At 48.0% G+C, this 71389-nt stretch overlaps 1 protein-coding gene across 4 annotated transcripts; it reads left to right on the top strand.

Annotated features, from left to right (window-relative positions):
* Positions 1–800: 800 nt before the first annotated feature.
* Positions 801–30041, top strand: CXCL12 (C-X-C motif chemokine ligand 12). 4 transcript variants are annotated; one of them, XM_019953846.2, is made up of 4 exons: positions 801–965; positions 4947–5064; positions 7440–7526; positions 29716–30041. In XM_019953846.2, exons 1-4 carry the CDS (start codon positions 905–907, stop codon positions 29801–29803), a joined length of 354 nt encoding a protein of 117 aa, XP_019809405.1. In that variant the 5' UTR covers positions 801–904; the 3' UTR covers positions 29804–30041. The 4 variants fall into 4 exon arrangements, with proteins under 4 accessions (XP_019809405.1, XP_019809407.1, XP_019809404.2 ...); XM_019953848.2 differs by lacking the exon at positions 29716–30041 and adding an exon at positions 12930–16135; XM_019953845.2 differs by lacking the exon at positions 29716–30041 and adding an exon at positions 10115–12923.
* Positions 30042–71389: the final 41348 nt, after the last annotated feature.

Below are 71389 nucleotides of genomic sequence, written 5' to 3' on the forward strand. Positions count from 1 at the left end.
TAACTTCCATTTCTTGAGTACTGACTATGTGTCAGACTGAGTGTTGAACACTTCGCGGTGGTCTCAAGTCAATTCCCATAGTTCCCCTTCGCAGGGTGGGAACTAACCCATTTCTCAGTTGAAGAGCAGGTGCAAAGGGCTGAATAAATGCATGGTTACTAAAAGCCTCCGGGGCGAACTGGCATTATTTCCTTTTGACGGCACATTATTCTATTTTAAAGCTTCAACTTCATACTTGAGTAAACTGAGACTCGGTTGATACATAAGTGATAGCTTTGGCTTGGAATAAGAGAAGCTCTGATGCAAAGACCAGTTTGGTTCCCTTGGTTCCAGTTTAGCCGGCCGCAGTGCAGCAAGCCGAGGCCCGTGGTCACTTCCAGGTCCTACACTCCCCAAATAGGACGCTATTAGCCTACTCAGTACGCCACTGGCCTAGCTGGCCCTTACCTCTAGGACCGACCTGTTTGTTTTCCCTTGGTTCTCATTCAGTTCTAGCCTCTGGGACTCAGTCTCTCCGTCTGCATAATGGGAACAGTTACCAGCCCTGTCTCCAACCCTCCCTGGGCACTGGCTTCCGACCTGCTGCAGGTCGGATTTCCAAAGCAGGACCCAGTGCAACTGAGAGGTCAAAAACTGGAGCGCATCGCAGCCCCGGGAGCATCCAGCGCTGGGGCAGGGGTGGGAAGGGAGGGGACAGGGGGAGCGGCCGGCTGGGAGGGACTCCGGTCCAAGCCCCCGGCCACAGCCCGGATTCAGCTCCAGGCCCGCCCCTCGCCGCGCGCCCGCCCCGCCCCGCTCTCGCCTCTAAAGTGCCGGGCGCGCGCCTCCTGCCGCCGCACTTTCACTCTCCGCCGCCGCATCCCCTCCGCGCCCGGCCTCGGTCTGCCCGCCGCCGGCTAGTGCCATGGATGCCAAGGTCTTCGTCGTGCTGGCCCTCGTGCTGACTGCGCTGTGCCTCAGCGACGGTGAGTGCGCCCAGCGACCGGGGCGTGGGCAGGCGCCGGGCGCCGGGCTCGGCGAGGGCCCCGGCTCCTCTGCCCCTGCCCGAGCTGTCCCGAGCGAGCGCAGCCCGCGCCGCTCCGCACCCCGGAGGTTGAGGCAGCCCGCTTCGCGGGGCGCACTCCCTCGGCGTACGGTGTTCGAAGTCCCCCGCCCCCCAGGGACCCCGCTCCGAGGCTTCGCACTCCGCGACAGGGCTTGGGTTCCGGGACGCGGGAGCAGCCGCCGACCTCGGGCGGGCTGCAGAGCTTGGTCGCGCAGGATAGTTGGGTGCGAGCGCGCCCCGGGCGCTTTCGGAGTCGGCTAGCGAGGGCGCCGAGGTGTGGAGCTGAGCCGGGAGCCGCGGGTCCCCGGCCCTTGACCACCCAGCTCCCAGATTAGTGCCTTCCGAGCGCAGCTAAGTTTCCAGAGGCGAGTGGGCTCCGGGGCCCCGCAGCGCAGCGCACCGGACATGCGATCTGCGGTTCGTGTTGGAGAGAGCGCTTTGCAAAGCCTGTCTGGCACCGCGACTTGTTTGTCGTGGCGATGCGATCCTGTCAGCCGCGAGGCGTCCCATTTACGCGAGGCCTACCCTCTTTCTGCACCCACCTAAGTGGGGCTCCGCGGGCGTCTCGTTCCGAGCAGCTGTCGGGTTTGAGCCAAACGCCTGGCTGCGCTTCCGTACCCGTGGTGCGGTCTGCAGCCACGCGGCGAAGCGGGACGCGCACCCAGCCAGTGCCTTCCCTGCCTCTTCCTGGGGTCACCCAAGAGAGACCCAGGCGCCATCCGGGTCATGCATGCTCCTACCCAGTCCCCCAAGCACACCTGCAGACAGGCGCCTTTGTCACCAGCCGACTGAGCTCTCCACCTCGAAGCGAGCTGAGCGCTGCTGCAAAATTCAATCGCCAACGCCTTAGGCCACGGGGAAAGGTGGTGTCCCGTTTCACTGTGAGAGGGAGAGAGCGTTTTTTCCTTTTGAGGCTTAAGAGAAAACTCACTGTCCTGTTACAGGACACCGCTGCTGCAAAGCAAAATAAACCATTGCCTCTGAACACACAAAACAAAACCAAGTCAGCCTGGTCAGGCCCTGCTGAGAGTTCTTGGCTGCGAAGTTTCTAACCAGTCCTGCAGAGAGGGTTGAAGAACACTGAGATCTCCCTGCAGCTGAGGTCAGTTTGGGGGCTCAGACCCTGGAGAAGTCAGCTGGGTTTGCACAGAAGACCGCAGGCTGCATTCTCCATTGCTGGTGACTGACCACCTGGGAAGGGTTCCCTACAAGTGTAGCAAGTTGCTGGTCAAAGCTACAGTGGTACTGCCCCCAAAGGAAATTTAGATTGTTGTTGTTTTTCTGTAAGGTGAAAAAGTAACCTAGCCTTTTCTTTACACAGTCCTGGCCCCAGGTCATGGGGAACGCTCTGGTTTGAGGCTGTTAACAATTGAGTGGTTTGGCTAAAGTGGAGGTGTTACCATCCAGCTGTTGGAGGAGGAAATGGTGCTTCCTCTGGCTGCCACCTCCCCTGGGGAACTGCAGAAATGACTGGAATGCAGGGACCCAGGTCTTGGAGTCCTGGGCTCAGCTGACCCTGGGGAACGCAGAAGGAGTGGGGGCCTCGTTCACAGGCTCCTCCTAGCTCTGAGAAGTGCTGGTTGCTTGCCCATCTGAGTTGCCTCTTGGCAGTTGAGTGGCCAGGTCAGGATGGTCATGCTCTCCTTGCATGCGTAGGTCAGGAGGCACTTTGTGACCACCGAGAGAGGGTGCTCACGCTGAGTCCCCATGTTCAGGCTCTGGCTCTGGCTTCTACCCTCCTTCCGTTGCTTGACCTCAACCACAAAGCTGGGTCCCTGGATGCTCTGGGCTTCTGGGTCCCTGGATGCCCTGGGTCCTATTCCCAGGCTTGGTTGGAGGGGCTGACTCAGGAGCTCCTGTCTCTGCATTAGTGTGAAAGGACTGCTGTGGAGCAGAGCCCAGTTCACCAGATGCCAACTTCACCAGAAGCCAAGTTCACCCCACTCCTGGGTAACATCTGGGGCAGTCAGGCCTCTTGCCTGTACATATGCAAAACAGTTGGCAAAGTTAGTAATATTGGTGAAAAGCTGGCAGGACGGTCAGTAACCAGGTGGACACAGCACCCAGCTCTCTTGGTAAGAACACTTGGGGCTCTGTCACTTTAAAAAACCTGTTGAAAGTCTCCACTTGATAGGCAGGCAACTGGGTCCTGGGAGCAAGAATGAAAAATTGCCTTTGAAGGAAATGGATAATCCCAGGGGGGTGGAGAGGGGAGAGGAGAAAAAGAGAAAGCTTGTGTTTTGAGCTCAGAATGGGCTCTGATTTCTGGCCTGATCTCACTGCTTGGTTAATGGAGTCCAAGCCGCGTCTGGGGGACGGGGGCAAGGAGCAGCCCCCACCACCCACAGCATCGCCCCAGCAGCTGTCACGCTGTGCACCTTCCAGCTTGATGCTCTGGGATTGGGACCAACGCTGCCTCACCCCTGGGACCCACAGTCTGGTTCTGCTCAGCTGGGACCTGGTCCCAGGACACTGACTAGGGGGACTTTGACTCTTCCTTTACTGAGGCAGCCCAGCCCCCAGATCTAGGCCACTTTCCCAGGTGCTCTGGTTACAGAGCCCTGCAGACTTCTGCAGGGACCTGGTGCAGTTGCTAAAAGCCTGGCCCAGCAGTGCCTTTCTGGAGTCAGCCCAGGCGTAAACCTGACGGCTGCTCCGGGCTCCCTAGCGCCACAGTCACTGAGCACCTGGAAACCAGGCTTCTTCTTCCTGGTTTTCAGGGAGTCGAGTTTGATCTTGGGAGGGGCCAGGTGGTCCGCTTACCCCTTGACTCGGTGGCCATGGCCTCTCAACTAAATTCAGCCTTTAGAAGAAAAAAAAAGTCCCTTGCTCATAAGCTTCCCCAGCTCTCTTGCCCCAAAGCATGGAAATTCAGAACCACCAAGAGGCTTCTGGGAGCTCTGTAAACAGGCAAACTTAAAAAAAAAAAATCTCTGGACTAAATATTCTCAGACATACATTTAATCCCTGATGAAAGGATCCACAAATTCAAATAATTTGGGGTATTAAGTAGGGCTTGGATAAAATCTGCAGAAAATGCGCACACAGACACACACACACAAATCCTAGGATCCACTCCCCCCAACCCTACCCGCACCCACTCCACCCCCCACCCCTGCCCCTGGGCTGGCAATTCTAGACTTACAGGGTGAGCCGTGGGTTCTGCAGGAGCCTTTTGCTAATTTACACTAATGAGTGTCAATTATGGCATTTTGCAAATTAGTGGATTGGCAAACAAAGATGGAATACAACCCAGGAGGCTGGAGCATCCTTGTGCTGCAGCCCTGCAAGTGCAGGGAGAAGGTGGGCCCTCGCCTGCCCTCTGGGGATTCCGAGGGAGGAAGCCAGTTGGGAATTCTTTTGTGGTTTGCCTGAGCTTAAGGTAAATGTGAGGGGGGAGAAGACTGCAGGTGGGGGAGGGCAGCATTCCCAGGGAAGCTGCAGTGGCTTCTCTGGGGGAGGAGGAGGAGGGAGCAAGCCTGGAGCCTCCTTCTTCCTTCTTGCTTTTCCCTGAATGGGGAAGTCTTACTCAGTAGGCCCTGGAAGAGTTGATTTTGCAAAGAATAACTGGGAACCTCAGTGCCTTGGGCTGAAACAGTCCTCTCCTGTAATTCATGCCCTTTATTTTGAGACACAGGAGCAGGAGGCTTCTTATGTTAGCTTCCCTACCCTCATAGGGTCTAGCCTCCTCAGGTCCTTCTGGCTTCTTGCCTTGTCGAAGCTGAGCCCAAGCCCACTCAGAGCTCCCTGTGTGGCCCAAGGTGAAGGTCTCTGCCACGGGGCACCCGTGACTCCCTAGCAAACCACCACCTGATCCCTCGGCTGCAGACTCAGTCACCCTTGTATCCCCAAGGCCCAGCAGGAAAATAACAAGCTGCCTTGTTCTCATTTCCCTTTCCAGCGAAACCGGTCAGCCTGAGCTACAGATGCCCTTGCCGATTCTTTGAGAGCCATGTCGCCAAAGCCAACGTCAAGCACCTCAAAATCCTCAACACTCCAAACTGCTCCCTTCAGATCGTGTAAGTCTCAACATCGTCCTCCAGAAACGGGCATAGTGACATCATCCTCCAGAAACGGGCATAGTGACGCCTAACCTGCAGACGCGTTAAAGCTAGAGAAGTGACACGTGCCGAGTGTCCAGCCTCGAACCCGGCCTGATTAGCGGCAGCTGATATTACCACCAGGAAGGAGTTTCAAAAGCTGCTCTTAGCCCTGGTGCCCTAAGCCTGGGTGCTGTGCTCCCACAGGTCCTTGCCTCCTCTTTCCATGCTTCCTCCCTTTAGTTTAAGAGATGGGAGCACATTCAGATGCGCCCCTTAGACTGGAGGAACATGAACTTCACCAAAGTTTCTTCTGCTGAAGTACAGTAAATTAACCAGCCCCTTGCTAGTAATAGTTCTACCAGTTTCAGGGTTTTGGTGCCCTCATTTAATGCTTTATCACAGCACAAAATCACAAGACCCAAATGCAGCTGAAGCCATCATTCAACTGTTTGGTGAAACTCAAAATCACCAGCTCACTTAACTGCATTTTCTGAAACCCAACACACAAGGTTTTGTTTTGCTGCTGTTGATGGCAGCTGCTAACATTTGATTTCATTCATGTGGGGAACGAGACGCACCAAAATCACATATGCAGAAGACAAAGATCTCTCCTGGAGTGCGGGAGGCTGGGCCGGGTGCAGAAGGAAAGCCACACGTGGGTGTCCATCGCCCAGACCTCCAGTGCCCCCATGTCCGTGTGCTCACTTGCCCTGAGCTTGGCGGGGGATGCAACAGGTGGAAGAAAAGCTACCTGACGATGTTCCACCCAACAGCAACTGGTTTTAGGTTTGATTCTTCTTTGTCTTTTTTTCCTAGCCTTTCTGCCTTGAATGTGTTTGTCATTTACACTATGTTTTAGGGCACTAGGAGATGAATTTTTTTCTTTGCTTGTAATACAATACTCTGTCATTTGAGAAGTATTTAATCAGATATTAACTTCAGTGAGGATGGGCCACTCTGCAGTGGAGACTCTGCAGGTTTTCCTGCCTGGGACTGCATCTCGAGCTGGAAGAAGCCAGAGTCCTCAGGTCTGTGTGCACAAGCACAACATTAAAAACCAGCAGACCCCAGAACTGGACCTCAGTCCCCCTTGCTCTGAGACAGGCTTCTGCTCAGCTCGTTGGCTCAACAGGCAGGCTGTGTGAAGACTCCTGTGAGTGTTGGCGAGCCACTGTGCTGGCCCCAGGCGTCCTCACGGATGCTGAGTGGCTGGGGTGTGGTAGTGTCCTCAGGCTGCTTGACATTACCTGGTACCAGGGTTTTATGGAGATCCAGAGAGAAGTCCAGGCTCTCCTCCAGGAGTCTTTAGGGAGGGAGGCTATGAATGGAGGTGACAGGGTGCACACCAAACTTTCAGAGAACAAATGAGACCATGAACACTCAGTGAACTTGTAAAATCTCTCTGGAAACCATTTTCTGGCAAACTGCCGACACTTCCTCTCCCTCACCCCCTTCCCCATCCTCACCCCCTTCCCCATCCGTCACCCCCTTCCCCATCCGTCACCCCCTTCCCCATCCCTCACCCCCTTCCCCATCCTCACCCCCTTCCCCATCCCTCACCCCCTTCCCCATCCTCACCCCCTTCCCCATCCTCACCCCCTTCCCCATCCCTCACCCCCTTCCCCATCCTCACCCCCTTCCCCATCCTCACCCCCTTCCACATCCTCACCCCCTTCCCCATCCCTCACCCCCTTCCCCATCCCTCACCCCCTTGCCCATCCCTCCCACCCTGCACCTGTCGCTCCCCCTACTGCACTCTCACCTCTCCCATCCCCCAGACTATTGCTCATACTTCTCTGTAGGGCTCCAGGCCCCAGGCTTACTCCTAAGTCTGTCTTCCATGTACTGTCAAGATGATCCATCAAAATACAAATCTGCTTCTGCCACCCTCCGGTTCAAAGTCCCCACGAGTTCCCATCACAAACAAAATTGCAGATAAAGCCCCTCTTCTTTGCTCCTTACACCTGGCCGCAGGCTTCTTCAGGGTCCCGTCTCTCCAACCCCTCCACATTCTCTCTGCACTGTCACCCCCCTGGAGTATTTGCGCTTACTTTTCTCTCCCCCTTTACTTGCCCACTCCTACTTATCCTTCAAAAGCCAGCTCAAGTGTTCCATGTGTGAGTTCTCTCTGGACTCCTTAAAGACCTTCCTTCTCTTCCCAGTGTCTCTGGGGTGAAACCTGCAGCGTGGCTAGCATTGTCTCCCTGGCACATCATGAGTTCCTTCTGTGCCTGAGCTGGCTGGGAGGCTCCAGTGGGGTCCACACCTGGGTATCAGGTGAGCAGTGGCCCGGGTCACAGCCGTGCCCCCGTCTGCTCAGCTGCATACTGTCGCCTCTTCTGTTTTGACAGGGCAAGGCTGAAGAACAACAATAGGCAAGTGTGCATTGACCCGAAATTGAAGTGGATTCAGGAATACCTGGACAAAGCTTTAAACAAGTAAGCACAACAACCAAAACGGACTTTCCACTAGACCCACCCGAGGAAAGCTAAACCTGAATGAGATAAAAGGGCAAAGGTGCGGGGGAGGAAGGGTATGCCTGGGGCAGGGCATTGGCCTGGGGATGGGCGTGAGCTTCGCCCGGTACGCAGACAGCTGCATTTACAGCACATGGCACAGTGCTGCAGCGTGTACTCCTCCACACTCTTCACGTTGGCTGTTGTATAACTGGGGTTTTTCTAAGAAATTATATCACCCATCAGCACTTCCCAGCAGCCTGTTACCTCGTGATCATTGTAGTCATCATCACTCATTACCCTTTTTTCAATTGATAATTACTTCAAGCTCTGTATTTGGTTTGTTTTGGAGATTCTCCTTTTCTCCCCTGGGGAGTCTGAGCACAGTCAGGTGATGGCCAAGCAGGGAGCTGAGAAAAGCATTCTTCCTCCAGACGCTGAGGCTGGGAGGAAGGCTGTGGGCAGCTCCGGCAGGGGAAGCACTACTAGAATGACAACCCAGATGCTGGCCGGTGCTCGGCAGTGGCCGCTGCCTTACACCTCCTCGTTCAAGCTCAGTGATTAGAGGAGAGCTCCACGTAGAACTGCCATCACTGGGGACTGTGCTCAGAGACCCTCTCTGGATCATTCCCAGCCTCTCCCTGCTTCCCAGAGCATGCTTTCATCTTGCTTCTGCTTCTCATTTCTGTACGCTCCCAGCTGGAGGAGGGTGACCGCACGGGCTCCAGCTCTGTGGCCCCCCTCCTCCCTTTGCCCACCCCTCGTCCGCAGGCCCTCTGTGAGATCCTTCTCTGGCCTTCTCCAGAATGGGGCTGGCCCTCTGCTGGGGGTATGAGATCATGTCTCCGCCTTCCCATGAAAGACAGTCTTTGCAGAATCAAATGCAATTTTCAATCTGAGGGTTTCCTTTGAGGAATTTGGTTTCTGTGATTGCCTCTGAAGCCTATTTAGGCCATGGAGGCTCTACAAATTCTGAGGTTTCTGAAATCAGAAGTGAAAAAATAGATGAATAAACGAGACTCTGACCACTAACCCCTCCTCCTGAAGCCACAGCACAGTTTCAGGTTCCAATCAGAAATGTTGGCAAGATGAAATTCCCATGCATAAATGGGATCCACAGATGGGCCTGGTGGTATTTGTAACTTTTTGCAAGGCATATATATATATTTTCGTGCACAATTTTTTTAAACGTTCCTTTAGTAGACAAATGTATTTCAAAATATATTTATAGTCAAACAGTTCCTATATTTGAAGTGGAGCCATATGAATGTCAGTAGGTTACATTTCTCTATTATCGTAAACTACTGGCCATTTGTAAAGAAGTATATATGACATATAAGTGTGATTGCAGCTTTTTAATGTTACCCACAGTGTATTTTTTCACTTGTACTAAAATTGTATCAAATGTGACATTATATGTACTAGCAATAAAATGCTCGTTGTTTGATGGTATAAACCTCCTACTGTATGTGGGAATTTATTTACCTGAGCTAAAATCCACTGACTGTCAGACACGGGGCTCACACACGTTTCTGGTAATTTATAAACATAAGCTGGCCTGCCGGTCAGGTGCCTTGCATCCCTTCTGCTGAGTTCACATGGCCAGTGACAGTACAGGGGCCTTGCTCAGGAGCAGGTCAGGTCTGCAGCTCACGCTTTCGTGTTGTTGTTTAAACAGTGGAATCAGTGGCGCTAGTTTTCTGAAGAATAATATTTGACTCACTAATTCCTCTTCCCCTTCCTCCTCCAACCTGGTTCTCCTAACATCCCCATGTAATCTCCAGAGACGCAACCCTCATAATACCCAGCTTTCACATTTTCCCATGTAAAAATCCCATAATTCCAGCCCATGGTTAATATCAAGCTTTCTCAGGATCAGGTGGCCTTACCCCATAAATCATTAAATACCATTCAGCTTGAATCATGTTAATGTGACAGTCAAGAGCCAATTGCTCTAATAAAGTTGCTCTAATAAAATCCTGCTAACCAGCTCTCTCCCTTGCTCTCCAGAACAATCCCAGTCATTACCAGGGGTGTCCACGGGCATCCAGAAAGAAGGTGGGATCGGGCTGCCTTCTTTTTTCTCCTGGATGGTCATTGAAACCTTGGTCCTCCAGCCTCCTTTATTTGATTTGAAATGCAGAGATGTTTAAGATAAAGCAGGGAGTTCAGCTCTGCATTGAGATGTGAAGAAGCCCTAGGAGAGCAGGCTGGGGTGACACAGTCTGGCCCTGGGCCTGCCTTCCCACCCTTACAGATATCAAGCCCTGGTCCCTGTTAGAAGCCTCAGGCAATAGCGGGAACCAGGGTCAAGCCGGGCAATGGGCCATGGCTATAACCAGTTCACAAATATCGGTGCTCTGGAAGCTCGTGTAATGTTTTTTTTGGAATTGGGGAAAATATCTGACTTATTTTAATGAAATACTGACAGACAGTACTTTGCCCAGGGGCCTCCAGGCCTGAGAGTAAAGACAGGGTTAAATACACGGGCCAGTTGTAAATATTGCACAGACTGACATGTACTCTTGTTTATTTCAACATTATTAATGGTTCTACTAATTTTATCTAAGGGGGAGCAGAGAAGAAAAAGTGGGGAAAAAAGAAAAGATAGGAAAAAAGAAGCGACAGAAGAAGAGAAAGGCTGCTCAGAAAAGGAAAAACTAGTTATCTGCCACTTCGAGATGGACCGCAGTGCACTCTGCTCCCGGCGCTTTGTAAATTTGCTCTCAGCCTCCTCCAGGGCAGACCCCCCTGCCTCCCGGGGCAGGCTTTCAGACTTCCATGGGGGAGCAGTGCTTTGCCGCCTCTGTGGCCACACTGGCTCCTGTATTTGTGTGCTTTTCAGGGCCCTTCCTGGTCTGCTAAGTTAAGAAGAAAGTAGTTGTGCAGAGATGGGGGTTGGGGTCTGTGATGCAGAGCCTGTGTGCTCAGGACTCTATCTAGAACAGCCTGGACTCTAGAATGGCTCAGGGCTCCATCTAGAGTGACCCGGCTTCTCTCTCCAGCATCACCCTGGGCTGATGAGCCTCCCACCTAGCCCTCCACTCCCTCTCTTGGAAGGCCCATGGTCAGGATCGCTCAGAGCTGACACAGCTCCACACTCTTACAATCTGCATTCCTGTCTGAGGGCAGCATGTGGCCACCTGAACTCTGCACAGAGCAGTCTGCTAGCCCAGCAGGGGCATCTGAAGACAGCCAGCGAGAGGCAAGTGCCTTATGCCTTCTTGTTTGGCCCCTGCCTGGGGCGACCCTGCCTTTGTGGAGGAGAGAGCTGGCTGCGGTCATGACATTTGCAGGTGATAACTGAAACCTTGCCCCGAGTGCCTTGCCTGGTCCTCCACCACTCTGCCATGTGAGGCAGGACTTTTCTCCTGGGCCTGGGATTGTGTGAGTGGCTTTACCTTCAAGCTCAGGTGGGTTTCCTCCGACTATGTGGGGAAAATGGCTGGCAGCTCTGAATTTCCAGAGAGCAGCTGTGGAAATGCTTCTCAGGGAGCCTCTTTGCAGGGCAGTTAATTCGTTTTGTAGATTTTTCTTGCAATGGTCCCGAGTCCCTGAGGCAGAGGAGTTGTGTGAAGGGCCTGTAGCTCTGGGACTCCTAGTGCGTCCCCTCCCCCGCTTCTGCCTGACCTTGAGCGATTAGGTTCCGGGACACAGCTGTCTCAGTCCTCATTCACCAGCCCCCAATCCAACACATATACACACACAGATTTATAGCTGAGATTTCTTCCCAAGTCTCTAATTTGCACTGGGAGGAGGAGGGATCCCAGATGAGAGAAAGACTGATTTCAGTGATGCTTTGGAAAGGGAACCCTTGAATACATACACTATTTTCCCCACCCCCCGTCACACATGGACACACACGCACCCTGCATCCCAGACCCCTGATCATGATTTCAGCACACAGAACCAGAAAGATGATATGGGTGACGGATGGAGCACATGGATTTCAAGCGAAGAAGCTCAGGGTCCCTGCCTGTCCCTGGGCCACGGAGCATTGTGAGCTCCTCTTGTTTTATGGCATAAGAATTAGTCGTGGCTCAGACGGTAAAGCATCTGCCTACAATGCAGGAGACCTGGGTTCGATCCTTGGGTCGGGAAGATCCTCTGGAGAAGGAAATGGCAACCCACTCCAGTACTCTTGCCTGGAAAATCCCATGGACAGAGGAGCCTGGTAGGCTACAGTCTATGGGGTCACGAGGAGTCCGACACAACTGAGCGACTTCACTTTCACTTTCACTTTCCCCACTGGAGGATTGTACCTCTTAGGGCGCTGTGGCCAAGGACTTTTTACCTCCCACTGCATCCCTTGTATCTGGCGAATCTCCCCGGCCTGTACCCCTCTTGCAGGGGGCGGGGGAATTGGCAGGCCTGCTTCCGGGTGTGTGGGTTGCCCATCTACCTCGTCCTGCCCTCGGTGCCGCTGAAGGCCTCTGGACTGCCTAGGGTTGCGGCCCTTTCTGTGGAAACCAGCAGCAGTGGTTTGCGAGACCTCGGCCAGGGTAGCACCACTGTTACTAAAGTGTCTGAAAAAGTGGGCCAGACACGTGTCTCCGTGCTCCCTTCTTCACACCTCAGGAACAGGTATCTTTGTGCCAAAGAGGGTGACAGGTCTGTTCTGGGAGAGCTGTTTGTCCTGTAGCAACTGTGGGTCAAGCTGTTGCTTCCCTGAGGTGGCAGACTGCTTTCTGCAGTGCTCGGGAAGACAGCACCTGCCACCCATCCCGGGGGCAGCCCAAGCTGAGAGAGTTGCCCCCTGCCCCATTAAGAAACATAGGCAAGCCTCCATCTGCCCTTAGATTACCCCACTGGCCCTGGGGCCACACTGTATCTGACCAGCGGGCACAGCCCCAGCCCCACTGAAGACAGGGTCGCCGTGGAAGAGCTGAAGAGCCGGACCTCCATTCCATTGTGGGTTGAACCGTAACTAGACGGTGCTCAGGCCTCTGCAACCAGGTGCGCATGCGCAGTCCCAGCGCGGCCCGGCTGCAGGGGCTCCGAGCTCCAGGACGAACGCGCCGCGCGCGCCCAGAGGTCCTGGGGCTGGGCGCTGTGCGACCCGGGCTGATGCCTGTGCTGGGTTAAGGCAGCGCGCCTCGTCCTGTCGTGTGACCGCTGTGCCATGCCCTCGTTCGTCCTTTCGCCCTGTGCTTGCTGTGCCCACCTGCCCTCTCCTCTTCCCGCCTTCCATCCATCCCTCGCCTCTGCCATCTGTCCCTCTCACTTCAGTCTCCTCGCTCAGGGTCTCGGAAGGGAGAAGTACCGCAGCGATTTGGAAATCAACAGGGGGGTCCTCGGCTGGAGCCGGTCTCGGCGTCTCAAGTGTGCTGCCCCGCCACTGCGGGAACCCGCCTTAATGGTGTCTCCCTCTGTTCTTGTCAACAGGAGGTTCAAGATGTGAAAGGCGCAGGTTGGGTCAGACGCCTGAGGAAGCCTTACAGTAGGAGCCCAGGTCTGAAACCAGTGTTAGGAAGGGCTTGTAGCCACCCCCTGCACCCAGGCAGGGCTGAGTGCATTTCCAAGGGCCTTGTCTCGCACAGTTTGCCTTTACTTCACCATTTGATTATGTAGCAGAATATATGGTGTTTATTTCTCATTTAGTTTGATTATCCAATGTCACTGGTAACAGATAGGAACTTAGATTAAGACCATTCTATTACCTGCTTTGTTGTGTCTTTCCCACGGAACCCCTTATCTGGCCAGAGGTTCCTGAGCCGTGCAGGCTGGAACCCCAGAACCCCAGAGGGAGGGAGACTTGCCCACATCACCATGTCCAGGGTGGAGAGCCACCAGGAGGGGTTCGCACCAACCAGCCTGGGCAGATTCTAGTGAAGGCTGCCCTGTGTGAGTGGTGGAGGAGATAGGTTCTAGGGGGCCAGGCAGGAGGCTCATGCTTCTCTGGGGCAAGAGCAGGGGTGGGCCTTTTTGGTGAGCACCGCAGGGCTTCCCTGAGCTGAGCAGGCAGGAGTGTGAGGCCAGGGCAGGGTGAGATGCACCCTTCATCCCGCGCTCTCCTCTGCATCCCATCACGTCCTTCTCATCATTCTCTCTCTCATCCATCATCATGTGTATCCAAGACTGTCTCCGTGACCCCGGAAAAGGACTCTCTCAAGACAAAAGCTTTACTTTAAACTGGGCACCAAGAAGCAACCCAAAAATGTCTCGTGTTACCTGGTCCTGAAATCACTGTGCACATCTGTGTCTTGTTTGGAATACTGTCCAGCGTCCAATCCTGTGTTTTTGTTCAAAGCCCATGTCCTTGGTGCATGCGCTGTCAGTTCCTCGAATGCAAAGGCTGCGAGAGGAGGTGCCCCTTGGGGCCTTTGACCAGGTTCCTGATTAGGGCTGTGATCCATTTGGACCTTGATTTCCCCATAATCACAAACCCCTGGTTGTATCAACAGAGCCCAAGGGAACTCAGTTTGCAGCAGTATGGACCTCCAAGGATGCAGACCCTCAAGGCTTCTATAATTGTTGATATCTCAGAACTACAGAGGATTTTCTCACTGTGGTGTCAGCATTGTCTGGGGAATAACAAAAAACTTTTTTCAACTTTTTTTGGTTTTGAAAGCCTGACCCATAAAATAATCAAAGCTGAACATGAGGATTCCTTCCCAATTAAAATCTAACCTCAGCTTTTCCCCCATTTGGTGACTCCATCATCGGTTACCTTGCACAGTGGCCCCTGGACCTTCTCTGCTGCCACTGTCTTTTTGCGCTTACAGGATGTCCAGCAGGGCATTCCTCTGCTGGTTAGGAAAGTAGCTCACAAATCCTGACATTTAGCATGTTTCCCTTTGCTGAGAGCAGTTTGTAGGGTTGCATTAAACAGTTAAAACTTTCACTTTCTGGAAAGGTAGGCACTTGAACGGTTTTTGCTGGTTTTGCTTTTCATTTGTCTCACTAATACTTTTCCTCTCTGGTTAAAGTTCCCAGTAAGGTTTTTTAAGTTAAGAAAGTAGAAAAAAAAGAAGGGCAAAACCAGGAAATGTATCAATTCACAGGAACTGTAAATAACATGCAGAAAGTATATAGCTGTAAAATAATCTTGAATTGTAGGTGTTCTCAGATTTAATAATCTTTGAGTTATCAGTAACATGTGTTAGGCATTTCCATAAGTATTCCTTTAAATTAGATCTTCACGGTATATGGCAAATCCATCAACCAAACAAAAATTCACATTGTCAAACCAGCTTTGTTATACTGATTAAATAGAATATGGAGGAGCCTTTAATAGTTACAAGGGATACAGAACCGGTTTCAAAACCCCCTTCTGAAATTAACCTGTCACTACAGGGCTCCTGAATTATACATGAAATGACCGAATTATCAGTGGGAGAGTCATTTTCTAAGTAATTCAAGATATTTTAAAATCTCATGGAAAATTTAGAAGCATCTTCCCCTGGAACCCATGAACCAGAACCATTAAGTCTCTTTCTCTCAGAAAATTAACATGGCCCTAAATAAATCTTGACTGCAGTTAAATAAAGAATAATTTTTGTTTCTCCCCTATTGGGGGGGGAATAGATAAGAGGAGAAACTGCCTGGAAAATTATTTGTGTGACAATTCCTCTCCTTGCAGTTGCTCCTAAGTGGAGACTGCCCAGCTAAAGCAAATATGCATTTAAATAGTCCATTTGCACAGGAAAAGGCTCTCTTGATCCCCTTTTGCTTTCAAAACACAAATCCTGTGCATCACTTTGATTAGGGAGTACCCAGCTGTCCCTCCTGATCCAGTGCTGCCCCTCCCTGACCTTCCCTTGTGCTCTGCGCAGCCTCCAGGGTGGTCCTCCACCACCAGCCTTTGCATCAGGACCCAGGCAGGGAAGACGGGGGCGGCTGAGCTCGCAGATGTGCTGCGTGTTGGAATCTGAATCTGTGCCTTGTGTTGTTTGCGCTGTTTTGCCCCACTCCGGCCAGGTGCTAAGACCCCAGCGAGGCTCAGGAGGGGCCCTCTGCTTATCTGCCAGTCCTCCAGAAATAGGAGGGCCAGCTTTGAGGAGAGGGCCTGAGTGACAGAAGGTTGTAGCTGCCCGTGTGAAGTCCAGAGAGCGTAAGCCCTGTCACTGGACCCAGTCTGACCTCCTTTTCTGACGGCTGCCTGGTGTAATCACTAGGAGATCTCTCACTGGGAGTTACCACCTTCCCCCGGTGGTACCCCCTTTTGTAGCTGGATGAGAACTGTGGGGTCCTGATCCCTCTGCATCTTCGCTGGGAAATTTCCCATCCCTTGGAAATATCCCTTAGAAAAACCTTCATGTCCCCTAAGGAGACCACTGACATTGCCAAGTTGAAAAATCCCATAGATTGTAATCCTGCAACCTCGCTGGACTCTCAGCCTCTGAGCAGTGATGGGTTCAGTGTTAAATGTGATAAATACTGTATTTTGTATTGTTTAAATGGCATCTCCCACAAAATGTGAAAATGGTCCCGGAGAAGGCAGCTTCCTGTATGCAGTGTGCTTTTTAAAAAAAAAACAAAAAAACAAGTAACAACTCCTTTTGAGAAACAATTTCTACTTTGAAATCATATCAATGAAAAGATGTATATGCACTTATAATTTTCCTAATAAAGACATGTACTCAAATGTAGCAGCCAACGGTTTGAAATTAGTGTTACCATGTGGAACTCTCCAGACTTGGTTTTTCTTCTTCAAACCCAACACATGGAGGGGTTATATAATCCTTGCTGCAACAGTTGGTGGAAAACAAGCCATAGTAATAACACTCATAGTAGGCAAGAATTGGGGGGCAGACTTTCATCCTTTAGTCTGCATCCTTAGCAGGGGGGAAGGCACTCCCTCTTCCCTGAATGCACTTGGTTTTGCTAGAAGCCCTTCTTTAAGGCCAGTCAGCCCTCTACTCTCAAAGGATAGTTTTGTGTAAGGGCTTGAGTGTTTGCGTATCAGGGAGGGAAACCTCCACTCTGTGTATCTCAGGCTGAGTAGAAGGCAGCAGAGCCTCTGTCCCAGATGGCAGGGCCAAACATCCAGCACTTTCTTACTTTCTGTCCTGCTCCAGGGCTCCTGATGGATGCCAGATGCTGATTCAGCCGGCACTGGCCTGGACACTGAGAGCAGGGAGAGAGCCCGACAGATAAACCGGGTCCTGTCCACACAGAGGGCTGTCAGCCTTCCACACTTTCCACCACCTTCTCTCAAGCATGCTGGAAAGGAGATGTCAGCACAAAGGCCCCCGAAATCCTGAGTCCAGAGTGTTCTGTGCTCCAGACTCTCCTGCCCGTAGGCCCACATGTGACTGTCAACCCTGTGCTCGGTACATCCCGGTCATTTATAGAGTGACTGTGATATAGTTACCAAGTTGCAGATGGGCTGGAGGAAGAAGGAAGGATTTGAGGCCATGTCAAGTGGCACCGTGGGGTCCTGGGACAGGCCAGTTCTTGAATCCTGGTCTTCTCTGCTCACTCTGTGACTTGAGACCCTTGCCTGAGTCTCAGCCTCCCCACATAACTCTGGAGCTTAGCATCACCCGCACTTGCGTGGATCAGACTGGGCTGGTGTGCATAGAAGCCATCCTGCTCCCCCTCTCGCCCTGATGCTCCCTGGGGTCTACAGAGTTGGGATGAGATCCTGCCTGCCTCTGCTTAGACTCTGAGCAAAGCTTGGATACCAGCTGGAGTTGAAAGCGACCTTAAAAGTTGAGTTTCTCCCTGTTAGCCAACTGATGGGGAAAAGCCTTTTGGGCGGTGTTGTTGGTGCCTTGGGGCCTGTGCAGTGCTGGTCGGAAGGCTCCACCACCAGGGAGGGGCCCACAAGCTAACCCCTGGGTTCATTCCGCAGAATGATATTGACTCTTGAGAATGATGTTGCATTAAAAAAAGAGGTCCACGGCCCACCATGTTTACACAACTGGTGGCCCTCATTTAGCCAGCAACAACTGCCAGGTCAGGCTCATTATCAGGTGGTATGAATACTGTGGGGAGCAAGCCGGCTTGTCCCCTGACTTCACGGAACCTACAGTCAGGGGTGGGGGGGAATGACTTGCAATGACGTGGGCATTTTCGTAAAGCGTGGTAAGTGTAGGTCAGGATTCATCCAGGGGTCAGGGAAGCTTAGAGCACCATCAAGGATTCCCCAAAAGCAGTGCTGGTGAAGCCGAGACTTGAGAGAGGTAGATTATTTCTCTACCTCTCTCAGGGAGGGGATGATCTACTGACCCCTGAGGACTGCCATTGTGAGCCCATGTGGTGTCCTGCTGTGAGTTAGAAATGGGAGCTTATTCTGCCCAGGGCTAAGGAATCCAGGGATCTCTCTCCCAGACTCCCACCTCCTCCTCTGAAATGCACCATATGCAAAACAAAATTCCCAATTCCCACTTTCCCCCTACCTGCCATCCTCGTTTAAGCAAATAACAACCCCTGGTCTTCCCATGGCTCGGGCCAAAACCTTTTAGTTATCTTTGGTTTATTGTATTATTTCACAGCCCTCAGCTAAACATTAACAAATCCAATTAGTTACCTTCAAAATACATCCAAAGCCCAGACACCCCTCATGCTCCCATTTTGATCCAAGCCACAGCCATCTCCTGTCTGAACCCCCTACACCAGGCCACTAGCTGGCTCATTGTCTGTCCTGTGGCTTCCTCTCACAGCAGCAAAAGTGGCTGACCATCATGCCCTGCCATGTCACCCCTACCCAGATCCTCCAGTGGCCAACAGAGGTTTACACCTGCGACCCCTGTCCCCTCTGAACTCGCCGTCTGTACTGCAGCAGCACTGGCCTCTTTGACTTGGAATAGGCCAGGGCTGCCCCTGTAGGGGACTTCTGCGCTCGGTGCTCTCTGCCTAGAAATCACATGGTTTACCCTCCTTTCCTTCCATCTCTGATTGCCATCACCTTGTCAGAAATGGCTTTGCAGACCCCCGACCCTGCATAGCAGCCCACCACCTGCATGTGCCCTGGCCACCTTATCCCGCGTGTTCCCATCCGCTGTGCCACCTTCCCTGTCCACTTGCTTGCTGACCGCCCCCGAAGGAGAGGAGTAATACCGCCACACAGGAGGAGAGGGGCCTGGCCTCTTTCACTCACTGTTTGTTCATTGTGGCTGGCCCATAGAAGGTACCCAAGAAACATCTTTAGACTGCCTGATAAATCAGCAAGATGCTAACACTTTGGACCCTGTCTTTGTTCATCTCTAAAACAAAGACAGCAATGCTCACAAGACTGCATTCATTTGAGCGCCTGAGGCCACACTGGTAAGTCATGATTTGGACCCAAATTTGTCTCACTCTAATGTCTGTATACGCTCACACACACTGTCTCTTCTCTGGAGTCCTCCTTCCCCCGGAATCTCCACCACAGGACCCACTACAGTGGCTCATTCCCTGTGAGTCCAGACTGAGGGGTCACCCCTCTCCTCAGAGGTCCCTCCTCCTCCCCACTGTAGGGGCCCGCACACGCTCCCTGTGGCACAGTCAGTGCGGGCCCCCGGGGATGAGATCTCTGCTGCTGGTGCTTCATCACAGACCGGGGGTGGCTGGCCACACCTTAGGACACAGCCAGGCCCTTAGAAGAGTGTGATTCCCAAAATCCTGAGCAGAAAAGGACAATCATCAGGGATCCGCTCCGGAGAAATGAGGCTGTGTCCTGCAGATGGACACCAGGGAGTAACAGGCTGGAGGAGGTCTGAGCTCCATGACCACTGGGATTCCCTGACCCACCTATAGGGGTCCCAGTGCCTCTCCTGGCAGCAGCTGGATGCTGCTGGCTTGGCCTCAAGGCAGATGCCGGCAGCCAGATCTAGGCGGGATGGCCGACCCTCTGTGGAGGAGGTGAGGCCAGTGGCCGAGGGCTTGGGAAGGTTGGCATCCAGTGTTCAGCCCCCCTGAGCCCAGCCAAGCCCTGCACTGCAGCTGTGGAAGTCCCCGGAAGGAGGGACCGGTCTTGGTCAGTCTAATAGGCCCCAGATGCAGCCATGGGGTTCTCACCTTGTCCTGGCCTCTTCTTAGGTATTTTCCTGAAGGTGGGAACATCAGCCTGGGTCATGGGGGCTTGTAGGGCCGTGAGGAAACAACCATTCTGGGCATTCCTGAGCTTTTGGGGGAGGTGACCGTCCTTCTGGCTGCTGTGGGAACCCCCAGAGCCATGCCGGGGCCTTGGCACCTGGGAACAAGGCCTGCGAGAGACCAGCTCTTTCCAGTTCTCCCACTGAGAGATCGCTTGCCCAGGAGGCCGAGGGGGACCTGGAGGTTAATGCATTCACCACATGTTTGCTCATGTGGGCAGGACAGAGCTCCCAGTGGGAACAAAGCAGCACCTCGCTCAGGCGCTGTCCATCCTGCTGTTTCCAGGGCAGCCTGCGCTAGCAAGGCCCTGGCACAATTGGTTCTAGACACAGTCTTCTTATCCTCTCAACCATCCTGCGGGAGACCAGCCCTCTCACGCTTGATGCACAAGGCACTAGGGCCCAGCACGGGCCTCTGTGTCGCAGAGTGGGGCTCGGGGAGGCCTGATCCAATTCTGGGTTGTTTGGCTTCAGACAAGTCATCCTTGCCATCTGCAGAGAGGAGCCCCGGGCAGGACGCGGTGGGCGGAGGCTACTGGGCTTCAGATCCAGTTCTGCCCTCTGTGATTCCGGGGTATTTTCAGATCTCAAATGAGAAACCATTTGGAAGAAATGGTGGGCAAACTCTGGCTGTAATGTCAGTACAGCCTGTCAGAAATAGCAATTTTAAAAATGAAATGGCATCAAATGGGAAAAAAAAAAGATAAATTGGAAAACACAAGCAGGCGAACACCACACTTACTAAAGGGAAGAACCATTTGCACGTATGTGTGTTTGTGTGTGTTTCACAATGTCAAATGCAATTTTTCTTGTAGATGGTGGTCACAAGTATACTTACTGGTCCTGTGTACATAAAACCCAGTGGTTAATGGGTCTCACCCTTCCTGAGTACAAGGAAAGAAGTTAGAGGATAGCGGTAGAGTTTCTTGATTTAATAAGAGTTAAAAACAAAAAAACAAAAAAAACCCTTATGTTTCTAAAATCAGGATACATTGACAGTAATGGTATACATCAAATGGCTACTCTTTTTTTTTCCTTTCTTAAAGAAGGCAGTGGCACCCCACTCCAGTACTCTTGCTTGGAAAATCCCATGGATGGAGGAGCCTGGTAGACTGCAGTCCATGGGATCGCTAAGAGTCGGACACAACTGAGTGACTTCACTTTCACTTTTCACTTTCATGCATTGGAGAAGGAAATGGCAACCCACTCCAGTGTTCTTGCCTGGAGAATCCCAGGGACGGGGGAGCCTCGTGGGCTGCCGTCTATGGGGTCACACAGAGTCGGACACGACTGAAGTGACTTGGCAGCAGCAGCAAAGAGCTGTAGGCTTTTATAAGCAAATCAGTCCTAACCCGCAAGGTACTTTTGTGGCCCATGTTCTCAGGGGGCGGGAGGACAGGAGCCAGATCCTGTCATTAAACCTTTCCGGGGAGTCCGGTTCCAAAAGAGTGAGGCTCATGTAGCCCCCAACTCGCCTCCGAAAGCCTGGTCCGCGCTCGGGAAGACACAAGGAGGGAACCTGGAGGCTGGGTCCCAGAAAGGAGAGGGTCTGAATTCAAAGATTCCCAAAGAGGGAAGTCAAAGGGGACATCCCCTGGGCAATCACGGACATGAGTGATGCTATGAAGATGCCCTTTCAGAGTTCTTTTCATATGCCCAAGCAGCGCCAGCGCCGGCCTGTCGTCCCAACAGAATCGCCAGCAGGGTCCTTTCTCTCTCACAATGTCCCAGCTTGAATGATACATTATCAAAGAGTGAATGAGCTTGTGAACTCTGCTAAGCTCACTCCTGCTTCTCCCAGCCCTTTTCTCCTCTGTCTCCTCCTCGCCCTTCAGAAAAGCTGAACAAGACTCAGGTCCCTGTCCCATGTCCTCCCCTGGCCTTCATCTCTGTTCACCCAAACCAGAGCTGCTTTCTGGGGCAGTGGCTCCCTGGCCCAGTGTTGGGCTCCCCTTTCTCCCCAGAGGCCAGGTTCAAGACAGGGCAGGGGGCCTAGGAAGGGGAGAGATCAGAATCCACAGAAGTTTGAAAAATCACTGGACCCGTAGTGAATGCCCGCCTGCCACAGACCGCACTGGGGACCCAGGGAAGCCTGTGTACCTCCCCGAGCCCTGATCTCCTTGTCTGTGGTTCCTTGTCTGGAGCTCACAGAGTAGGGTAAAGGGACTGCCCTGGATTGCCCCGGAGGTGGGCAGGGCTGGTGCCTTAGTGCAGGGAAGGGTACAGACCTACCATTCACAGCATCCTTCCTCGTGCCCAACACACAATACACGCTAACAGGTGGTCACTGCAAGGGACGTGATGTTCCTCTTTTGCAAATGAGGAAAGTCAAGTTCAGCACTTTCCTAAGCCATGCGTGTAGCAGAACCTTGAGTCTCTACATGTTTTACTGCACATGCGCGTCACCAGTTAGTCCTTCACCCTGCGTGTCTCAGAAGTAACCATCAGCCGTGGAGGGAAGGAAGGGAGGTGTTGCGATGGGGAGGGGCTATGGTGACAGGAGGGAGTCACTCTGAGCCTAAAAGGCACTGGACACTCCTCCACCATCCACTGGGCTGGGTGCTGTGACCCTCACGGGGGCTGCACACGTGAGGCATGCAGAAGTGTCTGCTGCACGGCAGCCTGTGACTGACTTGCCCCCACCCAGCCACGTGTGGCCATGGGCTCAGGAGCGTGTGAAAGACATGCATTCTTGCGTTAAATGAAGAGATAGACCTTGCCCTGAGCAGTCGGCACGGAGGGAGCCAGGGCTACTGTTGTTTAGTCGCTCAGTTGTGTCCGACTCTTGGTGACCCCATGGACTATAACCCGCCAGGCTCCTCTGTCCATGTGATTCTCCAGGCAAGAATACTGGAGTGCATTGCCATTTCCTCCTCCAAGAGCCAGGACAGAGACTGATAAAGAATAACAAGAATATCAATATAAGGACAGAATGGATGCCAGCTAATGTTATCCATGTGCTGATTAGGTGCCACACTCAGGGCTGGATGCTCTGGATCAGGGACCTCATTTGACCTGACATACCCAGGAGGAAGGGACTCTCAGGATCAGTAGCAGAGAAGGACCAGATCCGTCCCATCTCTGCATGGTAGGGGTGTGCAGGCTCGAGTTGTGGTTTTGCAGCTCGATATGTTGGGTTCCACAGAGTGCAGCGCTGAGTGGGGGTTCACTTGCCTAGCTTTACCCCTCAAACCCGCCATCATGAGGCTCTTTCATTTTTCAGAGATGTCTCCTCTGTCCTCCATTTGTAACAAACCTGTGTTTTAGTGAAGTGCCAGGCGCTCTTGGTGGTATTTGTCTCCCAGCTGTCTGTGCTGAGGTTGTTCCTTTGCAGAAGACCAGGCTGGGATAACGGGCTGAAGCCCCCCCACTTCAGCTTTTGCCTTGGGCCTGCCTCCAGTGTGCTCCTGCTGGGCTCTTTAAAGTACCCAGGGCAGGGTGTTCTCATGCAGCCCTGGTTCAGGAATTGCTCCAGATTCATATGTTCAGGCTCTGTCCTTGGCCTTAGGGTCCACAGGCCCACAGTCCACCCACCGTGGGCTCAGCCCCTTGCTTCCTTTCTCCCTTCCTCATCTCCATGCTGCTCTCTGTCTGCAGTCTCAGACCCATACTCAGGGACCCCAGCTCCTAGCTCAGTTCTCCTCCAAGATTTCCTATGCACAGGGACTTTGGCCCCTGTTCCCCTGGGTTCATCACCAAGAGTCACCAGCAACTGCCAGTTTCATGGAAATTTCCAACTCCTCAATCTCCATCTTGGGGCCAACACTCACTCATTGCACAAAATTTTAACTATTTGTTGAACAGAATATTTAAACAAAAGCACCTGAGGTTATGTAATCGCCACTGGCTGCAGCTCCCTGACTTGCACCTCTGGAAGGGTTGGGACAGTCATGGTCTGGGCTGGACCTAGAAGGTGCCTGTGACATCTCAGCACACGTGGGGCACATCTGATTATAAGGCTGCTGATGAGGGTGTGGTTTGAAAATCATTTTTGCTCCTTTATCTGGGAACTGAAAATTTTTTCATCTGGATTTCACCATTTCTTAATTTTGCTGAGAGGTCACAAACCACAGATCTCCACAGTTTGAAATACGTGTTCTTGGGGGTTCAAATTTCCAGTTTTCATCCTTTATCCCCATTGTTCCAGCCTCAGCGATTTTATTTTACCAGCTGTCCTGCCAGGGGTCCCTGGCACCACCTCATGCCAGTGTAACAAAGACAGATCCCTTTCAGTGCAGCCAGATGACCTCCTGAGCAAAAGATTTTTTAAAAAATTTAAATAAGTTTCCCAAGTAAAATAAGACAGATAGAGCCCTCTGTCTGGTTCCCTCAACCTAAACCCCCCACCATACAACCTGGTCTCCACTCAGGGGTTGCTTAGCAGGATGTCCAAGGCAACTTGAAAATGACTTGAATCTCTTTTTCTCCCAACACACGCTGTGGTCTTTTCTATAAGAATCAGATCAAAGTGGAACAAAGTGTAAAGTTTCCAGCAGCGACATGCGCCTGTCCCATTGTTTTTCTCTCACATGCTCACACAATTTAGCACCAAACTGAAACAAAACAAGACAGAAAAAGGCATCTTTGGCAGGTTTGGGCTTGGAATTGTGGCAGGAACTAAAATACTTATGAGAAATCACATCTCAGGGACCCAGTCAAACCCAACCCGGATGAGTCAGGACCAGACTAGGAGCAGCTCTGGCCTAATCTGTGACTCTTTGGGTATGTCCCTAATGCTTAGGACAAGGGAAGGCAGGTTCTCAGAACTTTGTATTTCCCATCCAGAAAGAGAAACAAAGAGCCTCGCTGATTCCCTGGACGTGGGCTGAGGAGGTCATCCATAGTAAGAAAAGATATGCAGCGATTTAAGATGAGCCTGAAGAGAAAAACCAAACAAAAATTGAAGTGGATGGAAGAAAAACATGATTTATAAAGTAATATTATTAAACATTTAGTTTTAAACAATGTGAGGATAACCTTTGCAACGGTCTTGAACATTTTTGGGTTTTGGATTCAACTGTCTTTCCTCACAGAAGAATGAGGAGTAGCTCAAAGGTAGGAACGTGTTACCTGCTGGAGCAGAAAGATCAGCTTCACCTTGCTCTGGGGTTCCCTATGTGCTCAGTAAAATTGCCAACCTCCCATGGATCATAGAAAAAGTAAGAGAATTCTAGAAAAACATCTACTTCTGCTTCATTGACTATGCTAAAGCCTTTGACTGTGTGGATCACAATGAACTGCGGAGAATTCTTAAAGAGATGGGAATACCAGACCACCTGACCTGCCTCCTGAGAAATCTGTATGCAGGTCAAGAAACAACAGTTAGAACTGGACGTGGAACAACAGACTGGTTCCAAATAGGAAAAGGAGTACGTCAAGGCTGTGTATTGTCACCCTGCTTATTTAACTTATATGCAGAGTACATCATGAGAAACACTGGGCTGGAAGAAGCACAAGCTGGAATCAAGATTGCCGGGAAAAATATCAATAACCTCGGATAGGCAGATGACATCACCCTCAAAGCAGAACGTGAAGAGAAACTAAAGAGCCTCTTGATAAAGGTGAGAGAAAAAGCTGACTTAAAACTCCACATTCATGCTGGGAAAACTAGTCAACTACCTGTAAAAGAATGAAACTAGAACACTTTCTAACACTATAAAAATAAACTCAAAATGGATTAAAGATCTAAATGTAAGACCATAAACTATAGAACTCCTAGAGGAAAACATAGGCAGAACACTCTCTGACATAAATCATAGCAAGATCCTCTAATGACCCACCTTCCAGAGTAATGGGAAAAAAGCAAAAATAAACAAATGAGACCTAATTAAACTTAAAAGCTTTTGCAAAGTAAACTATAAGCAAGGTGAAAAGACAGCCTTCAGAATGGGAGAAAATAATAACAAACAAAACAACTGACAAAGAATTGATCTTCAAAATATACAAGCAGCTCATGTAGCTCAATACCAGAAACGTAAAAGGCCCAATCAGAAAATGGGCCAAAGGACTGAACAGACGTTTCTCCAAAGAAGACACACAGGTGGCTAACACACACACGAAAAGATGCTCAGCACCACTCATTATCAGAGACATGCAAATCAAAACCACAATGAGGTACTATCTCACGCAGGTCAGAATGGCTGGGATCCAAAAGTCTACAAGCAATAAATGCTGGAGAGGGTGTGGAGAAAAGGGAACCTTCTTACACTGTTGGTGGGAATGCAAACTAGTACAGCCACTACGGAGAACAGTGTGGAGATTCCTTAAAAAACTGGAAATAGAACTGCCATACGACCCAGCAATCCCACTGCTGGGCATACACACTGAGGAAACTAGAATTGAAAGAGACACCTGTACCCCAGTGTTCATCACAGCACTGTTTATAATAGCCAGGACATGGAAGCAACCTAGATGCCCATCAGCAGATGAATGGATAAGAAAGCAGTGGTACATATACACAATGGAGTATTACTCAGCCATTAAAAAGAATACATTTGAATCAGTTCTAATGAGGTGGATGAAACTGGAGCCTATTATACAGAGTGAAGAAAGCCAGAAAGAAAAACACCAATACAGTATACTAACGCATATATATGGAATTTAGAAAGATGGTCACGATGACCCTGTATGCGAGACAACAAAAGAGACACTGATGTAAAAAACGGACTTTTGGACTCTGTGGAGAAGGCAAGGGTGGGATGATTTGAGAGAATAGTATTGAAACTTGTATATTACCACATGTGAAATAGATGGCCAGTTCAAGTTCAAACCATGAAACAGGGCACTCAAAGCTGGTGCATTGGGACAACCTAGAGGGATGAGATGGGAAGGGAGGAGGGAGAGGGGTTCAGGATGGAGGGACACATGTACACCCATGACGGATTCATGTCAGTGTATGGCAAAAACCAGTACAGTATTGTAAAGTAATCAGCCCCCAATTAAAATAAATTAATTCATTTAAAAAAACTCCACACTAAGATCATGGCATTTGGTCCCATAACTTCATGGCAAATAGATGAGGAAACAATGGAAACAGTGAGAGACTTTATTTTCTTGGGCTCCAAAATCACTGCAGACAGGGCTTGCAGCCATGACACTAAAAGACGCTTGCTCCTTGGAAGAAAAGCTATGACCAACCTAGATAGCATATTAAAAAGCAGAGACAATACTTTGCCAACAAAGGTCCGTCTAGCCAAAGCTATGGTTTTTCCAATAGTCATGTATGGATGTGAGAGTTGGACTATGAAGAAAGCTGAGTGCAGAAGAATTGATGCTTTTGAACTGTGGTGTTGGAGAAGACTCTTGAGAGTCCCTTGTACTGCACGGAGATCCAACTAGTCAGTCCTAAAGGAAATCAGTCCTGAATATCATTGGAAGGACTGATGCTGAAGCTGAAGCTCCAATACTCAGCCATCTGATGCAAAGAAGTGACTCATTGGAAAAGCCCCAATGCTGGGAAAGACAGAAGGCAGGAGAAGGGGATGACAGAGAATGAGATGGTTGGATGGCATCATCAATTCGATGGACGTGAGTTTGAGCAAGCTCTAGGAGTTGGTGATGTATAGGGAGGTCTGGCATACTGCAGTTCGTGGGTCAAAAATAGTCGGGCACGACTGAGCGTCCGAACTGAACTGCAGTGACCCGTCCACCTGAGGCCTCCCTGAGCTCCATTTCTGCTCCACCCAGCTTCCCGCACCATCTTCACCCCAGGCTCACCTGTCTGTGTGTCTGTCTGGGGTCTGTCCCGCCTCTGCTTGCCAGCTCCACCAGACTCTCTCCTCACACCACCCCCAGCTGACCCTGCTAGGACGCCCTCTGAGGGCAGCTGCTCGTCTTCATTCTTGTCTCTCTGGAAGTTTCCTCCCATCATGCAGCCAAGTCCAAGTTTGTTTATCTGCTCCTTGGCCAAAGCCTGATCTGCTATCCCAGGAAGGAAGGCAGCAAAACTCTCTGTCACCTGTTAACTATTTACAAAGCAGTACTTTTTCTTTGCTGTTGCTCACATGGTCTGAGGGCTTTGCTTTGGTCAATTTGACATAATTTGAATAATGTGCCAAGTTAATATTTCTCTAAACACTTTCATGTGGTTACATTTGCAATGCATGTTACCATATTAACATAAGCCACAGTATTCATTAAAAAAAAAAAATCATTTGGCAGGTTTCATATGGAACACAGTAAGTCCCCCAGGCTATCGGCTGAAGCATTAGGAAAAATGGAACATACTATTTTTAACATACTTGTGCAAAATCCCCAGACAGAGGCTTTGCTCACAATAATCTATCTTGTTGAGGCACTTATTTTATTTTATTTTTTTGTCTCAGTAAATGTTTGGAAAGAAGATTATCACCCTAACTCATTTTCAGTGATTAGATGAAAAAAAAAAAAATAGAGACAGAGAGAAGGGAAATCCAAGAGGAAGATTTAGTAAAAGTAATACAGAAATGCAAAGAGGTAGGCAGTCTAGAGACAGCAGAGGCCTCGCGGGGGAAGGCCCAGGCGAGGGGCTCCGTCAGGGCTCCCAGACTGACCAACAAAATCACAGACTGGGGCTGGGGTCCTTGTGGCAGTATGTTTTGCTCTGTGGGGACCCTCACAGTGGGGAAATCGCTGCCCTAGACCAGAGGTGCTCAAGTTTGAAAGGTGAGCAGAGGGCCTCTTGGGACACGTTTCTTGGCTGCAGCGCAGGGCTTCTGACTCAGCAGGCCTGGGTGGCACCTAAACAGGTGCATCTCTAACATCAGAGGCTGTGATGCTGCAGGCCCAGGACACAGGACGACAGTGGACCTGGACTCGGACTTGGGATACTCAGCCTTGGAGAAAAGACAAAGCTGCAGGGACTGTCTGAAAGCTAAATCAGATTCTCTAATAGTTTTCCGCGGCCCCTGGGACCCCCAGGCTCATTACACCTGCTCCGAGGCTGCACAGGAAGCTTTCAGCACACGTGGAGTTGGGAGGGGAGTCAGGATGCGGAGGCAGGGCTGGTCCAGGAGCGTCACTGAAGCAGGTGCCCTGCCCATTTGCTGCCTTAAGCCCTGGACATCCTCCTCCTCCACACGTCAGCCTGTCAGCAGGGACCCAGCCTCCCTGTGGCTGCTTCTCTTCAGTTCAGTTCAGTCACTCAGTCGTGTCGGACTCTTGGTGACCCCGTGAACCACAGCACGCCAGGCCTCCCTGTCCATCACCAACTCCTGGAGTTCACTCAGACTCACGTCCATCGAGTCAGTGATGCCATCCAGCCATCTCATCCTCTGTCATCCCCTTCTCCTCCTGCCCCCAATCCCTCCCAGCATCAGGGTCTTTTCCAATGAGTCAACTCTTCACATAAGGTGGCCAAAGTATTGGAGTTTCAGCTTTAGCATCAGGTCTTCCAATGAACACCCAGGATTGATCTCCTTTAGAATGGACTGGTTGGATCTCCTTGTAGTCCAAGGGACTCTCAAGAGTCTTCTCCAACACCACAGTTCAAAAGCATCAATTCTTAGGCGCTCAGCTTTCTTTACAGTCCAACTCTCACATCGATACATTACCACTGGAAAAGCCATAGCCTTGACTAGATGGACCTTTGTTGGCAGAGTAATGTCTCTGCTTTTGAATATGCTATCTAGGTTGGTCATAACTTTCCATCCAAGGAATAAGCGTCTTTTAATTTCATGGTTGCAATCACCATCTGCAGTGATTTTGGAGCCCCCCAAAATAAAGTCTGACACTGTTTCCACTGTTTCCCCTGTTTCCCCATCTATTTGCCATGAAGTGATGGGACCAGATGCCATGATCTTAGTTTTCTGAATGTTGAGCTTTAAGCCAACTTTTTCACTCTCCTCTTTCATTTTCATCAAGAGGCTTTTTAGTTCCTCCTCACTTTCTGCCATAAGGGTGGTGTCTCTTACTTCTCTTCTCATTAATTTGTGTGTCTCTCACTCTGTTAGTAGGATTCTTGGTGTGTATACGGCAGACCGCTCCTCACTCGCCCAGTGCCCCGCAGAGCTTAAGGGCTAAGCGAGATGCGGGAGGAATAATCCAGGTTTAGTGAATGTCTTGAGGACTCAGTTTCTAAAATGGTCTTCAGAGACTCCACTGCCAACAGAGTTTACTTTATAGGATGGGGTTCTGGGGGACTGTTTGGAATATCTCCTGTCACCTTGCAGACCCAGCCCCACTCTCTCGGGCCTGACCTCTGCCCTGGGAACCGACCCGGCCAGGACTACTGTCGGCGTCACCAGCAGCGGGAGCTGAGGACGACGGGAGGTTTATTCCCTGGAGCCTTGAGCCAAGTCATTCCACACCCCCTGCCTCTGCCCCGCTCCTGCTTCTGCTGATGAAGTTTGGAACTCTGACCCTCTGTCCAGGGTTCCTCCCTGACTTTGTATCTGGTGACTGCTCCCCCCGTCCCCCTCTCCGGGGAGGTGACTCCGCGTCCTGTCCGCACCTTTGTAACTAGCTCCTTTAATAAACTCTTCTGGGCTGACGCTAACTGGAGTGTGCCGTCTCTTCTCTGCCTAGGACCCTAACTGCTACACTCACTTTCATATTTTCAGGTTATATTTTCCCATGATGTTTGCATTTCTTATAACAAGCCCATGCTACTTCTACAGTAAAAGTGAACAGCAAAGAGAAGAATCAGGAAAGCAGCACTCAGCGTGCTGCAGGGGCAGGGAACTGCTCCCTGACCTGGCTCAATCTGGGCCCAGGTTCCATCCCCAAGGGGACACAGAGCTGACCCAGGTCCCTGCATCTGTGCAAAGAATACCCAGGGGAAGATTTTAATTCAGCAAATTATGAAGGTGCAAAAGGATTTGCCAGGAACAACTCAATTCACACTCTGGAAACAGAATGTTATAACTTCACTCTACACTAATTTCATGGTCTGCATCAAGTTCAGAGGCTACAGATCTCTTTGGGGTTAGGCAGACCTGGGCTCCAGTGCAGGTCTGTGTGACCTCAGAGAAGTCACTTAACCTCTCTGAAAAACAACCTTGTCATTGGCCTAACCCTTGCAGTTCTCTGTGGGGATAACTGAGATAATATATTTTCAACATTTAGCAAATAAGCACCCAGCAAGTCCTCAAAACACATAGCTAATTCTCATATAATTATTATAAATGCATTTATAACTTAACAATGGTGAGCACAGTAAGGGGGCAATGATAGAAAACTACTTGCTTCTAGTTTTCTATAAGATGTGACGGAAACAAGGTCATTTTGGTCCCAGTCCGGCCTGAGCCCCTTCAGGGTCTTCAACCCCTCGTCTGTCCTTTCTAAGTTGTGGGTCCCAAACTACCTGGGGCCCAGCTGGCTCTGCTTTGGGGTAGCAAGCCCTCCTCCTAGTTGGCAGAAGGTCTGCAACCATCAGAAGGTCACTTCATGCACAAACGTGTTACCACCTGATGTCTGAGGAAGAAACACCCCCCCCACCCCAGCCAGTTTCCTCGCACTCCGGCCGCCGGCCTGCGTGGTGGGTTGGGACAAGCATCTTGCTGTCAGTCACGGAGGGCTTTGCAATGGACTCACTGCAGTGTTGGGGCCGCCATCTTAAATGTTTGCTTTTCAGTAAGAATCTTTTCCTAAATGGGATTCACACTCAGTGCCTGCAAGAGGAAATGGGACAATTCCCCTATAAAGGCACCCCGTCCTTCCTGACCATCCAACCACTCTGCCACAGTCAGAGGGCCCATCCACACTTTTGCATAAAAAGCACAAAGCATTTGATGCTGTTCGCCAGGGGGCCATCTTATGTGAAGGTGGGAGAGTCACTCAAGCTATATGTCTCCAGGTGTGAAAGAGCAAAGCCAGTTCCTTGTCCAGCTTCATGGACTGGGAGCGAAGGCTAGCAAAAGAGGCTTTCAGGGCAGCATGGGAAGGACCGCTGGTCTCCATGGACTGTGCCACACTCTTTCTTCAGTCCCTCCCTGGCCACTCTCCCTCTGCTCCTCTATAGCCCGGGTCTGCCAGAGAATCATGGAGATCACAGGTGTAGCATCTATGTGCTCAGGGCTTAGTTCCTGGTGTCCAATATGCAGTTACCAGCTCCAATCATAGGACATGTGTCTGCCAGTGGGTTCTCTATGGTACCAGACCCTCCACTGGGTACCCAAAGGCTCCCAGCTGCCAGATTGATCTTTAAAATGTAAATTATTCACATCCTTCTCCAAGAGTAAAATATTTGAATTTTTTTTCTTCTGTGCTGTTATAATAAAATTCAAGCATTTCTCCAGAAACCACAGGCCCAAGAAGCTCAGCCTCTGGTTACCTTCCCGTGCTCATCAAAAAACACCTTGTCACCTGTTTCCTGTGATCCATTCTCCCCACCACTTCCTGTCCCTTGACCAAGCCCCCCTTGCTCCATTTTCAGGACCAGAATGTTTGCACAGAGGGTCCCCTTGCCTGGTCCCTATATCTTCCCATACTGTCCCCGCTTCAGCCTCAAAGAAATTTCTCCATCTCTGGGCCTCTTCTGATCCCCCAAGCAGACCACCCTCTCCTCCTCAGTCTTGCCTCTGCATCCCACCCCATTTATCATTTGACATTTTCTCACTCATTGTCTTTCTGAATGTAAAAGTGTGTAAAGGCAGAGCCGGGCTTGTGCTCAATCACTACGTCATGTCTGATTCTTCTGTGACTCCATGAACTATAGCCTGCCAGGCTTCTCTGTCCATGGGATCTCCCAGGCAAGAATAGAGAAGCAGGTTGCCATTTGCAGGGGATCTTCCTGATCCAGGGATCAAATCCACATCACCTACATTAGCAAGGGGATTCTGTACCACTGAGCCACCTGGGAAGCCCCATAAAAGCAGAGAGCCTTGTCTGTTTCCATCCATCACCAGGGCCCTGGAACACTCCAGAAAACATAGTAGGGACTTAATAAATATGTGAAGACAGATAATGATTTCCCAGGTGCCTTCCGGTTTAGAGCCTGGTCCTGGCTCCAGGCCAGAGGGCCCAGGGGAAGCCCTTGCCAGCTGTGGATGGGCTGTACTACAGGGAAATGGAGGCAGGAGATGCCCCAGCCTGGTTCGTGAAGAGCGCACCCTCCCCGCCGTGCACTTGATGGAGAGAGGCTGAGGAGACGGGAGGGGACGCGGCTGTTGAGAGACCGAGCACGTCCAGGGGTGTGGCGCACTAGGCCGCCGCTGTGGACACCGTGGCTTCCCAGGGCTCCTGGGCCCTACACCGACTGTGGGATGCTGGGCTTCTGCGCTAGGCGGCTTGCCCGGGCCACAGCTGGCCAGGCTCAGCTGAGCCTCCCTGGAGGAGGGGAGCTGTATAAACAGGAAGCCGCTGCCGCTGCCCAGATGCTGATGTGCTTTGATAAGTGTCGAGTCCTCAAGTCCTCGGAGGTCTCTTTCTCCCAAACAGTTTCTCTATCGGTTTGAAGCCGCAGCCCCGCTGCAGGAAAACAAACTGCAAAGTGTAGATGCTTTCCTGCTTCCTGACTCAGTCACTACGGGAGGGACGGGGGTGGGCAGGGAGCTCGGAGCCAGGACGCCTGAAAGGAGGAGAGGGGAGGGCGGGACACGGAATGCACGAGAAAGAGGGTGGACGGGGGAAGAACATAGAGGAGAAAGGTGGGGGGGAGGGTGAGACACCGCGGAAGAAGCAAAGGAAGAGCTGAGTGATCTTATCATTTCTCTAAAGTAGAACCAGCTAAACAAAGTGGAACCTTCAGAAAGCTAGAGGTATTTTGAAGGGTCAGTGTATGCAGTTTCACAGGTAGAACTTCTGTGGCTGCCTGCTTGCAAACACCGAGTCAGAACACTCTTCTTCGAGAAACAGTTCTCTTCAGAAATTCGGGTTTAGTGCGCGCTCTCTGGGGGGAAGAGATCCAGCAGTTTAGCGCCATCCTTGATGGGCCTCTCCAGCCCTCTTCCTGCTTCCTACTCTGTCTCCATCACAGAGCTCGTCTGTTCCAGGTAAATCGCTCCCAAATCTCCCTTCTGTCTTCATTTCCCTTCCAAAAGTCACTCTCGCATTATCTATTATCATTTCCAGCCTGGTGCTCTGTGGATACCTCAAAGTCACCAAAATCTGGCCTCTGAGCATCAGGTAATGTACAGAGACAGAATACATCTAAAATAAGAAATAAGAGAATTGCTTGGAGGAACAATTTTGTAATTCTGAAGTATTCCTCCACCGCCCCACACATTGCTAGGTTCTTCAATGCAGTAGATCATTGGCTGTTCACTGAGTGAATGAACTGGTAAAAGACATCACAACCCACCTAAATGGAGACGACTCCATGGTGAAGCCCAGCGAGCCCCACCCCCGCCATCCTGCCTGTTCCTCCTCTGCTACCCTCGTTCAAGTATTCTTCTTTGAACTGTGCCATGTAGCATCTTCATTTGTGCCCGTCTTTAGCTTCTCCACTCCAATACATTTTGCTGGCTAATCTTTCTCAAGCGAAGCTTTAATATTTGACATGTACGCATATGTGTGCCGGGCTCTGTGCTGAACATCTCACACGCCTGGCCGAACATTCTCACCAAAGTCAGCATGTTAGGCAGGTGCCACTCTCTCTCCATCCCTATGGACAAGAGGAAGACTGAAACCTCGTGCAACATCAGTGGGATTGTCATTGGTACAGCTATGGAACACAGCACAGAGATCCCTCAAAAGACTACAAATAGCACTGCCATATGATCCAACAGTCTTGCTTCCATGTATTTACCCGAAGACAACAAAGACACTGATTTGAAAAGATACATGAACTCCAGGGTGCATTGCTACTTACAATAGCCAAGATATGGAAGCAACCTAACTGTCCATTAACAGACAAATGGATAGAGAAGATGTAGTGTATACATACACACACCTGGGATTATTATTCATTCATGAGAAATGAAATATTGCCATTTGTGGCCACACGGATGGACCTAGGAGATATTAAGCTAAGTGACACATATCAACAGAGACAGACAAAGAAATCCGCAGGATTTCACTTATATGTGGAATCTGAAAGACGAAACTAACAAATGGGAAAAAACAAGAACACATTCATAGATACAGAGGCCAAGGCGTGGTTGTCAGAGGGGAGGGGGAGATAAATAGGTGAAGGGGATTAAGAGGTACAAACCTTCAATCACATAACAAATACATCACTGGGATGTAATACACAGCAGAAGAAATAAGGTCCATGATATTACAACTTCTTATGGGGACAGATGGTAGCTAAACTTATGCTGGGGATCATTTCATAATGTATGCAAATGTCAAATTGTTGTACAGCACATCTGAAACTAATAAAATATTGTACATCTACTTTATCTCAATTTAAAAAATTTAATAGCAAGTAAGTCAGAGGAAAATTGAGCTTAGAGGTGGTGCAGCTCACCAGGGTGAGGCAGGAAGCGTGTGGTGACTTCACAGCTGATCACTGCATTGCTCTCTTGGGCTCTTACTTAAACATTGCTCCTCAAAACTGGAGAACATAATAGTAAGTCCTTCCCTTGGACATTCCAGGAATTTTCCAGTCTGTGCCTTGCCCCTTTCCAGGCTGCCGTCCCCTGGAGATCTTCCAGTTTGGCTCCTGTGAGCTCCTCCCCACATGCCTACCTTTGCTCTTTCTCCTTCCGGTTTGGCTCCTGTGAGCTCCTGCCACATGCCTGCCTTTGCTCTTTCTCTTGCCTGAAGGGTCATTTCTCAACATATTCAAAGCCTATCCCTTGTTGAGGGCCAAGATCATATAAATATAAGACATCTCCTTTTGGAGGTATTTCCATGTCGTTTTCCTGTGTACCCAGTATCTAGCCCTCCTACGCCACCCCAACATCCCGAACAGGTTGTCCTGGCAGCACCACGGTGCCTCTCCCAGGCCCCGGGGGCCGAAGGAATGCCCACCCTCTAGTGGTCAAACTGCAGGATATCTCCCAACTATCCCTGCTGTCTTCTCCCCAGAATCCAGACTAAGAGGGAAGTTATTCCTCAGAGCTCACTACGAGCATTCCTTAAAGAGATATTGTCTCTGGGGAACTCTATCTCCCCAGCCTGCACGCAGGGAGGTCAGTATGTCCAAAGCCTTCATAAATTCAAGAGCAGAAATACAGAGTTGCTCTTCAAATACCCACTGTTACTTTATTGCCAGTTAAGTAATTTGTGGATTTTTAAACTTTGGATTCATTACTCCAGGTCATTAAAAATAACTGTGAGTTTCAACATGCAACACACTAATTAAGAGTTCACCAGCTGATTCCTGTCATGTCCTTTAGCTCCTGAAATCCAGGTTCTCCCTTTCGCCAGTTTATTGAAATTCAAACATACATCCTACGTTTAGTCAAGTTCCGGGTGACTCTGTTTTTAGATGAGATAAGTAGTTGGTATGAATCTATAAGAACAAATTGATAAAACCTTCAAAGTATTGGGCATGCACATTTTTAACCTGTGAGAGTACCCCCACCCCCTCAGGAAAAAGAGCCCTAGGGACAACTTAATAATGTGCGGGAAATTCAGAGGAATCTGTGTTCGTCTGATGCTCCTAAGCCCCACCTTGGAGGAAAGTACAGAAAGTTAAATGCAAGAAGATTTAGGACCTGAAGCTATGCTAGTTTAACTAAGAAACGAGAGGTGGCAGATTGGGTTGGGAAGCTAGATCTGGGAGGCTTCAACTTTGTGTGGTTGGTCCCCCTACATGGAGACACTCTTAGCTGCCCATGCACCCAGGGCTGCCCTGTTCTCTGTTCCTGGGTCTCTGCCCTTTCAGCAAAATATGGGCTGAAAGGGCTGGTCCCTGAACCGTGTAGAGGAGAAGCCTGCATGCATTCTGAGGGCTGTGGCTGAACTACACACCCCAAGGTCTCAGTGACCTTCAAGGCAGCCCTAAGAGGCATGGTGGCTGGATGTTCACAGCTTTCGAGTTCTCACCGGTCTTCTCTGCAGTAGGGGTGGGAGGCACGCTCAAAACCAAAAATTCTCCTTTTGAACATTCATTCTGCTAGGTTGTATACATATCTCTGGGTTGGTCAGTTAACTTTGGATCTTGGTTCTCTCACCCAAGGCATCTGAAATTCCTTCAAGCTGTATACAAAGTCTTGATCAGAGTTTCTACAGTGGACCAATGTCTTAAATGCCCTTCTGGCAGCTTGCCCTTCTTCCCCCAGTCTGCAGGTGATAAGAGAGGCCTGGGAAACAGGTCTTGTTGAGGACTAACTGCATTTTGAACCCTCTTTTCTTTTATTGTTGCAGTTCAGTCACTAAGTTGTGTCCAAATCAAACTCATGTCTATTGAGTCATGAACAGCGTGTCATGGTTGGAGGTCATCACTGACTTTAGGACCTGTCTTTTAATTCCTCCGCTATTACCATGGATTTCTTCCATGCTGTACACGTTTTTAGGCGCCTTTTAAAAATGGCACCAGAATTGAGTTTGGACTGGAAAGCAGGACTATGATGCTTCCCTCTCCCAGGGGAAAAGGTACACTCAGGGGTTCTCCTTTCTAACCCATTTGACACTCATCCTTGGCTCTTTCAGCTGGCTTGTGGCTCATTTACGCTCAATGTGGAAAGGATGCCCTGTGTTGCCCACTGCAACCCCATTTTCATATGTTAGAAATACACCGAAGTGACAGACTTTATTCTCCTGGGCTCCAAAATCACTGAGGACAGTGACTACAGTCGTGAAATTAAAAGATGCTTGCCCCTTGGAAGCAAAGTGATGACAAATCCAGACAGTGTATTAAGAAGCAGAGACACCACTTTGCTGATAAAGGTCCATGTAGTCAAAGCTATGGTTTTTCCAGTGGTCATGTACAGATGTGAGAGTTGGACCATAATGAAGGCTGAGTATCGAAGAATTGATGCTTTTAAACTGTGGTGTTGGAGAAGACTCTTGAGAGTCCCTTGGACTGCAAGGAGATCCAACCAGTCCATTCTAAAGGAGATCAGTCCTGAATATTCATTGGAAGGACTGAGGCTGAAGCTGAAGCTCCAATACTTTGGCCACCTAATGCAAAGAGTCAATACATTGGAAAAGACCGTGATGCTGGAAAAGACTGAGGGCAAGAGGAGAAGGGGGCAACAGAGAATGAGATAGTTGGATGGCATCATCAATTCAATGGACATGAGTTTAAGCAAACTCAAGGAGATGGTGAAGGACAGGGAAGCCTGGCGTGCTGCAGTTCATGGGTTGCAAAGAGTCTGACATGACTGAGCTACTAAACAGCAACAAAAGATTATAATGGCACTTTTCCAAACATTCTTTCTCAGAAAAAATTGAAAGAGAAGGGATGGGCCTAGAGTCCTCCTGAAGTCGAGATATGGAGAGTCAGATTTTCCATCCCCTTGCTCCCTGCCCTCCACACACGTGGTCATGGCTCTTCACACCAGTCTGGGCGGTGGAGACCAGGAAACAAATAGCCTGTTCCTTTCTCTTCCCTTCCTAAAAAACGCATTTCCCTCCAAAGCAATCTTATAATTTGTGTATGTTCCCGGTGTCCTTCATTACAGGTGGCTGGCAGCCAGCTCAAGGCAAACTGTGAAATTCACAAGAGAGCCCTTGTAGATGGAAAGAATCACTCACTAACTCCAGTAATTATGTTTTTTCTTTTTATTAATAGATTAACCCTCCAATGTATCGTCAGCTAAGTAATTTATCAAATATAAATTCCAGAGCCTATACATAATTGGATTCCTTCTTAAGCTTTAAATGGATCCATCCTATAAGACCTGATTTGTTGAGGGTTCAGGGGAACATGAGAAGATGAAATGAGGGAGACTGGGGAGTTAACGCTTTAAAATTGAGACTTCTTGGGTTGGTTCAGGGAAGGCTGTACTTCTGGGGAAGGAAAATAAAGAAAGATGAGACAGGAAGAGGTGAGAAATCTTAGGATTTGGTACAATGAGCACTGTTTGGGGAGTTACAGGTTTTCAGCCAAGCCAGCAAAAATCCCCCTCAGCAACATGAGAGGGCTATGTAGGAATACTTCTCCTCAAGATGTCAGTAGTTCAGTTATGCATTCAGTTGGCAAAAAAGTTAGATTGGGTTTTTCTGTAAAATGTTATGGAAAAACATGAACGAATGTTTTGGCCAACCCAGTACTGCTGTCTATCAAACCAAGCCAGACACGGTGATGTGAAGCCACTTCACCGCCGTGTGGCTGTGCCCAGAGTCTGTGGGTCATGGGTGTGAACAGGAAAGAAAGGGGTGATTTATCTCTGCTTCATGCACTTGGGGACCTCAGCTAGAAAAAAAATGGAATGGCCAGGAGTGCTGCTTGTAGCTGAGGGCTGAACCGGGGTCCTCTGGAGGTAGCTTCTCTGAATACCAGGCAGCAGGCTAGAGGATCTGCTGCTTAGGCTCCACTGTGACCGCTGACCGCGGCACAAAGGCCTTGCCTTTGCGTGTTGCCTTTCTTGGCTGTAGATTCCAAGTGGAAGGGCCTGTGATGGCTACTTTTATGTGTTAGCTTGACAAGACCATAGAGTCACATAGCATACTTCTGCTGCATTCCCTCTGTTATGAGCGTTACCGAGGTCAGACCATATTCAGGATGAGGAGCATCAAAGCACTTTCACACATGGCTAAAAACCATCGCAGGCAGCCTTTCCTCCCCTTCTTTTACAGATGAGGAAACTGCGATCTGAAGAGGCTAAGTTGAGCTAGGAGGTTCACACAGCTAGTAAGTAGCAGAGAGGAGACCTAAAACCAGCTCAGCCAGACTCCAAAGCCTGTGCTGTACTCTACCTCTGTGTGGCCCGTGTTCCAGCAGGGCACACGCAAGACAGAGGTACAGGACAGACGCTGAGAAGCACTAGAGGAAAGGAACTGATAAATTATTCTAAGAGTGAAGAAGGAATGAAGTATTCTGCTCAGAGAGGTAAGGAAAGGCTTCCTGAAGCAGGTGGCTTGGAGCAGAGGGGAAGGATCTGTGTAAGACACCAATGTGCAGAGAAGCTGGGGGAGAGGCGGGAGGTGGAGGGGCACACACTTTCCTGGCTGAGACACAGACTGAGCAGATATGCACAGGCAGGAACACATATGGCCGCTCTAACTATTAACAGCTGAATGTGCATAAGGCATTTCATGGAGGAAGATGCAGGACGTGAGAAATGCCACCTGATGAGGCAAACTGGGTTTGAAACTTTCAAACTGGGTTGAAAGCTTCTCAACCCGAGATCCCTGAATCAGAAGCACGGTCGTCACCAGCATCAGCTGGGAACCAGAAATGCAAGTTCTCAGTCCCACCCCAGACCCAATAAATGAGGAACCCTGGGGAGGGGGACCAACAGCCTCAAAAGCAGGTTCTGACAGGAGACCCGCGGCTCCCAGGTGTTGGGGAATCCCTCAGAGAGTGCTGTGAGCTGAGATCGTCTTAAAGCAGAGGACCCTGGTTGTGGTGTGTTGGGCAGACGGAAACGAGAGAGCAGACACATGTCTCTGTGAGACACGTGTCTCTGTGAAAGAGATCATGCGCGATGGGACAAGTGCGGGAGGGGGGAGGATGGGGCAGAAGTGATGGGAGAGGCACTGGGGCGGGCAAAACTGCTTGGAAATCGATGAGACTGTGAGCCCTTCTTCACAGCATCCCCTCTAAGGACAAATAGGCTTGTTGGGCTATCAAGAATTTCTCTACATATTTGAATCACATGGCCCAGGAATTTGGATATAAACTGAGGACCCAGGGGTTGGGTTACAGACGCAGTTTCCTGTTACACAGCCAAGCTACTCTCTGCAGGTTGCCTGGGGGAAAGCGCGGCCTGGTCCAGCGTTTTCTTCTTCGTGCTTCATTACAATTCTATTGGCTCCACCAAGCTGTTGCAGAATGGGCTTGAAACATGACCTACCGCACACAGATGAAAATTAAGTAATTCCAGCAAACTCAATATATATTAGATATTTTAATTATCATTTTTCTTGTTGTCATCATCATTATTCATTTATCAAAGACATATTTGCTGTGCAGCCATAGTGTGCAAAGCACTGAGAATGAGACAGACCCATTCTCTGGGTCTGTCTCTCCTTTGCTGAGAGCTCATTGGTAAGATGGACAAGAATGTGGATCTTAGATGCTAAAGAATTGGATTTGAGCTCTAAGTTTTATAAAGTCTTAACTTTAATCTTGGAAGACCACAGCTCTAGGCCTCTTTATTCATCTCTGCAAATGAAATTAAAAGACTTGTCTTGTTTCACAAGTCTGTGTAAGGATAAAATGAGAAAAAAGATGGGAAGATGGTTCTTTACTGTTTGACCATGGTCAAGGCCATGAACCCTCAGAGAGGTGCTGCAGAACCAATGCTTCTCACTCCTTCCTTGCCCATTCCCGCCAGCCCCCTCTACTCCCTGAGAGCATCCCTTCTGGGTGCCTCCCTCTCTCTTGTGTTCCCCACTGGAGTGGTACAGATTTCATTGTCTCCTTCTCTGGGCTGCCCCCAGCCATCCTTCCAATTCAATGAAAGTCAATTAAGTCACAAATTGTTTGGTCAAATGACTAATTCAGTGACTATGTCAAATAGATTTGCCAACAACTTGTTCCTTTTGACTCTTTATTGAGAATTTGGCACTCTTACTGGATGTGATGATTTTATCAGCTTATTAATGTTTTAAGGAGCGTTTCGTTTGTGCTGCTCTGAGTTCTGGAGGGCACCAGGACCAAGAGGAATTCTCTGATGGAGGACAGGCAAAGGTAGTCAGCACATAGACTACCACCGCCCGCCCCAGCCCCAACTGCCTGACTCAGAGAGAAAGGAGATGGGGGTACTCGGAGAATATGGAATATGGAGGCCCTGGAGCCCTAACTCCTCTAACAGCTCTCTTAGGCCTGACAATCTGTCAAATATGTTATTGGAGACGTTAATAAATATTTTGGTAAATCTGCCAAGTTTGCAGATTTGAAACATTAAATGTTTTAAATTTAATCCACTGAATTAGCCCTCCAGGGCTGAATGGTCCAGGCACCCATCAGTGAGTGGTTGGCTAGTTTTAGAGGACTTGTTGAGGCCCAGAAAGATCCTGCCACGTGGAGTTTCAGCCTCTCATGAGCACATGGAGCCGAGCCTGGTCTTCAACACACTGTGATCAGCCTTGTCTCCGACAGGCACCGGCTTCTGACTTGAGCCCACAGCTGTGAGCACTGACCGGTGTCTCAGCAGAGGCCACAGAAGCGAAGGCAGGGGAACTGGTCTCCAGCCCCCAGCACCAGGGTGGGATTTAGCACCACCTGGAAAATTCTGGCCTGGACATATCTTAGGTAACATCTCTGCTCTTCCTCTGTCTGAACCTTCCTAAAGCTATCGTTTTCCCCACCTGTTTCAACAAGATTTCTATTTCAAGTCAAGAATGAAGGTCAGAGAACTTTCTCCATTAGCAAGTGTCCTCTGAGTACACTCAGCTTCCAGGCGGGGCCCAGAGCGGCTGGAGAGCTGACCTCCACCTCCCTTTCTGTCTGCATCTGTGATGGTGTCTGCCCTGCCAGGGGCCTGTGTCTGCCTATGTGACCCATCAGCTGTGGCTCCACCCAGCGTGTGTGTGTGCGTGTGTGCTGGCTGTGGCCTCTCTCATCTGCAATCAGGCGAGGAGTGGAGACGGGACTGGAACCACTCACCCTCCCCAGCATCTCTTTAGGAGGAGGAGGAGGAGGAGGAGGAGGAGGAGTGTCTGATAGAAAGGATGACCCCTGAGGTCCTGTCTTCCAATTCTGTACAGTGAACTCCCTGGAAGGATCCTGCCAGGGTGGTGGGTGGTGGGGGCGACACCCTGTGGATTCCACTGTTGTTTACTTTTGGGGAAACTGAAGGCTGTGGCCAGGAGGAACACGGTGAAGACAAGTGTCAGTGAGAGATGAAGGTGAAACTGAACAGCAGGGTTCTGAGCAGCTCCGTCAGCGGCACTGGGTCTCCCTACTGGAGCTCTGAGCCTGCTCACCTCCCATTCCACCCGGCAGAGAAAACTCCACACTGCTCGGGTGTCTCAGGCCCCACCTCGCCTCCCAGCACCCCCTTGTTCTTGAGGGAAATTTCTGAACCAGAACCCCCTGATGCTGGCCTACTGCAGATGAGCAGACCGAGGCACTGGGAGGCAGGTGGCCTCCTCGAGGACACAGGACAGGCATGACCCACTGAAACTCACACGCTCCAGCCCCCTCACAGCCAAAGTTTCACTCTTAAAGTTTGTGGTCCACTCTCAACTGAAATTTAAACAGAAACACTCAAACTGGCAGTTTACACACAGACACACCCCTGCAGGACGGAGCACCGTGGGCCTGTGCAGCATCAGCGGGCACTTCGTGTGTCAGGCTGGGAGCTGCCGCACAGGCACGGGCCACCTTCATTCTTCCCCTTGGCCTTCGCTCCCCGTCCACCCTCCTCTCGTCCCTGCATTGTCCCTCTACTCCACAGTCACAGTGGCCTCACCGTAGTCTGCTTTATTTTTTAACCACAGCAGCGGTCAGGGCCACGGATTCATGGGCAGTCAGTCCTTAATTGTATCCTGTGAGTCACAATCATTTAGTGGCTAATAATACCTTTGGCTACCCCTGCACAAGAGCTCTTTCACCCTGGGACAAGTCCAGTGGATCCTTCTCAAGGCTTCATCAGGAAAGCAGGTGGCGGTGCTGACTCTGCTCTTCTAGGTCATCCGGGGGCCCAGGAAAGGACGGAGTGGGTGGCTTCTTCACCCTGTGCTTGAAACCTGATGCCGGCTTCAGGGTGGGGCGGAGCCTGTGGAATCTGAGATTGCGGCTGACTGCGCATTTTTAGAGACCACACAGATGCGACAGACACTTGGCTCCCAATATGCGTCATTGCACAAGGCGCAGAACGTGGTCTACGCAAAAGAATCCGTAAAGAGGCTGAGAGGAAGAAGAAAAAAAGGAAAAAAGTGCAGAAAGGAGGCGGCCTTGCTCAGTGGGCACGTGGAAGTGATTGGAGCTGTTGGGGGATCACCTTACACCCCTGGGAAATCAAGCAGGTGGTGATGCTGGGGATCTAAGGGAGTTTGAAAGTAATTATCCCTGGTTTGTTATTCAGAACAGCATCGTTTATAGCTGAGCAAGAAGAAGAAAGCAAACCCACCTTTCCTGAACTTTGGCCTCTTTGCTTCCACGACGTCCGGACCTGGACCTGGACCGTAAACCAGGCTGTGGGACATCTGGACTTGACAGCTGGATCTGGGAGAAAGGCATCCTGCGTCAAGGAAGGAGGCAAGCCTCTGTTATCCAGGAGAATCTCACAGCTGGAGACAGCGAGAGAGCCTCTCAGTGTCTCCTTCAGTGGGGACTGGAAGGGAGAGAGGGGTCTTGGAGGATTAGGAAAAGGCTCCCTGACACCCAGATGCAGGAGCAGGGCTGAGCCTGAGACCAGAGGCCAGCCTCCCGGCTGGTGAGTGCCTGCCAGGACCCTGCAGACCAGAAGGGCCCCTCACTTTGAAATGCTTCCCGGCTTCGAGCATCTGAGCTCAGCTTCTGCCACAGGAGGCGCGTCTCTCTCCGGCCCATTCTGTGACCCTCCTGCACAGTGGAGGGCATGAGAGAACGTCTTTTTTCCCGTTTCTGAAGAGCATCAGGCTTTCTTTTCCTTTTCTTCCCCTTTCTCTTTCTCTATTTCTTCACTGAGAACAGACCAAGCCAGGCATGTATTAAGTATTCAAGAAACAGCTGTTAAGTAGAGTACTTTAGTCTTCTTTTTAAATAACACCTTTTGTGACTGGTTATGGAATTAATACGAGTTTAACTGTAGGAGCCCTTGAAAGTATAGATAAGTGTAAAGGGGAAGATGAAAACTCTAAATTCCTACAACTTGGATAAACACATGTTAGCATCTAAATATATCTTCTTCTGGTCTTTTATAGATGCACATGTTTATATACATAGTTAACAAATCTGGGGGTCATCATTTATATAAAGTTTTATATATATAAATAAATATAATATTTTATTTCCCATATTGTTTATATATAGTTATATATATATATATGTATATATATATGATTTTCACTTATTATTTCAACAGAAACAAATTTCCCACAGTTTTTTGTATTTTTTTTTTTTTTTTTTGCCACATCACAGCACGTGAGATCTTAGTTCCCTAACCAGGGATGCAACCATGCCTCCTATAGTGGAAGCATGGAACCCTAACCATGGACAACCAGGGAAGTCCCTTTTGCCCCTAAATTATTCAAGTTCCTTAAAAAAAAAAAACAACAACAACAAACAAATGGCATCTTAGAGCATGCTCATCGTTTCATCACAAGACGGGCCGTAATTTATCTAACCATCTCTTCTGTAAATACTGCTTCTATGAACAACACCTTGCACAGACCACTGTGGGTGCTCAGGAGGTTTCTTTGGCGTCATTCCTAGAAAGGCAGTGAGTGGTTTCACGGCCCTGTGCACACACACCGCAGGCTGCCCTGAGGACGCTGTGGGTGGGTCTCTGCGACTTGCTCGCTTCTCTGGAGCTTGAAAACACTCCAGGAGTGTCAGGCTCCCTGGGTACTTGGCAATCTGTGTCTGTGAGTCATTACAAATACAAATAAATAAAGGAAGGTGAAGTAAAGGCATGGGATATGAGAGAGGAGAGAGGCAAAGTGCACACATCGGAAGTCCGGCTTAAGGACAGTGAAGTCCTTGTCGGCATCTAGGTCTTCCCAAGGTGTGGACAAGCAGATCCTCCCACGGAGGCGCGTGGTCACTTTCCTATGCTCAAGTGGCTCTGTAAGGTGGTAGAAGTGTGCCTATTTCCTCGTAGCCTTGGTAGCTCAATAGCATTGACATTAAAACGAGTCCCAGTGATTCTTCTACTTGGCTCAGAAAAGGATTATGGTTTGTGTTCTCAACAGATAGAAGTGCCAGTTTCTCAGACCTCCAAAAAAGGACCCTGGCTTATCTTTCAGATCTTGTTTTCTACCTACTCATTTGCCCAAATTTCAGACTCCAACTAAGAGAGAAATCTCTCTGTGATCCAACCATGCCACCCACCACCCCATCAAATTTCTCCTGCCTGACTTGCTGGGACAGATCTCTGCCCCTAGAAAGTCTTTTCCTCGCATGGTTCCTTTCACCTCTTGTAGAAATGCTGATTTCTCAAAACCTGGGATTTATTCAAGAATCTGGTTTTAAGAGTCTCACTTGAGGCCCCTGATGTGTCAAGAATTGACAGATCACAGTAATCCTACTCCTAGGCATATACACAGGTTTATAAATATCATATGTATAAACTCATAAATTTATATTATAAATATTATATAATTTAAAATGATAATGTACCCCTGTGTTCTATATATATATATGCCATTTGCAGCAACATGAGTGGGCCTAAAGTTGGAAGCAAAATCCCCATGAAGTGCCAGGGAAGCAGTATTCATGGTTCTCTGCCAAGCATGCATGTGCTAAGAAACGTCGGTTGTGTCCTGTTCTTTGCCGCCCGTGGGATTCTCCAGGCAGGAATACTGAAGTGGGCTGCCACTTCCCCCTCCAGGGGGATCTTTGAACCCAGGTCCTGCAGCTCCTGCATTGCAGGTGGAGTCTTTACCGCTGAGCCCCCAGAGAGGCCCCGAGTATAGAGTTAAACATTTTGAGCTCTTCAGATCTCTCTCCCCAATTCCACTTACTTAAGGTAAAATAAGTCTCTCTGGTTCAGTGGGCAGAAGACCCTACTCCTTCTGGAGACATCTGAACTTGGGAGGGAATTCTGATTTCCTTTCACACCAGATTCACTCCTCCCAGTGAAAGAAGTAGCAGACTCACTGTGGCCTTCCCATGGGTCTTGTGCTTCTTTCTCTTTACTGCTGCTACTAAAAGCTACTATTTAGTAACATTCTATTACCTAATTTATTCCTTTCAGTAACCCTGGGAGTTATACATTCCCCCTTTCACAGATGAGGAAACTGACATTTATGGAACCCAAATGACTTCCCTACAACCTCATTAGTTGATGATAGAGTTGACAATTGATGCTAGTCTAGTCCAGACCTCACCTTGTCTGCTGGTTTATACTCTCCACAGCTAAGTTAGAGTCTTGGAGCACTGGGTCCACTTTCATGGGTGTCCAGGTCTGAAGGAAGATTACTTGCCAGAGGGCTTAGATTCATGCTGCAACAAGGTGATTCCAAGGACTCCCTAACAAAGATTTTTCTTAGGTCAAGAGGTACAGGGGTCAGAAAAAGGAGCATCAAGATGCAAATTTGGGGAAGCAATAGATGGCCATGTTGGTAGCAAGGGAGTAGAAAAGAAGCCAAGCTAGGTTTTCCCCGCTTTTTTCCTACTGCAGTGGGTTTACCAGTGTTCCCCAGGTCCCAAATTCATGTCCATCCAGAATCTCAGACTATGACCTTATTTAGAGATGAGATATTTGCAGAAGTAATAGTTAAGATGACGTCATCCTGGATCAGGGTGAGCCCTATATATGACTGGTGTCCTTGTAAGAATGGGAGTCGGCGTGCAGAAATGCATGTGGGTAAGAAGGCCACGTGAAGCCGGAGGCAGACGCGATGCTGCCACGAGCCGGGGGAACCAAGGACCAAGGGACGCCAGGGTCAACTTCAACCGACAGAAGCTGACAGACAAGAAAGGCCCTTCCCGTTGGAGGGAGTGCGGCTCTGCTGACACCTTCATCTCTGCCTATGTCTTTCTGAACTGTGAGAAAAGAAATTTCTGGTGTGTTAAGCTGCCTGATTTGCGATAATTTGTGATGATAGCCCCAGGACACTAATACACCTACTCAGGAGTGAGAAGGGACATCCCTGTTGAAGCAGCTGAGGCGACATTTGCAGAGACCTCTAATTTCCTATTCGTTTGATGACCAGACGTGAGAAATTGTCTCTGCTTCCTGGCATGTGAAATGCAAATGAAGCAAATCCTAGGTCTGAGGTCGCTTCTCAGCACGTTTGGTTCTGGCTGGGATAAGGTTCTCAAGTGTCTGGCATGCAGTAGACTCTACGTATTCATATTTGCGAATGGATGGATTGACTTATGAGTGATGGCCATGGGAGGTAGAAGAGATCATTCTACTTCTTTGTGGAAGTCAGGCTTCTTCATATTTTCCTTTGATTCAGTCATCTGTAAAGGATGGTCTGGTTTGCTGAAGTGGTAGAGAATGGGCTTGAAATCAAACTTGGAGTCACTTTCTGTGTGACTTTGAGCCAATAACTTAGCCTCAGTGAGCCTTTCTTTCCTTATCTGTGAGTAAAGATGACAGTGCTTGCCTCAGAGGGTTGCTGAGAGGACTGGTCATATGAGTGCCTAGCCTACCATAGGGCTTCCCTGGTGGAGCAGGTGGTAAAGAATCCACCTGCCAATGCCAGAGACGAAAGGGACGTAGGTTTGATCCCTGGGCTGGAAAGATCCCCTGGAGTAAGAAGCGGCAACCGCTCCAGAATTCTTGCCTGGAAAATTCCATGGATGGAGGAACCTGATGGGCCACAAGGAGTGGGACATGTCTGAGCGTGCATGCTAAAGCCTATCCTGCATGTGGTCACAGGGCTATGCTGTTGATCCACCTGCCCTTCTCAAGTGGGAGGTGCCTGAAGGTCATACTTACAATGGCCCTTTGAATTTGGAAGGTGCGTGTACACATTTTATGGTGTCTCTGTGTTATATGTATTCTTAGGTGTGAGATGTGTACGAAGTAGCGTGTGTCCATCGAATGGCTATTCTTAAATAAACCTGGAAATCTGTGACCACCTGAAATTGTTGCTTCTCAGCTCTAGAAAAATCCAAGTTTTCCAAGAAGCCCTCCTCTGAGAGTGGAGCATCTAAGAATTGAGTCACTTGGTCACACATTTTAAATCTCTGTTAACGTTTTCCTCATTTATCCCAGGACTGTCAACACAGCTGTTACGCAGCGTAGGTGTAGACAGCTTTCTAAACGGAATGGTAAGTCCATTGGTTTTGCTTTAATAGACACAGTAGTAGATGTTTTCCACTTTTGGCTACTGTACTCAATAAATCATCTTCTCTGGAGGAATTACAAAGGAATAAAAAAGAAGAAAGAAAAGAGAAAAGGCATCAATCTTGACTGATGATGATCCCCAGAGCTTGTCTCCTAGGGAGGAGTTTAGGAAGAGTGTGTGAATGCGAGCGCCATCACTGGACACGATTAACCGGTCCTGGATCTGAATGTCAGCACTGCTAACACGGTGCTGTGCAGTGGGGAACACACTCCCAGGATAAGAGGGAGGCGAGGGAGCAGGGGAAAACCTGACCACTGAAGACAGGGCCTCCAGGTACCTTTGAAGCAGATGCTGGCAAACAATTACTCTGCACGGCCTGGTCCCCAGCCAATTTCTTAAGCTTCACCAGATCCTATAACCAGAGCAAAGTGGCTTCAAGCCCCACTTGTCTGATTTTAAATCCAGGCACACACACACAAACTATTAGATGACATTGCATTGGTATTTTTATGACTTTGTAAATCCGTTCTTTGTCTAATGCCTTAGACACCTTGGACAACTCTTTGGGTGGCTGGGAGGAGGGGAAGCAAGGAATCCCATAAACAAGGCAGCATTGGTATTAAACTAGTTGTTACTCCCCTGCCTGTGATCTTTCCACCCAGTGCACTGCTCGGGAAGCAGCCCGGGCTCAGCTTGTCCCCTTGGTCTGTTCTTCCATAAATCCACACTTGCCTCCTGGTCTCCAGTCACACGAATTCCTCGCCTTTCACGGATGCGCATCTCAAGTCGCCGTCTTTGCACTTGCTGTCCCTTCGATCTGGAACACACTCTGCTTAGAATAGCTTCAGCCCTCCTGGCCGCCTGCCACATTTCTGAATAAAGGGAAGCCACGTCTGCAAAGTTTCCTTCATCTCCCTGTTCTCTCTCTCAGCTTTTTATAGCTCCGTTTTTGATAGCTTACGTCCTTAAGTCTCTAACTGTTTGCTACCTGGCTGCCTGCCTCACCTTTCACCTTTATAGCTCCTTTACTCAAGAGTATTCTGAGGCTCTCGTGGCATTTGACAGGGATTGTTTAATGAGTGAAGAACATAATGAATGTATAAATCCAAGGAAACCTAAGCAAAAGTCTCCAAACCTTTGGGATGAGGTGAACTCTGATCAGTGTACATCCTGCACATTATCATGTAGCACGCTAAATAAACCATGATGCAGTCAGTTCTCCCTGAATCTGACTACCTGCTGCTTTCTGAGAAGGCAGAGTTCTCAGGTTGGTTTATAAATTAAGCATCAGAAATAATTAGCATTGCAGACATCAGCTGGTGTAGCCAATTATCTCATATATCCAAGGAGGGAGTTTAACTCTTAGTTGACTACTGGCTTAGCATGTGACTTCAAACAAGCATCAGTTCTTCTTTAATCGTCTCACTAATACAGGAGAGATAGAGACTTTGATCTTTAACTCGAGGACTAATGAGGTTATGTGAGTGCTCTGAGCATCTTGAGGGAAAATGCTTGCTACCGGGCGGTGACCACGTACTCTCACCTCGTGTGGGGTGTGTAGGCTGGCAGAAGTTGTTTCCTCTCTTCTCTACCATCTAAGGCAGACAATCTGGATGTCAAGTGTTACTACATGGAAGGTTGCAGTTAGATGCTATTTCTGGAGAAGGAAGAGATAGCATTGGCATTTCTGGAATAGTTTTCATTGGCTCAGGGTACAAACTGAGGCCAATACAGCTTTACAGGATTAAATTTGGAGCACCCATCCTGCAAGCTGTGGGAAAGTCTCTCTCCCCCCTCTGACATCTCCCTCCCATCATAAATCTGAGAAATCTATTCTCAGCTCTGGAAGATCAGCCTTGGTGATTATTGTCATCCAGAGGCTCCATTGCTGCAGACACCAAGTTCTGTCAAAGATTCCTCACGCTGAAGGGGAAGAGAAGCCCTGCACTCAGTTAGGGGTGCCCCACCCCAAAGAGACCTGCGCCATGGGTGCTCCTCACGCTGAAGGGGAAGAGAAGCCCTGCGCTCAGTTACGGGTGCCCCACCCCAAAGAGACCTGCGCCGTGGGTGCTGAGGCTTTTGCCTCAGCCACATGCAGTGCCCGAAATAAGCTTTTCCCACAGAAAAAGCTCATGACAGCTAGATGGCAGCTACTCTCAAGTCAAAAAGAGTCACTGCAAGTAAATCAAGATGGGATCCTAAAATAGGGTTCAAGTAACTCAAAGGAAGACAGGAAGAGGGAAACAAAAGAATGAGAACTAGAAGAAAACAGTAGGAAACCACAGAATGGCAGCCTAAAGGCCTATAATAACAATAATTGCCTCAAGAGAAAGTGATCTAAATGCCAATCAAAAGTCAGAAGTGGACAGAGTGGGCTCAACAGTATAATCCAAGATACACTGTCCACAAGACACACAAAAATGCAGTGCATACAAGCATCAGATGCAAGGACCTAGGGAGGCGCAAGTAGAAAGACGGCTAAAGAAAAGGTTAGTTTAAAAAAGAAATCAGGAGTGGCTACTATTAATATCAGATAAAGTAGACTGCAGAGGAAAAAATTGAAACAAAAAGGGATATTGCATAATGACTAAAAAATATATCCCACCAAGACAGTGACGACCTTAAATGTGCTCACACCAAACAGCAGAGCATCAACTAGTGAAGCCAAGACTGATGGAGCTGAAAGGTGAACAGGCGAGTCCACAGCTCCAGCTGGAGACCCCAACAGCGCATTCTCAGCAACTGGTAGACTAAAAGACAGAAAATCAGCAACCCCCATTCTCAGCAACGGATAGGACTGTAAGAGAATCAGCAAAGACTTAGAAGTACAAAAACAACCGTCAGCAAGCAAGATGTGACTGACAAGCGTCCACTCAGAACAGCAGAATACACGTTCTGTTCAAGCACTTATGGAACGTTCACTAAGACAAATCCGAATCCTGAGTCATAAACAAATTCCAATAAATTTAAAAGAATTGGACTCATACAAAGTATGTTTTCTGACTACCATGGAAATCCAACTAGAAATAAATAAGAAAAAAAAACGACAACAGAAAATCTCCAACTTAGAAATTAGCACAGTTGTTAATAACTCATGGGGCAAAGAAAAATATCAAAAGATACAAAAAGTACATAGAACTCATCAAAACAAAAATTAGCACATTTAACTATGTGAGGTGGAGTTATTGCAGTGCTTAGAGAGAAGCTTATAGTCTTAAATTTTTGCTTATAAAAGAGAAAAGTTCTCAAACCAATAATTTAAACTCCTACCTCAAGTAACTGGGGGGAAAAGGAAAAATAAACCTCAAACAAACAGAAAAAAGAAAATAAAAAAGAACAGAAATTTACAGACTTTAAAATAGGAAAATATATTAAAGATAATCAATGAAACAAACAACTGGTTCTTCAAAAAAAATTTAAAAATTGCTAAACCTCTCGCACGGCTAACAGAAAAAAACACAAATCATCAATATCGGTTATGAAACAGAGGATGTCACGACAGACTTTGAAACCATTAAAAGGGTAAGAGAGAAATACTTTGAACAATTTTACTATCATGAATTCAATAACTTAGAAGAAATGGGTCCAGTCCTCAAAAACCACAAGCTAGCAAAACTTAATGAGTAAAAAATATACAACCCAAACAGTCCTATAACTTGTGGAAGAAACTGAATTCATAAAAGCTCCCAACAAAGAAATCTCCAGACTCAGAAAGACTCCCTGAAGAATTCTATGAAACATTTAAAGAGTAACTAACGTCAGTTTTACACAACATCTTCCAGAAAATAGAACTCATTTTCTTACCTCGAAACAAAACCGAGGAGAGAACAAAGCAATTAGGAAACTACAAATTCACATCTCCCGTGAATTTTGATACAAAACCCTCAACAAAACATTAGCAAAGCAAATCCAGCAATGCATAAAATAGGTTACAAACCACCACTAAGTGGGATTTATTCCCGGTATGCATGGCCTGCTTAACAGTAAAAAGTCATCAGTGTGATCTGCCCTGTTGGTGGGATGAAGAAGAAAAGCCGGACAAGCACACCAATCGGTGGGAAAAATATTGCCCCTCCCCCCAAAAAAGGAAAGTGAAATTCTACTTCACCAAAAAATGAGTATGGCTTGTGCTGGCCTTGTTCAACTATGGCAAAGATCAAAATGCACAATCTTTGGTTCCCTGGTCTTAGAGAAACAGCAAGTCTGGAATGGAGCAGAGACGTGCAGAAGGGTGGATTCAGACCATTTGCGTTACGGACTCAGGAAGGCTAAATCGCTTGGTTAAGGTCATGTAACCAGTAATGGAGAATAAGACTTTTTAATAAAGGAAATCCAGAGATATGCGCACCGGGGTACCCTGGAATTGTACTCCTGATCAAATTATTTCATAAAATTATACATGCACACTTCTGTGTATGTATATATCATAGAGATGAAAAATAACAAGTCTCAAGACAAGAAAATAGTGAATACAGCAACTTGAAATCCTTGAACTAATGTGTACTGGTGATTTTTATTTTTATAGTATTTTGGAGCCTAATTGGCATCACAGAACTCCTTCATATACCTAGATTTACAATGATGGTTAAGATCAGAGCATTAAGGCTTGCCTGAAATCACACAGTTACTTAGAAGCACAGAGAAGACTAGATCTGGTTTACTGTCTTGCAGGAAAATCCTTTTTCACACTGCAGCTCACTACAATGCTAGTTATGAATGCTTTATATGTGTATTAATTGCATAAGAGGGCTGCATGCACTTTTAAAAACATTAATGCCATGTTAAAATCCAGCCTTGTTGTATCATTAATTGGAATTGTAAAAGGGGCTTATACTGTAAACTATCTCAAATTCTTTTAAAATTATGCGGGAATTGCTTTATAAACACTTATAATTAGATCTCACATATTTGATCTGCAAAATGAGCATTTTAGTAAATACTGTAAACATTTAACAATAAAATCTAGGTAGTTTCAGAGGATGTGAAAGGGATTGGTTTGATGGAATTGCCCATGTTATTTATAAAAGTCATTCATAAAAATGGGGCTGATGTCTTATTTTTCCCCTCAATACGGTTCCTCAAAGCAAACAGATGTTCAGAATCCTTCCATGGATACTCTTTTCACAAGAATTTTGAGCATCTGGAGAAGAAAGCGTTTTGTAAATCTTATCTCATTAACATTAATGAGGATTTTGTTCTGGGAACAGTTCAGGACCCTTTTTGCATTTTTTTTTTAAAGCTCACACCATTCTTCCAAGGTAGGTATTGTTAATAGTAATAATAGTCTGAATTTGCAGGCAGATGAACTCATTGGCTTCCCCAGCATCACAGCACACTGCTGGGAAAGCTGGGGCTGGACCCAGACGCCTAGGCTCTCTCTCATTCCTATCGTTCCAGCCTCCTACCCTCTATCCAGCTCCAGCATCAGAGGTTCCTGTGGTGTTACCTTCCAGGTTACTACAGAGGGGAAATCTTAGTCAATGTTTAGAAGGGGGAGGCCAGGGCAGTATGTGGAGCTTATGTACTGGGGCGGATGTAAATGCCAGGAATTTTGCAGAAATCCCAGGAGCCAGGATGGTGATGGCTAACCGTTACCTAGGTGCACACCTGAAGTTGTGCCCACAGCCACGCAAAGTCACCACACACAGCCAGTCAGGTGTCCCCAGGCTGCCATCTGAGAAGGAGTGGCTGCTTTCAGAAGAATGATGACCCCACCAAGATGCACCTGAGTTTGGATCGATCCACAACTGACATTCACTCTTTTACTTCATTTTTTCCAAATTTTAAGGAGTAATTAGAACTAGACCTAAAAGGAGCAACAAATGATTAAAAGGAAAATTAAGATTCACCCTGTTAAAGTATGCAGTTGAATGATTTTTAGTGTATTCACAAGGTTCTGCAAACATAACCACTATCTAATTCCAGAACGTTTTATCACCTCAGAAGAAAACCCGTAACTATTAGTAGTCACTGCTCATCCCCACTCCCAACCACTACCACCCTTGGCGAGGATAACCTATTTTCTGGCCTGTGGACTTGCCTGGACATTTCATCTAAAAGGAATCATACACATGCTGTCACCTTTCACTTAGCATGTTTCCAAAGTTCATTATATGTGGCATGTTTCAGGTCTTCTTTTTTTACTTCTATTTGTGATATACAGTATTTTGTTTATCCATTCATCAGTTGATGGGCCCTTGGGTTGGTTCCACTTTCTGGCTATAGCTCAGTTGGTAAAGAATCTGCCTGCAATGTGAGACCTGGCTTTGATTCCTGGGTCAGGAAGATCCTCTGGAGAAGGAAATGGCAACCCACTCCAGTATTCTCAACTGGAGAATCCCATTGACAGAGGAGCCTGGCAGGGTACAGTCCATGGGGTCACCAGAGTCAGACACGACTTAGCGACTAAACACCATGAACATTCGAGTGTAAGTTTTTCTGTACACATGTGTTTTAAATTTTCTCAGGCATCTACTCAGGAGTAGAATTGCTGGATCATACGATATTCTACTTTTAACTTTTTCAGAGATTGCCAAACTGTTTTCCAAAGTGACTGCACCATTTCATACTCCTACCAACAGTGTATAAAAGGTTCAATTTTTCCACATCCTTGTCAGCTCTTGTTATTGTCTTTTTTATGATGGTTGTCCTAGTGGGTATAAAGTGATTTGCATTTCCTTAACGATATCGAGCATCCTTTCATGTGCTCACTGGGAATTTGCTTATCTTCTTTGGAGAAATGTCTATTTAAATACTTTGCCCACTTTTTTACCTGGGTTATTTGTCTGGATATTAGACCCTTATCTAAGATTTACAGATATTTTCTCCTGTATCGGCTGTCTTTTCAGGTTCTTTAAAGTGTCCCTTGATGCACAAGGTTTTAATTTTGAAAAAGCATTGTTTAACATTTGAAAAAAAATGTCTTGCATGTTGTTTTGGTATCATATCTGGAATTATACACACTACTATATATAAAATAGATAACTAATAAAGATCTATTGTATAGCACAGGGAACTCTACTCAATACTTTGAAATGGCCAGTATGAAAAAAGAACCTTTAAAAAGTGTATATACGCATATACATTACTGAGTCACTCTGCTGTACGCCTGAAACTGACACATTGTAAATCTACTATCCTCCAAATACAGTTGTTTGTAAAAAGAAAAAGAAAATTAAACCTTCACAGCAGACAAAAGATAAGTAAAATCACTACCAAAAAATGTCCACACCCAAGTATGAAACTAGAAAAATCATGTAAAAGATTGGTATGTGGAAAATTTTTAAATACAGATGAAGGAGACCAAAGATTTAGCTTCAGCGCTTAGCTTTGTATTTTTGATATATTTTCAGTTAATTTTTCACTAAAGTATGAGATAAGCGTCCGACTTTGTTCTTTTGTGTGAGGCCATTCGGTGGTCTCAGCACTATTTGTTGAGAAAATTTTTCTTTCTCCCATTGAGTGGTCTTGATGCCCATCTGTTGGCCGTAAATGTAAGGATTCCCTTATGAAACCCTTACATGGGGCAAACTGCCTCTGCTTTTGTTCTCTAACCAAATATGCAGCTATCCAATGATAGATGTGAACATGCGTGGTGATCTTAAGAGTCCTGTGCACACCGGAGGGTGAGGATGTAGATGAAGACCCGTCAGGTGGGACGCAGAGAGCTCCAGGCTGCCCTCTGTCTCATGGCGAAACAAGCTAGATCTGTATCTCAACTTACGACCACCTTCTGGGTGTAAAATGCACGTGGCCAACAGCTGCACAGACTGAACGAGGACGTCAGGGAAGAAGGAGGATGCCCGGGACGAACCGTGCTCTCCGGGGCACAGGAGAGTGTAATCAGACAGCGATGCAGTAATAAGAAAGGGTGGAGATCTGCGTCCCGGCACACCTGCAGGAAGGAAGGAAACCCTCCCCGCAGCCCCCAAGGGCCTGTGACCCCTTCACCTCGCAGCTTCCTCCGCGGTGTGCAGGGAGGCCCCGGTCAGAAGGAATGAGGTGGAGACACTTCTTTGCCACAGGACCATGCAGGGCACCTGACTCAGGTGCAGAGGGAGAGCACTGCCTCATTCCTCCCAGCCAGGCCGCCTTAGGGGACCAAATGCTACTCAGCCTGCCTAAGGGCTGACTCCACAGAGCCCTGGGTCTGCCAAAAGCTTTCTGGACCTCAGTCTTTCCTGGAAATAAAACCCTTTCTTTGGGGTGATTACCCATGATGAGACCCAAATGTAGGATTTGCTACTAAGTGATTTGATGATGAAATTATAAACCAATTATAAGTGAAAAAAACAATTTTAAGAGGCAGTCTGGAAGTTGTCAGGGGCATGTCACTACAGCCACAACCTTCACAGCTGCCTCATTTGAAAAATAGAGCCAGGAGACTTCTTAAAACAATGACCCAAAGCAAAATGTCTGAGGGGCTCGGCACAGTAACGGCCAACAGCTTCAGAGAACGGAGAGGTTCCTCTCGCTCAGTGGCTGTTCTCGGGGCATCGGAGCTCGGCTGGTAGTGCCCCGCATGTCAGCACTGGAGGCCGAGGCACCTCGAGGACGTGTGGCGGGACCCGCGCATGGCACTCTCGCCCTGGGCCTTGTCAGATCCAGCCCAAAGTGAAGCACTGCTGCGTGTCTGTGAGTGTGCAGCCCGTAACAAACAAAACGAACTCCAGATGGATTCTGTGGGCCTCGGAACCTGGATTAGTGCAGCAATTCAATAGAGAGTAGGTGGTTTTTGTTTAGCAAAATACCTTGTGATGTGAATGAGGAGGCTCCCAGATGTTATTTGCAAAGAGACAACGGGAGAGACAGTTAGAAGACACTGTCTATGAAATCAGAGGAAACGCAGGAGGCGGGCTGGGGGATGGGGAGACCATGAGGAGAGTGGACGCATCTTACAGGAGGGGAGAATAAAGGAGGGGAGAGCCACACGGCCCACTTAGGAGAGATACATCCAGTGACAAATCCTCAGAGGCACAGAGGACGGAATCCTGTGAAACACAGGGCTGGCATAGGCTACTTTTAGTTATTTATTTTTTATTACATGCTACTTACATTTCACGTCCCCATGACCTCTCAGACCTTTAAGGATTAGCTAAATGCCTACTCCCTTTTGAGGTGGTGGTCTGGGGAACATGGATATTAGCAGCAAAGGAAGAGATATTTCCACCTTGTTTTAGGGGCCATCATTCCAGGAATCAATGTCTGAAGGAGAGGTCTTCAGCTCTCCTGAAGCGACCTGCAGTCACCAGAAGCAAATACTGCTGAGAGACGCCTGGAGAAGCTGAGGATGGTGGGAGGGGCTAAGCTAGTGGGAGAGTCAGTTGCCAAGTGATTGGCCAAGAGCCCTTCTAAGACCAATCCTACATCACCTTCCAAATGTGGCTCAGTGGTAAAGAATCCGCCTGCCAATGCAGGAGACCAGGTTCTCTAGGTAGGGAAGATCCCATGGAGAAGGAAATGGCAAACAACTCCAGGATTCTTGCCTGAGAAATCCCATGGGCAGAGAGAGGAGCCTGGTGGGTTACAGTCCATGGTGTCACAAAGAGTCGGGCACAAATGAGCACACGTGCCCAGTATCATAGCTTATCATAATATAGGTATAGTCTGGTATGGGGCTTTCCAGGGGTTAGTGGTAAAGAACCCGTCTGCTAATTCAGGACCCGTAAGAGATGTGAGTTCAATTTCTGGGTCAGGAAGACCCCCTGGAGAAGGAAATGGCACCCCACTCCAGTGTTCTTGCCTGGGAAATCCCGTGGCCAGAGGAGCCTGGTGAGCTACAGTCCATAGGGCTGCAAAGAGTCGAACACGACTGAAGTGACTTAGCATGCACGCTTAGTCTAGTACATAATATGAAATATAGTACAGCCTAGTATATAGCATGTGCTATATGTTATAAAATAAATGTAAAACAGTAACTGTCTTGTATAAGATCTTTGTCATACATACCATGCACATAGCACACATATTTTGTCATACCCTGAAGAGATGGATGTTATTTATATTAAAAACAAAAGGTGTAAGAAGACATAATAGTGTGAAATCATTGTGAGACAATTTATGAGTAATATCAGGAAGTCTTTGTTAGGTGTGCCATCTATTATTAGACTAAAATAGCCTCCCTGGGGACACGGAGGCAGTAGCATGAGTTGAGACATTTCAGCCACAACAAGGCTCTGCTAAGCACAGAGAGAAGCACAGCGCCCCCTCCCAGGGGATGCTCCCTGGGACAAAGCTTGAGTCCTAGCCCCTGTCTGGGTGGAGGGTGTAGAGTAGAATTTGGTCCAGATCAGAGCATGCCCCTGTGTGCAGCAGCCTCTTCTGTGTCAGGCTGACTGAACTGAGCTGCATGCTTGGAAACTGGTAGGGGCGATTAAAAGCCGCTGGGACAGAAGCCCACAGCAGGGCAGGGGAGCACGAAGGCAGTTACTAGCTGCATGCGGAGATGTGTGGTGGGCTCCGTGTCCCTGGATATCTGCAGGCACGTGACAAGGTGACATGTGGAAGCTTTTTGATCAATCTAAAGACGACAGGGCAAGAGCCTCGTGGGCTCCTTATAAAAGCCTTGGTAGTTGATTGAATAATCTCCCACAAGGGGAGTGATGAATGTGAACTCAAGGGAGCTCTCCAGGAGCTGTTCAACCTCCTTAAATAAATATTAAGATGGATTGTGGTACTCAGAGGCACTGGGATAGAAAGGTTGCCTGCCAAACTCACTAAATTGATTTAGAAAGCATTATAGATATATTGGATATCAAAAAAATCACATCCCCAATAAATAATGGGGGTACAAAAGCTGAAGATATGCCAAGACTGAACAACAGCAATAGCAATGGCCTGGCATATAGGAGGAGTGAAATGTCTGCTGGCTCGATTAGTGGGTGGGATTACTGAAAAGCATGTATAAAAATAAAAAGTTGAACATAAACTCAAAGTGTCAGAAGTGCAAAAGCCTGTGTCACATCAACTGCTGTGACGCCCACTGTGTGCCCACGTCCAGCTGTCAGGCCTGGGAGGTAGCATCGTATTCTGGGCATTGGGCACACCTTGCCTACAGGGTGGGCTTCTGGGCACCACTGAGCAAGAGGGAGCTGGAGAGATGAACTGTGTCCAGAAGCCAGGGATCCAAATGGTGACATTCCATTACAGCTCCATGGCCAGAGAACTTAGGAAGGTAAAGAAAGAGAAGAAATGTGATTAGGTGATGGCTGGGTGCAAATTTCTGAAGGACTGTCATGAGAAACGCAACTGTCTTTGCTCAGGGTGGCTTGGAAGGACAGAGCCAGAGCAAGCTGAACAAACAGCAAAGGGCAGATGTTGGCTCAACATAAGGAAGGTATTTCCAGTGGTTGGAGTTGATAATAGAGGAATGGACTGCTAAGGAGCCCCCATCACAGCAAATGTGAAATCAGAGGCTGAACAGTTACGTACCGTGTTTGGCACAAGCAAATCTGATCCATGGACAAGGGGGACGACCACACAGGTTTGTGTCTTCCGCAGGCTTGGCTCTAGAGGTGGGCAGCCACCTTGCTGGCACAGGCGGAGAGGCCATTGCCAGCAGAGGGCGCACTTACTGGTGACTGGTGGGCGGGCTGCCTGGGCCACTGGCCGGTGTAAGCGACGGGATTCCGAGTGAAAACAGCTGGCAAGGGCCTGGGCACCGGGTCCAGAGAGAAGCTGATAGAGCAGGCAGGGTCGAGGGAGAAGACCTTGTTCACATGAGCTAGGGGCCACAGGCTTCTATTGCTGGCGTCAGTGCAAAGGCCAGCAGGCACACGCAGCTGCAGTCAGTCGGGGAAGCGGACCTGGAGGGACCACAGGGGAGCTTCGGGCCCCTCTGGAGGTGACAGCCGCCACTCAACTCCGGACCACCCACTCTTGCCCTCTCCTCTGTCCAGCCCGCTAAGAATTCTTGCTAAACCGCAGTCCTTGCATTTCTCACATTTCCAGTTTGTTTGGGGAATTTTTTCCTCACACCTTTCTCATCACGCCTGCCTTCCTCCTGCCCCCACCCCTGACTGGGTCCCCTGGGTGTCTACATACTCCTGGCCTCATGATGGGCACTTAGAGGCAGTGGGGGTGAAGGAGGGTTTCTGCCCCTCTGGGAATCCATTGCTCAGAAGTGACTCTTCTGGCTCTGGTGGCCCTAGCGGTAAAGAACCTGCCTGCCAATGCAGGAGACGTCAGAGACAGGGGTTCAATCCCCAAGTCAGGAAGATCCCCTGGAGGAGGGCATGGCAACCCACTCCAGTACTCTTGCCTGGGAAATCCCATGGACAGCGGAGCCTGGTGAGCTACAGTCCATGGGGTAGCAAAGAGCCGGACACGAGCGAAGCAACTTAGCATGTGCAGCAATATGTCCATCTGGTACTAACTGCTGAAGAGAAGCCAATCAACACTACAGACCAAAAAAAAAAATCTTCTGGCACCAACCTCTCTGGTTTCCTTAGTGGTTTTTCACCTTTGCACACCTTGAGGTGAAAATTCCTCCACAGGTTTCCGGGGGGTGGGGGGTGAGCCCAGTAGAGTCACACCTGGGCTGCACTATTGATTCAGGCGTCTTGTTGCCATGGCTTTAGCAAACCCAACCATCTCAAGTGGCTTCCCCGCAGGGGAGAAGGGATAAAGGGAAGTGAGACTCAGATCAGTCTCCAGGGCCAGGTCTCTGGTCTGTGTCAGTCACACCAGGCAGCCAGCTTTTTACGGAGACGCCTGGCTCTGGCTGGGGCGCGCTCCAGCTGTACGAAATGTGCCCGTCTCCCTCTGCCTCCCACCACCGTCCCCCCACGATGTGTCCAGTGGGCAGCAGTCGTGGTAGCCCTGCTGATGCCCCACCCTGTGGGAGAGTCCAGCTGACAAAAGTGGGCAACCTGACTCCAGGCTTCCATCTGTGGACAGAGCACGCAGGTGGGGTTCTTTCACGTCACCGAGAATCACCAACACCAAGCTTGGAAGTCACACCAGGAAGAGAGAGGCCGGGTGGCTTTATCTGGGGCCAGGAGGCCAAACAGGGAGGTGAAGATGCACATCAGTACAAAGTTCACTTAGTCATGGGGTACCCCCTCACTCCCCCAAACATAAAACCACATAAATTATTCCTCTGAAAATTTCTCTGATGTTTTTGACCCACATGGTGTTTTCAGGGGATGAACTGTCTGTTTACAATTCAGAGACCACAGTTCATTAGGCTTTGCTTCTTGCAACCTCACTTTATTTCACTTTTTCTAGGCCGACAGCAGCCCCCAGATGAGCAGCATCACAGCACCCATTTGTACCTTACAGAGCTGCGAGACTGTGTATACTCCACCCTTAAACTTCCTGATGGCAGAGCCCTGCAACCCAGACAGTGGGAGGGCAATGCAGCCAATGCAAAAGGAGCCAGGTGGGCCTCCAAAGCGAGCTGCCTGCAGAGTGATGGGGACATCTATCAGATCTGCATTGTCCACACGGTGTCCATCATAACCAGCCATCCCCAACTGTAACTCTTGATTGGGGGGAAAAATAGTAAACACATCACCCAGCTGTAACACTGTATTTTTAAGCAAATTATTAAGTAAACAATATGGAAGATGTCTGCCAATCTTCGAAAATGAAGAGGGCCTGTAGGTTCCACATTTTTTTTTAATAGTAGAGGATTCTTCTCTTTGTTGTGTTATGAAGATTTAACTCAGCAAACCCATGTGGCTCTCCTTCCCTTTCCTACATTGAGGCCTTTACTCTCTCTTTCTGATTTCTAGGCATTATTGAGCTCCCAGCTTACCAGAGAACCACATGAGGGATTGAATTAATTATTTACATGAGAGAGCACCAGTAAAACAGTAGATAAGCCTTTCCCTTCTCCAGGGGATCGTCCCAACCCAGGGATTGAACCCAGGTCTTCTGCATTGCAGGCGGATTCTTTACCAGCTGAGCCACAATCAGGGAAGCCCCTAGATAGGACACTGATGATTAACGGGGACAATTCACAGAGGTCCGAAAATATATCCCGTTTGTACAGGGCTTGAGACGGAGTTGGGAACGGGACTTAGCTTGTGCTAATCAAAAGCACAGAAAGTTGATAGATAACCAAAGTATCAGTTGTTAAAATGATATATCTCATAACCCTCCCCCAACCCCCGGACATGGTGGGCATTTTCTTTTTTTCTGAGCTGACCAAATTCAAGCCAGAAGGTTGCTTTCTGTGTATTGCCCGCTGGATGAGCCCTGGCGTGGTTCTGGCTCAGAGGCAGATGCGATGATGATGGGAAAGGCTGGGTGAATGGCAGAAGGATCAACAGAAGCTTTTATCATTACCCTTCAACGAGGTTAATAGACTTCTGGCTTTTGTGAGCCACCACCCCGTGTGGCGATCTAGCAATCAGTACTTTCTTTGTAAGATTGCCTTACTGGTGCAGGACACTGGATTTTTTTTTAATAGAAGAAACTATTTCCGAAGATGTGTTAACCATGACTCTTCTTTGTTCTGGTGCTTTGACGTCTTAGGACCTTGCTGACCTTGGAGGGGCTGCCCCTCCCCAGGTTAGAAGAATTCTTAAAGATAGCCAGCAACTTGCCTCTGAGCATGCCTGTCAAATGGTGTAAATCGGTTCTGTGTCATTTTTTTAAATTATAATAATATACATTCATAGTAATAAATCAAATAGTAAGGAGGCTTATAATACAAAGTGACAGCTTCTTCCCAGATGCCGCAGAGCCGAGAGCCAGCCTGCAGAGAGCTTACTCTTTCTCTTAGTATTTGTTTTGCTAAATCTCCCCACAGCTCTGAGTAACATGCATTATACATGTTCTCAATCCTCATTCTGCTGGAGATTTGAAGGGCTTGGTTCCCTTACAACCAACTCCTTTCCTACTCTGCTCGGAAAGGCTAGAAAACTGTATTATTATTTCGAGCAGTTTTATTGTAATACTGTAACTTTAAGTAACTTTAAGCACCGGAACCATCGGTAGAGCGTGAGTGTGGACACTTTCTGGACACTCCACTTTGTAAAATGAGGTTGTTCATTTCTGGGCTCTTTCTTCTGCTTTTCCTCTCCCTCTCTGCACTCTTCAGGCATTTCGGCCACCCTACCTTCTGTGGCTGTTCATTTCCTAGCTTCCATTAACATGATGTAGCTAGCACTCTCCAGCTTGACTTCCGAGTCCAACATCGGCGTGTTGCAGCGGCCAGATGAGGAGCTCTTAGGAAAGGAACCAAGGCTGTTTTCTTTTGTGTTTTTTCAAGGCCGATTTCGACGCGTGATTTTTCTCTGTTCCCTGCAGGAAGCCAGCCAATTCCTTGTCACCTCCAGTGCCTCATTCCTTTCCCTTCAGAGGCTTAAAATGAGATGAAGTGTGATCAAAGGAGACCACACTGGTGAAACGATGCTGTCCACGAGGCAAGGGGAAGATTCTTGGGACCTGTCCTCCAAGAAGTGTAGTGACTGGATGGGTGTGAGCTTCCTGGCCTTGCGTCACGTAGCGCTGTCATGGCCATGGACAGGCTGACGTCCTCTGGGCGCTGTGGCTGGGAAGGGAACACTTTACATGGATTCTTTCCGTGTCACGTCCCATCACACAGCGCTCATAAACGTTTTTACTCCTGTGTTTCGCATGTGCGTATTTGAACACAAGTTATATTTTGCGATTTTTAAAGGGGCAAAGGGAGTGATTTCACCATTATTTACCTCTCTGGAGTAAAATGTTCTAATTTACTGATAATAAAATTCAATCCATTCTTTACCTTAATATCCTTAGTAGTCCCATTTGGTGCCTTTACTGGTCTTGCAGTAAAACTGCGACTACCCCAGAAATGTTACTTACATAGGGCCTAGAGTCACAGTGATAAATCCTAGAAAGGATTGCTCTATGTCTTGATCTGTTTCATACACAGCAACGCATCCCCCACCACCTTTCTTTTCTTTTTCCTCTCTCTGAGAGTTGCTCTTTTATTTTTAGACTCTAACCCTCTATTTTTTTGCTTGTTTGTTTAGCCATTAAGTCATGTCTGACTCTTTGTGACCTTCATGGACTGTAGTCTGCCAGGCACCTCTGTCCATGGGATTTCCCAGGCAAGAATACTGGAGTAGGTTGCCATTTCCTTCTCCAGGGATCAAACCCACATGTCCTGCGTTGGCAGGCTGATTTTTTACCGCTAAGCCACCAGTTCAGTTCAGTCACTCAGTCGTGTCCGACTCTTTGAGACCCCATGAATCGCAGCATGCCAGGCCTCCCTGTCCATCATTGACTCCCAGAGTTCACTCAGACTCATTTCCATCGAGTCAGTGATGCCATCCAGCCATCTCATCCTCTGTTGTCCCCTTCTCCTCCTGCCCCCAATCCCTCCCAGCATCAGGGTCTTTTCCAATGAGTCAACTCTTTGCATGAGGTCGCCAAAGTACTGGAGTTTCAGCTTTAGCATCATTCCTTCCAAAGAAATCCCAGGACTGATCTCCTTTAGGATGGACTGGTTGGATCTCCTTGCAGTCCAAGGGACTCTCAAGAGTCTTCTCCAACACCACAGTTCAAAAGCGTCAATTCTTCGGTGCTCAGCCTTCTTCACAGTCCAACTCTCACATCATACATGACCACTGGAAAAACCATAGCCTTGACTAGACCACCAAGGAAGACCCTAACTCTCCTAAACAGGGAAATTTTATACTAATCTTTTATTTTCTTCCAATTATTTATTGTCAACAAAGTTAACTTAGACACATGATGCTTTATGTTACTACCCTATTCCAAGAGTGGCGATCTAAGAGGAGTAACAATGGTGCCCACAGCAGCGGCAGCTGAGGGGGCACTCCCAGTGTGCGGCAAGACGCCAAGCTAAGGGACTTGCCAGATCAGGAACCAAGACCCAAGTGATTCAACAGTCTGAGGTTAAAACTCTGCCCAAGACCACATCGTATTTCTGGAGGCAGGCATCTTTACATCATCTCTGCTGAATACCAAATGGGTGGTTCAGGGACCCTGGACCAGCATAATGTGGTAACACCAGGTTTCATCTACTGTATTAAGCCTGCATCTCCATGTAGAGAAAATGACCGTGCTGGATGCTGTGGCAGTGGAGACACTTGAAATAGCAGTTCACTGCTCCTTGCAAATGATGACTCTGGCGGAGAACCTAATAAATTTCTTCTATCATGTCCTCAGAGACTCTTAAAGCCTCATACAGCTTTTATAGGAGTGGAGAGATGGTGGGGATCAGGAGGAGAATGTCCTGCCATTAAGATACTTCTATATCTTAATTTTTCAATTTATTTGCTGATGATAATAAATTTAGAGAGCTGGAGTAATGCCAAGTGCACGTAAGACAATATGAGTAATTTTGTCCTGGTGCACTTTTTGATGTCTAATTCCTCTTAATGTAAATGGAATTTTTAAAAGACTGCATTGAAGACGTGCTGAGTGCTTTGGCCTGGAAGGATTTAGCACCCTCGGAAGGAAGCACTGGGCATGTCCATAGCTGACGTTCCCGGCCTCCCGCAGATTCCGAGAGATCCTGCCTTAAACTTTGACGCTGTCTTGGCCTCCTTTGACATGGAGAAGGCAACGGCAACCTACTCCAGTACTCTTGTCTGAAAAATCCCATGGACAGAGGAGCCTGGTAGGCTACAGTCTATGGGGTCGCAAAGAGTCGGACACAACTGAGCGACTTCACTTTCACTTTACTATTTCCTTATCGGGGCAGCTAAAAGTCTTGAGATTGATTCTTCTCTCAAATATCAGCACCCACTTGTCACTTGCCACTCTGCTCAAGGGTCTAGGAATGTTGCAGATTCTCAACATGTCTCTTTTCATTATTCAAACTTTGACTCCGTATGTTGGCTTCTGGCTCCCCATTGTGTCTGGTCCACTCAGCTTGCCCAGCCTCCCCTGCAGATGGCTCAGGCCCAACAGATTTCTGACACCAGGAGATTAATTAGTTCCAGGGTCCCCAGAAGCATGTGGCCATGTGTGACTTGCCCATCCACTGGCTGCTCTTCTTCCACGATAGAGTGCAAAACACACACGCACACGCACACACACACACACACACTCCTAATGCCACCATGACCATCACACCCATAAAACCATGGCCACAAGAATCTTAACTCCAATAATAAAGGGCAGTTTAACTGCATCTCAAGTAGAGAAGTAAAAGTCAGTAAACCAGCTCTGGAGAATCAGAACGACTGACCACATGTAATTCCAGGGAACACAGGCTCCAGGCTGAGAGTATGTCTGTCAGTAAGTCTGGCTTGATGCTGAATCATTTAGTTCCTAGTGATTAGGCATCTTCTCGAGAAAAATCAGCCAGATAGGTATCTGCTGAAGTGTGAGTCAGTAATAACAGCAGGACAGTAGTAACTGATTTGCACCATAATATTACCTCTAGATCTAAAAGCCCTTCGCTTTGTTTCTATATTTGTATATTCATTCATTCAGTGGACAATTTTAGGCTCAAAAGAGGAGCGAAGCTCTGTCTGGGGCTGTGCCACAGAGAAGCATGGAAAAAGTGCTCCAGAGATGGCCACTGCCACCAGGGAGCTCAGAGTGTCTGGGGGCACCAGCAAGACAAGGATTCAATCTGCAGTTCAAATGCCACGGCTGGAATTACATCATCTGCCATGGGAACAGCGTGGGGGGCTCAAGAACTCTGCTTTTCAATGAGTTCCTTCACGTCCAACCTTATCTCTCCATCACTTACTCTCTTTACCTGTGGGAAGGTTGAATGGCTTTATTTTACCCAACACCAAGAATCTTCCAGGAACTCCAGAAAGACTCAGGCTGTTCAGGTCAGGCAAGTGTTCAGGGGAGAAGTGGGCCTGCAGCCATGGGGCAGACAGGCCTGCCCGTAGCCTCTCACTCAGGAGGAACTCTGCCTGCAGCCTCCCAACCCTTAGCGGGAGGGTAGACCTCTAAGGGTGGGCCAAGGAGGAAAATGACTTTAGCAAAGCCCACCGCATGGGCAGGGCCCATGTCTACAACACTTCAGCAAGTAATTTAATCCTCAGCTCTGTGATGTGATACAGAAAATCATCTTTGGGAATGGATTAAAGACACTTCGGTTGCCATCAGCTGAAAAATGTTTACCGTGAATGCTCATGTTTCTAAAGAACTGGGCCTCTTAGAATCAGATTGTTTACAATGCTTCAGGAATTCTCCGTGGGGTGCCAGCGCTTCTCTGGGAAAAGATCCAAAGTGTGGGTCAGTCCTTGGGGCATATGGTTTCCTGACTCGGGTCATCAGATTTGTGCCAGCCTGCTGCAGGCTCAGAGCACCTGCTCTCTGCTCAGGACTCCAGGTCCAGGTATTGCCACGGGGGATGCGTGTGCGTACTGGGGCAAGGAAGGACCCGCCCTGACCCTCTGCTTTCTTCCTTCTCCCTTTAGCATTTTTCTTGGATTATGGAATTGGCACATGCCCATCTTGGAAAACTGAGGAAATATGGACACATTTAAAAGAAGGAAACAAGCACTCTTTCTAATCTTCACCACCCAGAAAAACTTCAGGTAATATTTTAGTGATTTTTCTTGCATTTTTAAAGCCAAGCTGTATATAGAGAGAGAATTTTGGGGGCGAAGGGAGACTAGAGATTCTATTCTGTATCCAATTTGTTTTCTCATTTTATATTACAATTAAGTGTTTCCTTATATTAATAGGCATGTACCATCATTAAAGGAGAAGGCAATGGCACCCCACTCCAGTACTCTTGCCTGGAAAATCGCATGGATGGGGGAGTCTGGTAGGCTGCAGTCCATGGGGTCTCAAAGAGTCGAACACAACTGAGCAGCTTCATTTTCACTTTTCACTTTCATGCATTGGAGAAGGACATGGCAACCCACTCCAGTGTTCTTGCCTGGAGAACCCCAGGGACAGAGGAGCCTGGTGGGCTGCCGTCTATGGGGTCACACAGAGTTGGACATGACTGAAGTGACTTAGCAGCAGCAGCAGCAACCATCATTAAAGGTGCTTCCCTGGCTTTCTGCAATGTGGGAGACATGGGTTTGATCCCTGGGTTGGGAAGACCCCCTGGAGAAGGGAACAGCAGCCCATTCCAGTATTATTGCCTGGAGGATTCCGTGGACAGAGGAGCTTGGCAGGCTATAGTCCACGGGGTTGAAAAAGAATCAGACACGACTAAGTGACCAACACACATACATCATCATTTAAACACTGGTGATATTTTGGGTCTTGCTTTTTTAGACAAACTCACACGCATCTTACTTTTTCATTCTATCATATAATACATACTACCCTTTAGCCATATTTTTTACTTAGTAGCCATAATTGGAAGGTCTTTATGTTAGTAAATATAAATCTGTACTACACATAAATTTCTGTATAATAGTTTATAGAACAGAGATTACACAATTTCCTCAATTCTGTATCAATAGGCATTTAAAATTTGTCCTTTTCTTTTCTAGTTAAAAGAAAAGCACCTTGATTGGTCCCTGGATTGTTTCTTTAGAACAGGTGCCTGAAGCCGGAATTCCTAGAGTCAGCAGGAGTGTGCTTTCAATTCCTGCCCTTGCCCTGCAGGGAGATTGTAACACTATTTCCAGCAGCAGTTTTATGAGAAAGAAGAGCTATGGTCCTTGTTAAGATTTAAGATCCTTTTTAATCTATGCTGATTTAGGGCTATAATGATATCTCACTAAGACCTTTTCCTATTTATTGGTTACTTGCATTTCATTATATTCTATTTGAATTGCCTGTTTGTATTCTCTCCCTGCTTTTAAAGAATTTGCCTGCAATGCAGGAGACCTGGATTCGATCCCTAGGTTGGGAAGATCTCCTGGAGGAGGGCATGGCAAACTATTCCAATATTCTTTCCTGGAGAATCCCCCTGGATAGAGGAGCCTGGCCAGCTGCAGTCCATGGGGTTGCAAAGAGTCGGACGCGACTGAGCGACCAAGCACAGGACAGCATCTGCTTTTATAAACCACTATTTACCTTTTTCTTAATGTTTTATAAGACCTTTTCATAAAATATTGATAGCCATATTAATCCTATTATATGAATTTGACAAGCCCCTTCCTGTCCACACCCTTTTCCAAATTTTCCTTATCTCTTAACTTTATCTCTTTTGTTTTATTTCAAAGCACATTTCAATTTTTAATGTATTAAGATTTGTTAATCTTTGTCTTGTAATATTTCAGAGTTTGGTTATGTGCTTAGAAACTTCTTTCACAATCAAGATTTTCATTCAACTCTGTATTTTCTTCTATCGCCTTCAGGATTTCTTCTCTTTTTTTTACCCTTAAAATATTTAGCCCATCTGGAATTCATTTCAGTATGAAGTATGAATTTAACACTATTTTTCCCTGAAACGATTAGTAGCCTGTCACAACATGTCCTCAGGCTAATCCTTCCTTTTCTCACAGATTTAAAGAGACACCCTTACACAGACACATCTGCCCACGCGCTTCTGCGGCACTTCTTGTGGGCATCACGTCATGATGAGAACGGTGACACCTGTTGGGGGAAACTCTCCGGCCTTAACAATTTTGTTGCTAGTTCAGGCTGTTATTCTTCATAAGATGAAAACTCTGGAATACACACACACAGTTGGAATGTTGATTGACATTTTGTTGTATTTGCAAAGAGTTATGATAGTCTTATCTAAATATAATAAATATTTTGTTTCTTCCTTTCCAATTTTGATGTAATTTATTTATTTTTCTTCCTTCTGGGAATAGCTAAAACGTGATTCTACTGAAATGCTAAGACATGATACTGAGTGGGAACATTTTAATTTTAATTCTAACTTTACTCATGGATCTCTCTGTATTTCACAACTAAGCATGTTACAGGCAGGGTATTTCTGACAAATATTTTCCATAATGTGGGGAGAAAACGGGCCGTTGCTGAATTTTGCTATCTGCCGCTTAGGCAATAAATGAGATTTTTGTGGGTGGGGGGAAATTTTCTCCTTTAACAAATATAGTTTTTAAAATATAAATTATATTAACATATTTCACCCTGATAAACTGTTTCCATATTTCTTGGAATAAATCTGGCTAGTTCTGGCTTTGTTCTTTGAATGTGTCCCGGGGTTTAAACATGAAGATATTTCATTAATAACGTTACGTCTATATTCATAAGTGGACTTCCCGGGTGACACTGCTGGTAAAGAATCTGCCTGTGATGCAGGGATTTCAGGAGACCCAGGTTCGACCGCGGGTGACGAAGATCCCCGGAGGAGGGTGTGGCAACCCACTTCTGTATTCTTGACTAGAGAGTCCCATGGACAGAGGAGTCTGGCAGGCTATAGCCCATAAGGTCGCAAAGAGTCAGACACGACTGCAGTGACTTAGCATACACATTCATAAGTGCAATTTTCCTATAGATGCTTTTTATTTTTAGTAAATTTGGGGTTCAGAGTAATGCTAACCTTATATAACCAAATAAGACAATTTTATTGATAAAATTCTATGCTTTGAAACCTTCAAAATAGTATCACATTTAACTATCTCATCAAGGTCTGATAAAATCATTTGTGACTCGAATTAGTTATATGGAATCTGGAAGAAGGTGGACAGTAATTAACATTTTTAAAAGGTTTCTCTTCTGGTGATTGGGGTTCTTTGATAGAAAGGCTAGTTTTACAATTTCCGTGTGATTAAATATTGTGATTTATTTTTGCCATTACTTTCTAATTTTATTACACTGTGGTGAAAGAATAAGGGTTGGGAATTTCTACTTTATTTAAAATGGAACTTATGAAAGCTTTTGGGCCTAGTTCATGATCACTATTTATTAATATTTCATTAATGTGTTAATATTTTTAAGGAATGTGCTTTACATCTTTGTGGCTTACAAAATCTCCTTTGTAGTTAGTATCATAAGTTTGTTAATTATATTATCAGGCTTTCTGTGTCTTTATTTTTTATTACTTTGATCTGTGAAATTCTGTGCAATGTGTTGAAACTTTTTGATACCAAACAATTTCATTTGCCTATGTGTTTTATATTTTGGTATAATTTCTTTTGAAACCAGTTTTTGGAATGAAAATTTCATGATGATAATATCTTTTTATTGTATATT

Source organism: Bos indicus, chromosome 28, assembly GCF_029378745.1.
Source record: "Bos indicus isolate NIAB-ARS_2022 breed Sahiwal x Tharparkar chromosome 28, NIAB-ARS_B.indTharparkar_mat_pri_1.0, whole genome shotgun sequence".
In the NCBI taxonomy this organism is placed as follows: Eukaryota; Metazoa; Chordata; class Mammalia; order Artiodactyla; family Bovidae; genus Bos; species Bos indicus.

Bases quoted from the DNA above. Each gene is read 5' to 3' on its own strand.
- CXCL12 (XM_019953845.2), top strand. From the start codon at position 905: ATGGATGCCAAGGTCTTCGTCGTGCTGGCCCTCGTGCTGACTGCGCTG. The intron at 966-4,946 runs GTGAGTGCGCCC...TTCCCTTTCCAG, and splicing joins TGCGCTGTGCCTCAGCGACG to CGAAACCGGTCAGCCTGAGC. The intron at 5,065-7,439 runs GTAAGTCTCAAC...CTGTTTTGACAG, and splicing joins AACTGCTCCCTTCAGATCGT to GGCAAGGCTGAAGAACAACA.